Source organism: Rhamphochromis sp. 'chilingali' (genome assembly GCF_963969265.1).
Source record: "Rhamphochromis sp. 'chilingali' genome assembly, chromosome: 11".
NCBI lineage: Eukaryota > Metazoa > Chordata > Actinopteri > Cichliformes > Cichlidae > Rhamphochromis > Rhamphochromis sp. 'chilingali'.
Window position 1 is genome coordinate 1,840,322 of NC_137938.1, and position 50,879 is coordinate 1,891,200.

The following is a 50,879-nucleotide window of genomic DNA, read 5'->3' on the forward strand; positions in this document are numbered from 1 at the left end:
TCGCACACAAGAATTTCACTCGCATGTGCTGTGCCAGTGTGCCTGCACATGTGATGTGACAATAAAAAGTGATTTGATTTGATTTGATTTGATTTGAAGTACCAGGAAAGAAGGAGACGGTACAAACCAAGCATTCCATCCATTCTCATGGGTAATGTAAGATCTTTACCCAACAAGATGGAAGAGCTAATTGCGCTAACCAGACTGCAGTGGGAGTACAAGCAGAGCAGCCTCCTCCTGTTCACTGAGACATGGCTCATGGACCACACACCGGACTGTTATAACTCTGGATGGCTTTCAACTGGTTAGAGCACCGGAGTGCAATGGAGAGTGGTAAGAGGAGAGGTGGGGGACTAGCAATGTCTGTCAATGAGAGATGGTGTAACCCGGGGCACATCACTGTGAAGGAACAGAGCTGTACCAAAGACATTGAACTGTTGGCAGTTAGCGTCCGGCCATACCACCTGGCCAGGGAATTTTCACACGTTATTGTGCTGACTGTTTACATCCCACCCTCGGCCGACGCTACAGCAGCCTGTGAGTACATTCACTCCACTGTCTCAGCTACAGATGGCACATCCGCAGTCCCTCATTATTATTTCTGGGGACTTCAATCATGCCTCACTATCTGTCACTCTCCCAAACTTCTCCCAGTACGTTGACTGACATACAAGGGACAGCAAAACCCTGGATCTATTGTTTGCCAACACAAAGCAGGCTTACAGTGCATCACCCCTCCCCCCGCTTGGCCACTCAGACCACAACCTGGTCCTTCTCCACCACACCTACACTCCCATGGTGAAGAGGAACCCCCCCACGAAGAAGGTGATAAGGGTGTGGTCTGAGGAATGCACTGAGGCCTTAAGAGACTGTTTTGAATGCACAGACTGGCAGGAACTCTGCAAGCCTCACGGTGAGGACATCGACGCCCTCACCCACTGCATCGCGGACTACATTAATTTCTGTGTTGAGAACACTGTGCCTACCAAGAAGATACAGTGTTTCTCAAACAATAAACCGTGGGTCACCCCAGAACTGAAGGCCCTGCTGAACAAGAAGAAGAGTGCTTTCTGGTCGGGAGACAAGGAGGAACTTAAGAAAGTCCAAAAGGATCTTAAATACAAGATCCAAGAAGGCAAGGAGCGCTTCAGTAGGAAGATGGAAAACCAACTCCAACAGAAAAACGTCAAACAACAACAACAACAACAACAACAATCTTTATTTATATAGCACATTAAAAGCCAGGGGCATGCCAAAGTGCTTTACATAAAACAATAAAACAATAAAATGATTTACACTAAAACATCGGAGTCATATAAGTGTGGGATTATGTTCACAGGTAAAAACCACTAATAGGAATAATCTATAGCACACAGCTATAGCAAAGTAGAACTGTACCATCATACACAGTGATAGAGAACATAGACAATGCAACAATAAAATAATAAAATAATTAGCACTATAACGTCAAAGAAGTCTGGAGGAACATGAAACAAATCTCTGGACATTTCCAGGATAATGGAGGAGCCACAGTGTCTGCTGGCCGGGGGTGGGCTAACGACTTGAATCTGTTTTTTAACAGATTTGACAATGGCCCACTGATCACCGATCCCACCCCCCAGGTTCCATTAACCCCCCTCCATCCCCCCCCACCCCCCCCACTCCGGGTGCAATGCCATTGTCACCTGAGCTCTCCTCTCACCACAACCCTGCTTCACCCCTATCCACACATCTATCCACAACGAAGCGAGCCCCACCCCCCCACTCCAGCCCAGCCTCACATCTACTTCACAGCTGATCAGGTGAGAAATCAGCTCAAGAGGACGAAGGCAAGGAAGGCAGCAGGTCCGGATGGAATCTGCTCCAGACTGCTCAGGGACTGTGCAGACTAGCTCTGTCAGGTGGGCCTGTACATCTTCAACCTGAGCCTGAGCCTGGAGAGGGTTCCTGAACTGTGGAAGACTTCCTGTGTGGTTCCGGTGCCAAAAATCGCACACCCCAGGGAGCCCAACCACTTCAGGCCTGTTGCCTTGACTTCTCATCTGATGAAGACCATGGAAAGGCTCATCCTGCACTACCTTCAGCCACTGGTGGGCTCAGTGTTGGACCCCTGCAGTTCGCCTACCGTTCTGGAATTGGGGTGGATGACGCTGTCATCTACCTGCTACACCGATTCCTCTCTCACTTAGAGCAGACGGGGAGCACTGTGAGGATCATGTTTTTTGACTTCTCCAGTGCTTTCAACACCATCCAACCCGCACTACTGAGAGGGAAGCTGGAGGGAGCCGGAGAAGGCAAACAGCTGACTGCATGGACCATCGACTACCTTATCAACAGACCACAGTATGTGAGGCTCCATGACTGTGTGTCTGAGGTGGTAATCTGCAGCACGGGGGCACCACAGGGTACGGTTCTCTCACCTTTCCTGTTCAGCCTTTACACTTCAGACTTCTGTTATAATTCGGACGATTGCCATCTACAGAAGTTCTCAGATGATACAGCCATCATTGGATGCGTATCAGACGGGAATGATCAGGAATACAGGGGGTCATCAGTGACTTTGTTGGCTGGTGTGAGACCAACGTACTCCAAATCAACGCCGGCAAGACAAAGGAGATGATCATAGACCTCAGGAGGAAGTCACCCCCTACAACACCGGTGAACATCCAAGGGAAAGACATTGAGATAGTGGACTCTTATAAGTACCTGGGTGTTCACCTCAACAAGAAACTGGACTGGACTACAAATACAGACGTCCTGTATAAGAAGGGTCAGAGCCGACTCCACCTGCTGAGCAGACTGAGGTCCTTCGCACCTTCGGACTCTGTTATTCTATGACACTGTGGTAGCATCTGCCCTTTTCTATGCAGTGGCCTGCTGGGGGAGTGGATGCACGGACAGGGACAGGAGCAGGATTGACAAACTGGTGCGGAGGTCTGGCTCCGTGCTGGGATGTCCCCTGGAGTCTGTGGAGGTGGTTGGTGAGGGGAGGATGTTAGTAAAGCTGACATCCATCATGAACAACCCACATCACCCACTGCATGAGTCTGTGAGTGGGCTGAGCAGCTCCTTTAGTCAGAGACTGAAACACCCTCGCTGCAGGAAGGAGCGCTTTCGCAGATCATTCATCCCAACAGCAGTTAGACTCTATAACTCCTCAATCACGATGTCATAAGTCACTGGACACTGTGAACATCCACGGTCACCACTTCATGCATAATGGACCCTCCATGACCTTCCAAGCTATATAGTTTATGTCTTCCATATTTCCAACCATATCCATAATCACATACTGTGTATGCTACCATTGTATATAGTGTATTATCTTACTTTTTTTCATTGATTGTACTTAATTGTATTTCTGTATTTCCTTCATATATCTGTACTAGAGCTGAGGTGACGCAAAAATTTCCCCGTTGTGGGATCAATAAAGTCTTATCTTAATAACAAAAAAATATAAAACACCAATAGCATGTAAGAGTCCTGACCATAACACTGTCCTGAGTGTGTTTCCTCCTTATTGGCTCTTAAAACGTTTTTCCTTCTTCCGCTGAAGTTCAATACTCTTTTCTGACAAAGTTGGATTTTTACTCAGTTGTATATAGAATTTGTATTCTATTTTTATCCTATTGTATATTTTATTCTATTTTATTCTACTGTATATAGTATTTTATTTTATTCTATTCTGTACAGTTGTGTACAGTATTTTATTCTCATTGTATTCTAATTTTTTCTATACAACTTTTGCACGTGGGAAATTTGTTTTGTCACAGCAGGAAGTTGCTGTGACAAAACAAATTTCCCACGTGTGGGGCTAATGAAGGTTATCTTATCTTATCTTATCTTATTACAAACTCCATTTGGATTAGGATAAAAGAAAATTCCCTCTTGCTTCTGCCTCCAGGCTTTAGCATTCTCGCATCCCCCCTGCAGCCTCCATTTCCCCATAACCAACAGCACACCGAGCATCTGTTCTGCTGAAGCCGCCTTATAATATTTTTGCTATTTGATGTTTACTGTCTTGTTAAATACAGAGACAGCCAGGAGTTCCTAAAGGTGCGTTTTTTGGGTTTTATGTTATGTTACGTCGTTATTTTAAGTCCGTGTTGACAGAAAAAACCCCACTGTTACAGTTTGTCTGGATCCATGGTTGTCTTGAGTCAACCATGTCCACTCCAGTCCGCTAGGTGGCAGCGCTGCATTGACACTGTCACAACTCCCGGCAGCACAAACGCGTCAACTGTCCGGAAATAAAAACTACTTGCGGAAAAGGGAACATGGAAGCGGCAGTGTTCATTTTGTCTCTTGTGGATTGTTGTGCGCTGATTTTCCTCTCCGTTTACTTCGTATCCTTTTCGATTCAGTGAGTCGGGCGACGGTACTCGTCTGCGTCAAAGCGGTTTTCTGTCCGAGAGCTTTGCTGAAGTCTTCTCCGTATAAAAAAAGCTAATTTAATAGCAGCCAGCTAGCTTGTTAGCCGCCTTGTTATGAGCGTTGTAGTCGGGCTTGTGTGACGGAATAAGTGTATGAAAGTTTGTAGAGTGTTTTGAGTTAGCAGTCACGAAGAGCCGCTATCTGCAAATATCTCTGTACTGATAGTTTCATTTCACACTGTCGGCTTTTATATTTCAGTCCCACGCAGCGCTGCGGTGCGTGGGTCCACTGTTGCTGGACCGATCGGCGATGAAAAATGAGGCCAGTCCAGCACATCCTTAATATGTATGTATATATTTTAAAGGATAATCGAAGGAGCCAGTCGAGGTCCTGAATGCAACATCCTTTTCACAGCACATTGTACCTTAACTTGAAATATAGATTATAACCTTGTCTGACCTAGAATGTGACTACATCAATGCTAGAGCCTGCTGTTCCAAGCTGAACAAAGTAAGTTGTCTTATTGATTTCATAGATATGGTTGATGATGCAGTTGATCTTTTACCCCCCGTCGTTTATGAAATAATCATCGCTTTTCTTTTTGTAACCGACTGTAAAGATCATTTTCACACTCAGATTTCTAATCTGTAATTCAAATGTTTGTTTGATGTTTAGTGGGTAATTCCAGAGATGGTTGCCCAGTGTCTTTCCACCATGCTCATGTTGGTCTCGATGCACTGGTTCATCCTCCTCCTCAACCTGCCTGTAGCAGCCTGGAACATTTACAGGTATGCCCATCCAGTCTCAGCATCAGTTAGGTCCACCACGGCTACACGTGCATGTCGGGATCCTTTCTCTTTTGTAGTTGTTCCTTTTATGTCACGTGGTTGGAAAAATAATTAAAGCAGCAATGATCGGGCCCTCACCCAAGAGGCTTCTTGGGTTCTAAAGCCAAAAGATAAAAATCCCAATATTTAAAGTGGACCTGAAACACTACATGTATACAGGCTAACATGAATAACTGTCTGTGTCGCTGGATTTAAGAAACAAGTGCTTTAAAACATGTTTAGTGCCATCTAGTGTCGGTACAGAACATGATGTCACCAGGTTGGCTGGTGCTAATGCTGCTTACATTCATTTGTTAGCAGACTAGTGACCAAAACTCAAAATGAGTCTGTGGGCATCACTGTTGTATTGTCCCTTGGTACAGCAGTGTGCACTGCTGCACTGAAACAGGAAGTGTTAGCTGTATGTTCGGTTCTGTAAAGCACTTTATAAATGAGACCTGTGTGGAGGAGAGCCTGTTTGAGTCACCAGACCAACCAGCTGGACTGTGACGCTGGTATGTTCCTCGCCAGGCTGGATGCACCAAGCCGTACGATCTCCAGGCAAAGCAATGCAGTCGTTGTCATTTCATACAGTCTCTCTCAAGCACACCAGACAGTTCAGATCGTGTCTCTTCCTCGCAGTCACCATTTTATTTCTTTTTTCCGATTGCACGCATTGACCTATTTTTCCCAGTTGTGCTTCAACAAGATACATAGTTGTTTGTGGTGTGCACGTAGGAACCTGTTGTTTTACTGTTTTGCTTGGGAGACGATTGAAATAGAGCTGATCACATGGGCTGACTGCACCGCTCGCTGCATCCAGCCACATGAGGAAAATCAGACTCAAACAGGCTCCTCTACACACCTCTCATTTAAGCCCACTGTATAAAACCCAACATTACAGCTAACAGCTGGATGCTCCTGTTTCCTGAAGCACTTACTGCTGAAGACGGAGTGAAAGTGGACAGTACGTCCTTATATTTGTTAACACGAAACTCCTCGTTATTGGTTCTGTCACTAGTTGGCTAATAAACTAATGCAAGTCCATTAGCAGCAACTAACCAATCAGATGATGTCATGTTCTGTACTGGCACAAAACATGTAAAACTTAAAGCACTTATTTCTTAAAGGAGTCGAGCTTTCCAAGCTTAAGACTAGCATGACCCGAGAACCTACACAGACCTGACAAAAGTCAGAGCTCGTTCCTACAAGAAGTCCTGCCATTAATTAATTCTTCGATCTTAAATATGATCAACCTATCTCTAATGATCGGCTATGTACCACAGGCCTTCAAGCTGGCTGTAGTTAAACCTTTACTCAAAAAGCATCTCTAGACCCAGCAGTCTTAGCTAATTATAGGCCAATCTCCAACCTTCCTTTATATCAAACATCCTTGAAAGAGTAGTTGTCAAACAGCTAACAGATCATCTGCAGAGGTTTATTTGAAGAGTTTCAGTCAGGTTTCAGAGCTCATCACAGCACAGAAACAGCTTTAGTGAAGGTTACAAATGATCTTCTTATGGCCTCTGACAGTGGACTCATCTCTGTGCTTGTCCTGCTAGACCTCAGTGCAGCGTTCGATACTGTCGACCATAATATCCTATTAGAGCAGCTGTAGGTGTTACAGGTACTGTGCTGCAGTATACAATGTGTTGAATCTTATCTTAATGACCATTAGAGCACTTTGCTCTCAGACTCTCGTAGACTTTCTTCATACATCTAGAAAGCTGAGGAACTGCAGTTGGTTACCAAAATAAAGGTTTGGATGTACTGTACCGTTATTCAGACCTTTACACAAAGAGCGACAAATGAATCGTTTCATCAGGCGAGTGGCAGAAGCTCTTCCTTCTCATGTTCTATCAAAGAGCAGGGTTATACTGTGTCGGGACCAGCAGACACCTTAACAGTACTAACCAGTGACTAAACCTTCGGTCACAGACGATCAGCTGGAACAGTCGTACTGGTGTTTAGAGTCTGCCGGGTGTGTCATCTTGATCCGGTTCACCCTGCAGGTACTTGAAGGTTCCAATGGGGAACATGGGAGTGTTTGACCCAACGGAGATCCACAACCGAGGTCTGCTCAAGTCTCACATGAAGGAGGCCATGATTAAACTGGGTTACCACCTGCTCTGCTTCTTCATCTATTTGTACAGGTGACACACGCACACTTTGCTAACACGTCCAGGGCTGTCTTCGCTGTTTGCACTCACATATCCGACTTGTGTTTTCCAGCATGATCCTGGCTTTGATCAACGACTGAGCCCGGAGCAGGCCACGGACTTCAGCTGCCAAATTCCAGACTGCAGGCTTTGCTGCGTCCCCCTCACATCCTGTGCTCCTGTACTGTATGCATTTAATGTCTCAGAACAACTATTACATTTTTTGTATTGAATTCCAGAGTTTGACTTTGCCACATGGATATGGTTAATATTTAACCTTTCAAAGATCCACCTTCATAGCCTCCAACAGAAAGCTCGTCTGCACTGTGGAAAACAATCCTTTATTTTTGAACCTCTGTTTAACACAAAGTCATTACAACCTCAACAGCTGATAGACGTTTGCAGTATGTTTCTTTACCAATAACGATGAGCCCAATCCCTCCCAGTAATGAACTGCTTTCAGCCTCATCATGAGTGCTCATTATTCTGGTGCTTTACACAAAGTATTGCAGGTTGCTGTAAGGACTTTGGGTCGACAGCTTGTACAGAGTGGAGGACAGCTGAGTTAAATCAAGCTAACAGCGCGGGCCCTGCAGGACCCGTCTTGCTGTAGCAGCCTAAGTTATGGATCCTTCCAGTGCGCTCGGACATTCTTCTTCTCACCTCGCTGGTCGCTCTTGTGCACCAGTGTGATGCGACCCATGTAATAACTATAACACTTCAGTTCATCCTGTAAATTGTGCTGTTTGTGCCACACGTAATGACTTTTCCCAGCTGGTGATTCAATCAGGTTCACAGTTAATGTGGTCCTTTATGGTGTGTGCATGCTGTGCTTCGTGTCAGGGTTTAACCACCTCCAACAACTAATAAGATGTTTCTATGACGCTGCTGCAGTCGATGCTCAGCAGCGTCATACGTGCACTGAATTAAGAGGCAGTCGGGATTCTGACTCTTTGATTGGCAAAGTTTTATTCTTTGGGGAAATGTTTGAAAGTTCTTGTTGTGTCAACATAATCCTTTTTTTTTTTTTTAAAGTAAACCTTGAACTACTTCTGTCAAATCAATCCAATAAATATCCCAAACTCTCAGTCAGAGTCAGAGGTTTGAAACTGGCTCGTCGGTCTGTTTTTGTCAGTATTTGGTAACTCAGAGTTTCTCTTATTGTCTGCACCAATAGAGAACAATGAAAGTGGCCCACTCCATGTGACTGACGTTGTGTATTTTATTGTGTAGTTTGCATATGTGCGCTCACCTGCTGCTTGGTTTGTGACCCTGCTGCTCTTTGATTTCAACACTATCCAACAGATTTACTGACAGTTTTCCAACGTTGACCTCGGGTGTCTGATTGCACTGAGGTGTAGTTGAGGTTGGATAACCAATCCAGTTCTGAGACTTATTCTGCATACAGGACCACACACACACACACACACACACACACACACACACACACACACACACACACACACAGAGTTCCTTACAAAGCCAGCATGGTCACCTGTTGCAGTCGTGTGCTGTACCAAGTACAGGAACCTGAATAAATATTTTCGTTCCATTGCACTTCCTGGCATTCCTGTGATGAATAGGCTTCTGTACGTGTGTTTAAAAAGAATCATTTTGAGTAGAAAGCTGAAATGTGCAGATTTCTCATCACCACAGTGAGAGAAACTAAAGCTGACTCAGCTGCAGAAACTGGCCGTTTGTCTCCAAACAACTTCAGTCTGCACATTTCAGCAGATTTTCAACTTAACTTTGAAATTTCAACTTTATTCTCAACATGATCAATGACATATTTTCTTAATGTAACCTTAGTACTCTGTAGTGTTGTACACCAGCTTTTTAAATGTATTTCACCAGGAGGTGAAAGGAAGAACTTATTCTGTTTGCACAGAGTTCTTGAAGAAGTATTTTTGTATGCCTTCTCTCTCCTGGACGTCCAATCATTATTTGGTTATATTTTAGATTTTTATAGTTTTGATTAAAAGTTTAAGATTGTTTACTAGTAAACAATCGACTGCCTCTCTCAGATGTAATGAGAGGCAAATGTAATCTCTTTCAGTACGACAACAGCAAGGAGAAACTTGTGCATATAAATTTGACCTGGGGTGTCCAACTCCAGGCCTCGAGGGCCAGTGTCCTGCAGGTTTTAGATCTCACCGTGGGTCAACACACCCGAGTCACATGATGAGCTCATTCCCAGGCCTCTGGAGAACTTCAGGACATGTTGAGGAGGTCATTCAGCCATTTGAATCAGCTGTGATGGATCAAGGACACATCTAAAACCTGCAGGACTTGTTGTGTCCTCGAGGCCTGGAGTTGGACACCCCTGAACTAGAGTGTTCATCAAGATCTAACAAATAAAAGGATGACTGTGTCAAGAACCTCATAAGATTATATGGCTGGGGCCCACCTCAGATTAATCTGTGTAGCCAAATAATTATAATATAAAACTATGAAATCACATATTTTTCATTTTTGGTATTTTATTGTTTACTGAAAAAACCACAGCCTGCACAGTTTGGTGTGGAAGAAGTGACGAAAAGCTAAGAGAGAAAAACAAAGATCGATATAGCAAAGTGTACCAAATGAACCAACATGTTAGCTGCTGCTGCTGCTAATAACAGGACAAGCAAGATCTCACAAGGAGCCCACAGCCACAGGAGGCTGCTGTTGTAGCTGCAGCTGTGAAGTGCCGGCAGAAGGACAGCAGTCCCAACAACAGAGTAAGGACGAGGTGGAGGTAAGTGAAATTAAGGTAAGGAAACAGGTGGAGAGATATAATAAGGAAGAGTGGTTGATAACGGTTCCGATGGGGTTTCCAGATACAGACGAATGGTGATGGCTAACCGGACACAGCGGTGGTGGACAAGCAGAAGAAGAGAGCTGTAGTGATGATGGCCGCATCAGGAAGAACGAGAACATGGGGGTGAAGGTAACAGTGGTCCCCGAGGTAATTGGAGCACTCAGAGCAGTGTCCCCGAACCTGGGCGAGTGGCTCCAGCAGATCCTGGGAACAACAGCGGAGATCTCTGTCCAGAAGAGTGCCGTCCTGGGAACAGCTAAGATGCTGCAGGACCCTCAAGCTCCCAGGCCTCTGGTAGAGGACCGAGCTTGAAGGATATAGATGAAGGATGTTGCATCACTCCAAATATACATAAAATGTACACAATTTTTCTGACAGTCAGCAAATACATGTAGATTTCTCAGGACTGATTTTCTCCTTAAAGAGTTGTAAATCAGCGGAGTGATTATTTCCTGCACATGAACAGCACTTATTATTATTAGTAGCAGCAGAATGCTGAAGCAGTGTTCACACTATTAAGATTTAAACCTTTATTAATACAAATGCTTTACAATCATTCAAATATGATCTAAATCTTTATTATTGTTTATATATTATTGCAGCTTGTTCTTCCATGCATTGTTGTGAGTACTGCCTGCTTTAAGCTGGAGAAAGTAATGATGGGTGTCATCAGGCAGAACCTTCATGTTGCTGTGATGTGCATGTTTTTCTTATTGTGGTGCATTTGCATGGGTTTGGTTTTATTTGTTAACTGTTAACTTTTGTCACGTCAGCATCGTTTCCCTAACATACCTCAGATTGGCTCATTAACACGACTGAGTACCTGACAAGAAGGCTGGAAGAGCCAATCGGCTGGGGGGGGCAGAGCTCGAGACAGATGTTAGAGTTGCAGCTGTTCACCGCCTCCACTGCAGCCTGCTAGAGAAAGAAGCCTGACATGCGGCTCACTACGAGCCTTTCGCAGCCCTGTGAGTAATCTCGGGGATTTCTTCGGTGTGAATGTGTAAGATAGTGGCTGCACATGGACGGTACTTCAGATTATGTCAGGGTTCATGTTTTTGTCTTTTTGAGATTATGGTTTGAACAATTTTCTAAGGTTTAGTTTATCTCCCTGCTTTTGGTTCCGATGGTCGTGCTCTTGTTTTGTTGTCGTGGTCCTGGGTCGTCCACCCAGTGTCTGTGTCCTGCTTTTATATCCTCGTGTTTAGTATTGTTCGTGGCTCTGTGCAGTGTCTGCTGCCATGTCTCTCGTGCATGTTAAGTTCTGTCTCCTGCTGTGTCACTCCCCCTGTTCTCTGTGTGTGTCGACTGTTTCCTGTTTTATTGTGGTAGTCCTTCGTCCTGTGTTCAGTATATTTAGTTTTGCTTCCTGCCTGTCTCGTCAGGTCTGATCAGTCCCAGCTGTGTCCCCTTGTTATCATGTATTCAAGTCTTCAATCTCAACACGTTCATTGTCGTTTCCACGTTAGCAGTTGGTTCCTGTCATGTATCCCGAGTTCAAGACTTATTTCGAGTTAACCTTTTGTTTCTTTCTTCATGTACTTTGTTTTTAGTTAATCTTTCACAGCAAATAAAGCTTCTGCTTCGAGTCTCTGAGTCCTGCAGTTGGGTCCTACCCCTGCCTGCCACACAGCTCATGACAGTTTAACTGCTATCAGCCAAACAGATTCAGGAGCTGCTCCCGACAAACCAGGAAGTGAACGTGGTCGTCTTTAAATATGCATTTCTGTGGTTGCTGGTAACACACACAATGTTTTATGGGGTCACTTAAACTTGTCTTTCTTTCAGGTATTTCTCAGGAAATAAGACAAATTGTACTGTAAGTACTTTTAAGTACAGCGTAAGTAATTTTGTGCATAATGGATGTTCTACTACTCAACCTTATTTTTATATAAATATCAAATGTATATAAAATAAATATAAAAATGATACAGTAACATTTCTGGTCACTCAGAACGGTTCTTGGAAGGTTGCAGTGCCTTATTCCCCTCGTCACCTTTTACGTCATATATATGTGATGTACACTGATGTATTGATATATATGATGTAAAAGGTGACGACCTTTAGTGAACATTCAGCACTGCACCAGTTGGTTTACACGTGACCACAATGAGGTTTTTCAACACTGGTTGTACGTGGAGTTGTTTCCAGGGAAAAGTGACTGATCAGGTAAACGACTGCTGTTGTCTCACTACAGGAGACGCACGTGTCTGAAACGTGCACACGCCACAGCTCCTTCACACATTCTCAGCCTGTTGCAACTCAAAACAAAGAGTCGTAGCCATTTTAATTAACAGAAAAACAAGCTTCACTGTGCCCAACACTATTACAGACTGAGAATCGCTACATTATGGATCTGTGTTTATGATCTTCACAGCAGGCAGAGGGTATCCAGTCCACTCGCTTTTGTTATTTTTATCGAGCCACCAGCAGCAGTCTGAAAATACAGACCATAATAAGCCCGTATGCTGATGATGCATCACTGTTTCACAGGAACTCACAAACCTCGTTCCTAAAGAGGATCACACTTAAAGATAAGTTTCAAAACCACCACTCCACTACAGTCAGCTGACATTAAATATGTAGGTATAAATCTTTCTGCCACTGCCTGGTGTGGAGTCACGTTCATTTAACACTGTAGAGCATAGGCGTCAAATCTGGCCCCATGAAACCATACCAAATTACTATTAGAGCTGGCCTACTGGTATTATACAGCTAATATATATATTGTTTACAGAGATGGGCAGTAACGCGTTACTTGTAATGCGTTACTGTAATCTGATTACTTTTTCAAGTAACGAGTAAAGTAAGGGATTACTATTGCAAAAACGGTAATTAGATTACCGTTACTTTCCCGTAGGAACGCTGCGTTACTGCGTTACTAAAACCGTGATTTTTCTGCGAGAATGTCTCACGATAGTGACGTAAGCGAGTGCGACGTTAGTGACAACAGCTGTGTGCAGATCAACAATGGATCACATATCGAGTGCAGAGAGAGTATGAGCGTGCAGCGTTTAAAGCGTGGAAGTACTGATTCCATAAAAAGTGACAAAAACATTAGTGTCCGCTGTGCGTGGGAAGAAAACTTCTTTTTACAGCGAAAAACCCTAAACTTCCAACAAGCACCGAGTAGCTACGACGTGATGGGAAACTCACAGAGAAACTCGCGGATTCTTCCACTGACCGCGGCACACCTGCACCAGGGTAAACCTCCGCCTACCCCACTCCTGCTTTACAGGTGAAAATAGAGCAACAGGACCGCTGAGTCTTTGACTTTATTTATTTTCTGCTGTGTTTTACTTGCATCTATTTGAAAGAGTGAGTGAAAACACACAAAATATTTTATTTTATGTGCTGGAATGTGCAGAAAATAGCTTTAAATGTTAAACTAATTTCTTCCAGTCAGAGAATGTTGCATATAATTAAATTTTTGCTTGAAGCATAAAGTTAAAAGATTAAAACTGATAAAACAAGTTTTAAAAAGAGACTTTTCCATTTGATTACATTTTGTATGATGGATTATGCAGAAAAAGTAGAATTGGGCTGAAAGATCTATCACTTTATCACCTACTCAGGTTGTAAATCGTGTTTTTAAAAAGTAACTAAGTAACTAAGTAATTAATTACTTTTGAAAATAAGTAATCAGTAAAGTAACGGGATTACTTTTTTGGGGAAGTAATCAGTAATTAGTTACTGATTACTTTTTTCAAGTAACTTGACCAACACTGTTTGTTTAGTATTAAGCTTTGCTTGTTCCATATTCAGTTTTTCAGCAAAACGTGTTTGAGTCCATAAGATTCATTCTTATATCTGGAGGAATAAATATATTTCAATGAATATTAACGTTAGACCGCGACTTTGTTCCAGTTTTGAATTTTGGCCCACTGTGTATTTGAGTTTGACACCCCTGCTGTAGAGGATGAGCTCACACGTGTTTGCCGCCTCCCTGATCTCCTATTTTTCTGTATGTTTGTCACACTTAAACGTTTCGGATCATCGAACAAATGTAAATATTGGACAAAGATAATGCAAGTGAACGCAAAATGCAGTTTCTGAATTAAGGTGTTTATTATTAATGGGAACAAAAATCCAAGCCAAGAATAGCTTAAACAAATTGAAATGAAGACTTTGGAGTGGCCTGATCCAAAGGTGCTGTGGCGTGACCTTCAAAGAGGCGGTTCATGCTTAAAAACCCTCCATTGTGGCTAAATTACAACAATTCTCCAAAGTAGGCCCAAAGTCCTCCACAGCGCTTTAAAGACTCATTGGAGTGATCACAAACGCTGGATTGCAGTTGTTGCTGCTGAGGGCGCCCAAGCAGTTAGTAGGTTTAAGGAGCAGTCACTTTTCACGTAGGACATGTAGGTTTGCACCTTATTTTGTGTTTACTCTTGTTATCTTTGTCTAATATAAAAAATGTTTTCTTGAAACATTTTAGTGTGACAAACATAAAAAATAAACAACAGGAAATCAGGACAGGTGAAAACTTTTTCACACTACTGCATGTCACTCATGGGATATATATCATTAGAAGGATGATTCAGCCTAAATCAATTACTTGTTTTCCCCAGTAAACTTCTAAACCAATCGAGTGCTATATTTCAAAATGGATGAAATCCAGATTATTAGCCAGCCGGTGGCTGAACTAAAAGAAGAAATCTGTGGAAGTCTCCCACAGGCCCGTGGGGCGGGGCATCGAGGTGAGGGAACAACCCAGACCTGTTTGTCTTGTCCCTGTACTGGCTGTCTGCTGTTGTGACACAGTGTGCAGTTGAGACTTGTGACTCTAGTCTACTCTCTGTGCTGCTCTGGACTCCGTGGTGCTCCAGAGTGATGGTGTGGTGGGCCCCACACCCCTTGTGGTGGAGTGTGGTGCCTGCTGAGCTAGTTGCTTCCTGGCCCTCTTTCCAGGGTTAGTTCTCTACCTCCCTCATATAACATATCACGCATGCAGAGTCTTGATGGAGAGGTGCGGTGGCGTAGGTCACTGTGGGCAGGGCTATTATATTTGCCTTGCTGGCATATCACCTGGTGGGCGGGGCTGCTGCAGTGGCCCCTTTTATCCCTTCGCTGCTATCTGACCTTCAATTTTATCAGCAACAACAACAATCACAGCAGATGGCTCCGCCCCTCCCTGAGCCTGGTTCTGCTGGAGGTTTCTTCCTGTTAAAAGGGAGTTTTTCCTTCCTACTGTCGCCAAAGTGCTGCTCATAGGGGGTCATATGATTGTTGGGTTGTTCTCTGTATCTGTTATAGTAGGGTCGACCTTACAATATAAAGCACCTTCAGGTGACTGTTGTTGTGATCTGGCGCTGTGTAAATAAAATGAATTAAACTTAGAGGTCAAAGGTCCTTTGACGAGTGTATGGCTGCGGGCAGCAAGGATCTTTAAAAAATAAAAATATATTCGCCACTGAAAAGAGTTTTAAGAAGTGACTTAAAAATGCTCGTTGAAGATGTTTGTCTCTGTCTCCTCTGAGCTGCGTCCTCAGCACGTCAGCTGTTCGGAGCGGCTGGGAGTGTAAATGTAGGAGCTCGGAGACGATTTGAAGACTGAAAAACAGAGAATAATAAAATGAAGGGACCCAGTGCAGTGAGGCTAAAACCGAAGATGTAAAACAGGCTAACAAAAAGTATTTTCTCAGGTAGGTGGGACCGCTGTGCCATGAATGCCTGCACAGTGCCAAACCACATATGGATATTGTGCTCCACTGTATTGAAGGCAAAACCAATAAAACTGTAATCAAAATAAATGTGGATTCATAGTGTACTTTTTTCCCTTCTACTTTCAACTGCTCCCTTTAGGAGCCACCTTCATCCCACCCACCTGCATCCTCTTGTCCTTCAGTACATCTGTGAACTTCCTCTGTGGTCTGGCTCTTTTGCTCCTGCCTGGTAGCTAAGGATGCACGTTTTCTGCTCTTTCATTTAAGTGAGCTATTTTTAAGTCACTCCACGTATGGCCCATACCCCGGAAAGCACAGGGTACGTACGATGTAAGAAGTGCAAGTATTGTTTGTTTGAAAATTGTGCAGTACTTGAAATCACTGACAGCAGAGTTTGTTTCTTTTCCTGACCTGAGCTGGTCACACCATGTTGGTGTGATCACAAAAGCAACAAGACAGCAGCTCTTCTTTCTGCGGCGCCTGAGAAGATTCGGCATGAACCCCAGAATACTTACCAACTTCTACAGATGCACCATTGCAAGTATTCTGACTGGCTGGTACGGCGGCTGTAACGCTGCAAAGCTCTGCAGAGGGTGGTGAGATCAGCACAGCGCATCACCGGGACTGTTCTCTGCAGACAGCGCTGCACGAGGCTGTTTGATCCCAGCCACAGCCTCTTCACACTGCTGCTGTGGCGGTTCAGGAGCATCCAGACACAGAGACAGTTTCTGCCCACAAACCATCAGGAACAGCTGACATTCTGCACCTTTACAGGTAAATGACAATAACACTTGAAACTTCATCGATCGCTCGTTTCCTAATTACAAACTCTGTGAACAACGATGCAAAGGAGGCTGCACGTAAAACCTTTTTTTAAAACCCCGAATGCTTTATTTAAAATCTGGACACATAATTCTAGAACTAGACTGAATAGTACAATCACTTTTTGCAATAACACATTAAAACTGAATTCCAGGCAAAAACTGCCTGCAAGCAAACACAGTTACTACTTTGGCTTCTTGACTGAAGAAGAGAAGCCTGAAATGATCACAGAAGCAGAAACTCAAACACCACGTGTGGGCTGTGGGAGAGATGCTGTTGTGCACTGTGTGTGTGATGGAGGAGCGAAGCTGCTGATGGATACAGTTATGTCCGGGGAGACAACAGGGTTCCCACCGTCTTCCAGCTGTTGCTCACAACTGGAAAGAATCTGAATAGACTTACAGAGAGTATAAAAGCTGTTTGGATAAAAACTGATCTGCATTATTCAAATTTCAGTTGTTTGTTCATTTCAGCCAGAAGCACCGAAACCCCGAAACACAAATATCAGAATAACACAACTGTGTACCACACATGGAGGAAGACGGCTCTTTGACCCAAGACAGGAAACATTTGGAAACTCAGATTAAGTCACACGCTCTGTCATTTTGTTCGCTTCCTACTGATGTGTCGAACATTAAGGATAATGTTTTCTTTTTTATCTTAAGAAAATGTAATTTACAAAATGACGTGGATCCCAAATCTTTTTGGAGTAATAAAGATTCCTTTAAGCTGCAGAGATGCAGCGGCTTCGCGTGAGATTCCAGAGTAGACGATGAACTGAATTAATAACAAAGAGATGTTCTGTTTTTATGTGTCTGTCTTTACTGGTCGCACTGAGTAATCCCACAAACACTGGAGGGAGGAGGTGACCCTCGAGCTGCTTCGAATCAAGCCGACGTCATTGTCACAGGAGCCTTTACGTAGATGTGCACAGCTACAAACTTCAAAAACCCTCTGAGTCATCAGTCCACCATGATAAATGGACTGACTCTTATATAGTGCTTTATACACATTCACCATACTTCAAGTGCTTTCTATCTAAATGCATCAGAGGAGAGAAGTCTGGGTTTAGTATCCCGCCCAAGGATGTTTGGCTTGCAGACTGGGGGAGCCAGGGTTCGAACCATCGAGCCGGCTCTACCTCCTGACCTACAGCCACTCGTAAATGAAGGAAGTCAGGAAAGTTGTTTTCTACTACAAACATTCTCTCAGTGGACCAAAACAAACTGAGATGCACAACCCAGATCTCACTAACAGTTCAAGGAAACGAGCCTGCGGGTGGTCACGGCAATCAGTGTGTTCAAAAACGACGTGCCAGCAGTTTTAGTTTAGTCAGCCTGGGTTTGTTAGACGATTGTGTTATTATTATTGACACACTGTTCATGGAGAGGTTCACTGACAGCCTCATGTAAACACATCTGTCAGAAATCAGACTGTCTCTATGCTACACCTCCACTCAGAACCAACAGCATCGATAAAGATGACAAACGATGAAACAGATAGCAGACACACACAGACACACAACATGACTGTTGTTTGTACAGAGGAAGGAAACAGGCTGAAACACAATCAAAGAGCAAAGAGTGAAAACATGAATTAAAGGAAACTCCACACTTGAACAGAGGAAACAACATCCCATAATCCACGTATGATGACACAGCTGTACACATCAGCTGCTGTACGCCCTCACAAACAGCAAAGCACTTGACACACTTGAACACTGCGAGTGTAAAACACGAGTTATGCAGATTCCTATGCAACATGCTCCTGGGACACGATTCTGTCTCTGGGTTTAAGCAGGAAAGCACAACGGAGCCAAGCCATGAAACTCCACATTTAAAAGTAAGGAACAAAACCAAAAACAGACTATAGCAGTTAAAAGATTCTCTTCGAGTGGGTCTCACTTCCACCAACCATCGCTCCAGCTAGAGTCTCAGAAAAGGTTCAGCGACGGGTCAGAGTTTCTTCATGTGAGAAGCTCAGAGACGAAGCCTCCACCGGGCGCCTAGCACTACTCAGTGAACTACTCAGGAATAAATAATGGACTTTATAATAAAGCAGGAGGCTGGTGGTCCTGTGTGGTTCTAGGGAACGGGTCCACATTGGAGGAGAAGGTGGGTCAGATGTCCTGGAGCCCGGCCTCGAGTTCGACAGCTCGTGTTGTGACGTCCAGGCGCGCCCCACTACAGGCCACGCCTTCAAGATGCAGCTGTCCAATTAAAAAACGTCCCCACTTTATGCATTCAAGTGTCTACAGAGTCTCAATGCTTTCAGGGTGTTAGCGGCAGATCATCAGCTGTCCATGCTGCAACACTCTGCAGGATAAGAAACACACGTTACTCATCATCATCATCATCATCGTCGTCAGTGATTACAGGCTGCTGGGCGTCACTTTGACCAAGCAAACACTTGACCAACAGCTCCTCACAGCGCCTGAGAATGTTAGTTACTGGTCATGTATGTGAGCTAGATAAAGGGCTAAACTGGTACAGATTAAAGTCCTGTACAAGTGCTTTCATTAGGCAAGAAGACTAGAAACACATATTAATGTAATTATATTACATTATGTTCTGAGTATTAACCCATATTAGTCTAATAGGCTCTGGCCTTTCTGAGTACCATCGCACAGGCCTTTAAACCAACCCAGATTAGCAAGAGCCACGATCGAGAGGGCAGCTGGTAACAGGTATGACTGATAAGGTCCGACCTGCAAGGTCACTCAGGTATCAGCGCGAGCAGGAAGACACCTGGGCGAGTGCCCTCACCCAGATCGGCTCACTCCAGAACCGCCTGCATCATCTACATCTGCTGACTCTGAGCTGCTGTGTGGAGCACAGCTCACTGCCTCACTAATGATAAATAAAGCCAGAGTTTCCACACCAAGATGCAGTTCCTGTAAGCCCCATGTTCTCCTTGAGAGAGGAGAAAGAAATCTTTGTTCAAAATTCTTATTTAAATATTTTGATTTTTTTTTTGCTTTAATCTCAAATGTGACAAATGTACCTGACCACAGACATTAAAGAATACAAATGAATAAAAGTACAACACTGATGCTCAAACTTGGCCTTTGATTGGAACAGATCTGATCTGACTTTCAGCTGTGGGCCAATCACTGATTTTCCACAGAAGGACAGTTTATCAACTTTATTTTACCAGAATTTAATTTCTTTCTTTTCTGGTGGAGACTGAACTTTACCTTTAGCCTTTCAAAATCGTTTCACTTTCATACCATTCAGTCCCTCTGCATCCTGGACATCCAGGAAGGGCGCAGGTCCCCAGATTCGGATGGTTCCATCGTCTGAGGCGCTGGCCAGCAGACCGGGCACCACGGGGTTCCAGCTCACACAGTTGACTGTGCGTGTGTGACCGGTCAGCTCTGCGATGGGCAGCTCACTGCGCCGGTGCCAGATGTAAACTTTGTGGTCTGACAAGAGAGAGACGAGCTCGTCAGCAGTTTGTTGGATCACACTAATGACCAGCACAAAACCTTCTTTTAGCATCAAGAACAACGTTTGGGTTCAATATTTGTATGAATGTCTCTTTACAGAGCAACATTTGTGGAGGACACTTTTTGCTTTCTTCTTCCTTAGAACTAAACATGCTTTGGTCTTACCTTCACTACCACTGGCAATGAAGTCTTCATTGTGCCCCCCGAAGCAGGAATGGATGGTGTAAAAACCCTGGGTGACACCTTGGTACTTCCTCACCAGCACCCGGTCCTGCAGGTCCCAAAGGTGCACTCCCTGCAAATAAGAGGCACATTTCAACAATCAAGACAAAGCTGATGTGAAGCAGCTGATGAAAGAAACAAAATGTCAGGAAGTAATCAGGAGCTCACCTGAGTAGCAACATTGAGCAGAGCTAACCTTCCATTTTTGGAAACAGTGAAAGACATAATGGGATGGTCCTCCTGCACTCTGGAAGGACAACATACACAAACATGTTTATTTTAGAAATGAGGCTTCTGACTGCTCCTCCCTAATTCACTGATCACCACAGGAGACGGCTCAGCATGTGGCAGCGTTTTTACGGCCCATCCTGATGCTAATTTGTGACACCTTCCAGTCTTCAACCAGAAGTTAATAAGTCCAACTTTCACATGTTAGGTGAACATGTTCAATACTGATGACCACAAATTTTATTACAGAGATAATGATTTAAAGGTGCTACACTACAGTGGTTGGAAATGTCCAGTTTGTGCATGTAAATGGAGAGTCCTCTTCACACACTGAGGTTAATTATGGAGTTCCACAGGGTTCAGTGCTAGGACCAATTCTGTTTACATTATACATGCTTCCCTTAGGCAGCATCATTAGAAGACATAGCATACATTTACACTGCTATGCAGATGACACCCAGCTCTATCTGTCCATGAAGCCAGATGACACACACCAATGAGTTAAACTGCAGGAATGTCTTAAAGACATAAAGACCTGGATGGCCGCTAACTTTCTGCTTCTTAATTCAGATCAAACTGAGGTTATTGTACTCGGCCCTGAAAAGCTTAGAAATATGGTATCTAAGCAGATTCTTACTCTGGATGGCATTACCTTGGCCTCCAGTAACGCTGTGAGGAACCTTGGAGTCATTTTTGACCAGGACATGTCCTTCAATGCACATATTAAACAAATATGTAAGACTGCTTTCTTCCATTTGTGCAACATCTCTAAAGTTAGAAATATCCTGTCTCAGAGTGACGCTGAAAAACTAGTTCATGCATTTATTACTTCCAGGCTGGACGACTGTAATTCATTATTATCAGGAAGTCCTAAAAACTCCCTGAAAAGCCTTCAGCTGATCCAAAATGCTGCAGCAAGAGTCCTGACAGGGACTAGAAAGAGAGAGCAGGTTTCTCCTGTTTTGGCTTCCTGTTAAATCCAGGATTCAAAATCCTGCTCCTCACATACAAGGTCTTAAATAATCAGGCCCCATCTTATCTTAATGACCTTGTAGTACCATATCACCCTATTAGAGCACTTGGCTCTCGCTCTGCAGGCCTACTTGTTGTTCCTAGAGTATTTAAAAGTAGAATGGGAGGCATAGCCTTCAGTTTTCAGGCCCCTCTTCTGTGGAACCAGCTTCCAGTTTGGATTCAGGAGACAGACACTATCTCTACTTTCAAGATTAGGCTTCAAACTTTCCTTTTTGCTAAAGCATATAGTTAGGGCTGGACCAGGTGACCCTGAATCCTCCCTTAGTTATGCTGCAATAGACGTAGGCTGCCGGGGATTCCTAAGATGGACTCAGTATTTCTTCTTATTTATTAAGATTATTTAAGGTTAACATTGTCTAATACTTAAAGTAGTTTGATGAACTGACACATCTAAGTGTGACAGTGTAACAAGTGTAACAAAGTAGTGAATAACTCCAAGTTTGATCATATTTGGTTGCTTGGCAAAATATTTCCACATTTCTTTCAAATTAATCAGGTGTGGAGTGACCGAGTCCTTCTTAGGAGGACCTGGTACTGGTAAGAAACGTATCAGCTGACACACCTACTGATGGACGCACAGATATAAGGCCAAACATGACCTTTGTTGGCTGAGTTCATCACGAGACGTTACTGACATTCATTAAGACACTTGCAGTGAATATCTGTGGCTGTTAAATCTCATCTCATACAGGACATTCTGCTCTTGCTCGTTTGTGAACTGATCCAATAGATCGATGTATTCCAGACTGTAGACAGCAAACATCTCTACAACCAGTGTTTTGGGACTGAAGTGTTCAGTAGTTTCTCAGATCCTTAAAACAGTTGCAGAGACGTCTCCAGAAAGACAGAACAGATACATTTACTATTAAAGTAATGACTAATTAGTACTTCAGTTACTCTGATGACGTACATGTTTCTGTCTGTCAGGTCCTCAAAATTGTATCCTCGGATGCGTTGGTGGGTGTCAGATGCGAGGACTGTGCGGCCGTCACTGAGACACCACAGGCACTGCACCCGAACTCCCTCCCAGGAGTCCAGGAGGTTTCCATCCAAGTCCTGGGAGTTCACCAGAAACAAAGCAAAAGCAGGAGGACGTCAGCCTGGAAATGATTGTTATCAGTCCAGAAACACTCACCGGACAGTTTTATGTGGGACCAGGTGCAACCTTCTTTTCACTTTAACACTGAATTAATTTTGAGCATCACAGATTCAGCAAAATGCTAAAAAATATTTCTGAGGTTTTGCACTAAATATTTAGCAATGAGCTGAGACACAAGCGCTCACCCAGATTCGTTGGATGTTTTTAATTTGTGGTCCCTTTTCAATAATAATAAAAACTAGAATGTGCAGCTCCTGGAGGGTTTGCAGTGGGATGGATGCTACCTGTGGACTGTAGCTCGCTGTCGGGGAAGGAGGAGAGAAACAGCTGTGCCTAATAAAGTGGCAGACACTGGAAATTGATGCGTGTTTATGTTAATCATGCTGTAAGTTCATAATGAGAAAGAGTAGGCAGCAATGTGGAGAAAACTATAACTGCAGACAGACAGGTGCAGTTTCTTTACACTGAAACGATTCTGTCATCACGCTGAGAAACTGTGAGGACAGTAAATCACAACAACATGACAACCACTGATGATGATGTGAGACGTGGTCGCAGGACGGTGCTGAATAACAGACAGTTCAGACTTCAGGATTCGATTTATTCTCTAGATTTCTTTAAACTCTTAGTTTGTGCAAAAGTCTTGAGTCATCAGGTCTATGTTTGTACAAGAGGCCAGACTGTCACATACTGTCCTTCTTAAAGTGCTCTCCAGCTGTACGAGGCTGTTTTAAACATTAGGACATTAGATGACTATAAAAAATGGTTCAGGCTACTACATGAATTCAATAAATTTAAAGCTTTCCTGTTTGACATGCAGTTTGTTTTTGTTGTTGTTCTTGAAACCTTCAATAAGAGGAGAGTCTGAGCTCTCACAGTGACAACGATAACGAGACGGATGTTTTCATGAACGCAGCAGACGTATACAAACTAAACAGACATGCTCTGACTCGTCAGCACAAATGACTTCGGCATATTTTTAAGTTACACTTTATTCTAATGATGTCTTGTGAAGTCTTGTTCTCAGCTCACTACATATGATCTGTGCGTATCAGGACAATGATGTCAGTGATGTCTCACTGCAAAAAACATGTGTGGTTTGTAACATACATCATTTATATAAAAACTGGCCACACCATTAAAACACCAGATTTTCCAAGAATTCATAGTTTACATTATGTCTAGTGTTTGTAAGGCTCCGCCCTCTGTAGCTGTACGTGTGTTGCTGCAATAGACGTAGGCTGCCGGGGGATTCCCATGATGCATTGAGTTTTTCCTTTCCAGTCACCTTTCTCACTCACTATGTGTTAACAGACCTCTCTGCATTGAATCATATCTGTTATTAACCTCTGTCTCTCTTCCACAGCATGTCTTTATCCTGTCTTCCTCCCCTCACCCCCAACCAATCGCAGCAGATGGCCCCGCCCCTCCCTGAGCCTGGTTCTGCTGGAGGTTTCTTCCTGTTAAAAGGGAGTTTTTCCTTCCCACTGTCGCCAAAGTGCTGCTCATAGGGGCTCATATGATTGTTGGGTTTTTCTCTGTATGTGTTATTGTAGGGTCGACCTTACAATATAAAGCGCCTTGAGGCGACTTGTTGTGATTTGGCGCTGTGTAAATAAAGTTGAATTGGACTGAAATTGAATTGTGTTAATAAGCTTGTGTTGGAACAGACTTCCAACTGACATCAGTCTCTTTACTTTAACCTCCTGAGACCTGAACTCTTCCACGGCAGCATTTTTAATTTCTCTTTGATATTCGGGCTGATTGGGACCTGATGAATGTAAAAACAAAGAATTAACAGATTTTTTTTACCTTATTTTTGTTTCTAAGAAAAATCAGAGCCACAAATGAGGATATTTGTTTAAACTTTCAATAGGACAGTAGCAGGATAATGTCCTCGTAAGTGGATATCAGGCCCTTGTAGAGCACAATTGAGTATTTTGGTCTAAATAACCCAACATGTGATGTCCACATATGTGGACGCCAGGTCCGAGGAGGTTAAAGGTCAAAGTTTGGTTAAAGGGAAATCAGAGCTGTCTTCCTTTTAATTAATGTTGTTGTTGTTTGTTTGTTTTTTGTTTGTTGTCTTTTTAAAGTTATCATCTATTACTTGTAGTTGTATTTATGATGTATTTTGGATGAAAATGTATGTTTTATTCTAAAACGTCTGATGTGTGATTGTAGCCCAACAAGGGACAGTGGTTGAAAATTAGCAACAGCTATAAGCGTTGCATCAGCTTCATGTTTTACACCATGTTAAACTGCAGCGTCCCTTCTAAGGAAAGAAAGGCTCCGTGTGATGTGCATTCAGAGAAGCTTCCTGTCTTGGTTTTTCCACATGTTTGAATCAGTCTGGCTGTTCTCCTACGACATGGAGACAATGTTTCCTGCCTGTAAGGCTGTGTTGGAGCCTGTGGACACAGTGCCCATGCAGCGAGGATACTCACACACTGGTAGAACTGGCCCCTCTGGCCGCCGGTGACAAAGCGTTTGCCATCTGGGTTCCAGGCCACGCTGGTTAGGCTATCCTCGTGGGACTGACTCATCTTTGTTCGCAACTCCCCCGTCTGTACAGTAGAGCCCAGAGCACACAGAACAGATCAGACACCAAACATACTAAACACACAGAGATCAGTTTTCTCTGATTGGTCTATGAAAAGGTCACATTGAAAAGGAACGTCTGCAGGTCCAGTTTCACACGAACAAAGCAGCTGGTGTGGAGCAGGACTCGTTTCAGGACGCACTGATAATCAGTTAACAACCCAGCCAACTCTCACTCGCTCTCCAGCTCTTCGGTGCATAAACGCATCTCTCATGTCAGCCAGGTTTCTTGTAGGCAGCGACTCTAACAAATCCACTGTGCACAGTCAGCTTGGAGCACTGTTCACAAGTGCAGGCAATTTATTGATGTTGAGACTCTCATCATCTTTAACCCTTTAGAGCAGAAATATTCCAGGTAGCTCGGTAAACTGGCAACAGCTGCGCTCAGATGGACTGCACGAGGAAACCGTTTTACAGCGAGAGCGTGATCTCTGAACATAAAAACCCAGAAGGACTCAGGGTTTCTTCAGCTTCAGATACAACATCATTAACAGATTTAAAGAGCTGAGCTCATGTTCCCTGCACTGGTTGCTGCGCAGCACTTTTATGGGAGGTCAAACTATCGAAAAGCTGGACTCATTATTCAGCAGGTTGCTTCATCAATTATGTCATGATGCGATGACGATGCTCAAACCCAATCTTCATCTTCGTGTCCACACTGCTGCATGCAAGCTTTGATCTGATCAGCTGCACTCATCGTACTGCTGCTACATGAACACAGACTGTGCACACGCTGAACACAGTTGGAACGTCGCTATTCAGCGCTCACCTGAATTGTCAGATGTACAAATATTTCCAAGTATGAGATTTGTACTCGAGTCACAATGATGGGGGGCCTCGGACCGGTCCGTGAGTCGTTTGGTACCGGGCCGCGAGAGCTGAGGCTCAGGTGTGAAATGTCTGGTTTTCAGGGTTTTTATTTTGTTATCGTTTTATCGTTTACTCGGTTTTCCTGGGTCTTTTCACGTGTGTTATGAATAAATCTTCTTTTTTTCGGTACCGGTACTGGTTTTATTTTGTTGTATTTATCCGCGACACCTTAACGGCCGGTCCGTGAAAATATTGTCGGGCATAAACCGGTCGGTGGCGCAACAAAGGTTGGAGACCGCTGTACTAAGCCATAAAGACGTTGGCACTCACAGTGTCCTGGACAAACTTTCATTAACCCTTGTCCAGGAGAAGATAGGGAACACATGAACGCAGTATGATTTCTTTACAAATAATAAAGGTAAGATGTATTTTAGAGCTTTTGCTCAATATTTTGTTTCCCAGCTAATACAGTCTTATTGAACATGATGCTATAAGCTTGGCACACCTATGTTTGGTGGTCTCAGCCTGTCTTCTTTGCAGAACCTCAAACTTCATCAGGTTAATGGCGAGCGTCAGTGCACGGCCATTTTCAGATCTCTCTCCAGAGATGTTCAGTCTGGCGTCTTAGGGTCACTGTCTCGGTCCGAGGTCCAGAGCTTATGATCAAGGACGTCTCTGCACACCGGTGCACTGATCTTTGCCTCTCCCCTGACCAGTCGAGTCTCACAGAAAGTGTCCCCACAGCGTGACAGTGCTACTGCCATGCTTCACTGCAGGGGGATTGGCCGGGTGAGCAACACTTGGTTTCCCTCAGACGTGACTCATTCAGCTCAAAGAGTTCAGTCTGTGTTTCATCAGACCAAAGAATTTTGTTTCTCGTGGTCTGAGAGTCCTTCAGGTGACTTTTAGCAAACTCCAGATTTACAGGGGAGTGGTTTCCATCTGGCCACTCTACCACAGAGACCCAGCTGGTTAATGCTTTGAGCCATTCATGCTCCCCCTTGGCCACTTATCCACCTTAGGATCAGGGGGAGAATGGAGCCTACCACTGCTGAGCATGTTTGGAACGCTGGAGGAATCGCAGAGTAAACCCACACGGTGAAAACAGACCGACCAAAGAAAGGCCCTCGCCATCCTCCTGGACATGCTCATCTCCTTGCTATATGGACAGTACTTCCTTTCCGTACCTGCACATTCCACAGCCACAGCTCGGAGCAGTCGTCAGGGCCGCAGGCTATCAGATAAGCATCATCAGGGCTCCATGCCAGGTAGGAAACACCATAAGCATGACCTTCAAGAGTCTTCATCAACTTCAGCTGCTGGATGTCCTGTGACCCAACACACAAACATCCATGTTCCAGTTACTACAGCCGTTGTAATAACTCACTGACTGATTGTTGCTATTCTGAAGTGTAACTCTTGATAAGCAAATGACTGGTTACCATGTCGACTTGCCACACAATGACTGTGGTGTCTTTGGAGCCAGTTGCCAGTTTTGTGCCATCGTTGGAGAACTTGCAGAACCAGACTTCATTGCAGTGTTCTGTGAGAATCTGCTGTGTGTAGCAGGGGAACTGTTTCCTTTACACACACACACACACACACACACACACACACACACACACACACACACACACACACACAGGTTTGCCCAACATGCCTCAGACTTGTGCATAAAGGAAACATACAGATGACATTCTTATCGTCTAGATTACCGACTGTTCACTAAACTAAATGTTTCCTCCTGCAGGGCAGCAGAAAGAAGCACAATCAGTTGATGTGGAGCTCAGTATTTAACAGCGTGTGTGTTTACTGACCGGCTGCAGGAGTGGTCCAGCAGCAGAGACACAGAGTCCAGACCACTGTCCAGTTTGGTGTTGTGGTAGAGGCAGCGCTCCCTCTGGAGCTCCACAGCCTGCTTCAAGAGAGTCTGCAGACGACGGGGAGGCAGCATCACTGACGGAGGCAGATAAGCTGTACACACACACACACACACACACACACACACACACACACACACACACACACACACACACACACACACACACACACACACACACACACACACACACACACACACACACACACACACACACACACACACACACACACAGAATTAATTTAGAGCATAGATCATCTTCAATGCCCTGTACCAACACAGAGCAGAGCAGCTATCTGAACACTACCCCAACAGAGGTCGATTATCTTGTTAATAATTTCACCTCCTCACTACGTACGACTCTGGATACTGTAGCTCCAGTGAAAACTAAGGCCTCTAATCAGAAGTACCTGACTCCGTGGTATAATTCTCAAACACGTAGCCTAAAGCAGATGACTCGTAAGCTGGAGAGGAAATGGCGTGTCACAAATCTAGAGGATCATCATTTAGCCTGGAGAAATAGTTTGCTGCTTTATAAGAAAGCCCTCCGCAAAGCCAGAACATCTTACTATTCATCACTGATTGAAGAAAATAAGAACAACCCCAGGTTTCTCTTCAGCTCTGTAGCCAGGCTGACAAACAGTCAGAGCTCTGTTGAGCCAACCATCCCTTTAACGTTAACTAGTAATGACTTCATGAACTTCTTCACAAATAAAGTTTTTATCATTAGAGAAAAAATGACCAGTAATCATCCCACAGATGTAATATTATCTACAGCTACTCTTAGTACCATTGATGTTAAGTTAGACTCTTTTTCTCCAATTGATCTTTCTGAGTTAACTTCAATAATTACTTCCTCCAAACCATCAACGTGTCTTTTAGACCCCATTCCTACAAAACTGCTCAAAGAAGTCCTGCCATTAATTAATGCTTCGATCTTAAATATGATCAACTATCTCTAATGATCGGCTATGTACCACAGGCCTTCAAGCTGGCTGTAGTTAAACCTTTACTCAAAAAGCATCTCTAGACCCAGCAGTCTTAGCTAATTATAGGCCAATCTCCAACCTTCCTTTATATCAAACATCCTTGAAAGAGTAGTTGTCAAACAGCTAACAGATCATCTGCAGAGGTTTATTTGAAGAGTTTCAGTCAGGTTTCAGAGCTCATCACAGCACAGAAACAGCTTTAGTGAAGGTTACAAATGATCTTCTTATGGCCTCTGACAGTGGACTCATCTCTGTGCTTGTCCTGCTAGACCTCAGTGCAGCGTTCGTGCAGAGTTTCCTTCCCACTGTCACCAAAGTGCTGCTCATAGGGTCATGTGACTGTAGGGTCTACCTTACAATATAAAGCACCTTGAGGCGACGGTTGTTGTGCATCTTTAATGTAAGATCAGCCAAATTTATGTCAGGTGGGTTTTTTGGTGATTTTCAAAGCACTTGTGATCACACCTGCATACAAAGATCGTTATTACTCATTTGAAATTTTATATCCAGAATATGTTGCTATTTGGAAAAAAAGGCTCCTTCCAGGGACGAATAATAACTGGTCAGGAAATAGATGCTAATGTCAACTGGGAACCAGTAAGAGAATTTCAGAGTGGGTACTGCGTATAGGAGTTACTCCTTTGCTTGTCAGCCAGTGTACACACTGACATGTGACCGTGTGAGTCACTGCACTCACTTTGGAGTTTGTCCAGCAGTTTGGTGCGCGATGCTGTGCCTTTGCCCTCCCACTCAGCTTTGGCTCGCAGGTCCTCTGCATGACTGCACATCAGGTACCTACAAACACAAAGCCAGCTACTATCAGAAACACCCACGTCAGCTTTTACAGGGAGCACATACGTAGATGGACGTTTTATTGTAAGGCTAATTCCTGTTTGAATTGTTCATGCATCTCAGCATCTTTACAGCTGCCAGTATCTCGAAATGTTTTCAAGGCATCGTGCTTTTAACAAACTACACATCTGTCATCCATCATTGTGACGCAAATACCCAGCACGCTATATTTCTCCATCATCATCTCAGAACCACACTCAGCTTCTTCGTGTGCTGTGAACTGACCCGCTCAGGATGTGGATGCGCTCCGTGTTATATTTGAGAGGGGTGAGTTCGGCTCTGAGGACCTGCAGGGCCTCCAGCACCTTCCCGTCCTCCAGATATTCCAGATATTTCTGCTGCAGGAGTAGGAACTTCATCCGCTGTCGGGGAGCAAAAACAAAAACAAGGATTTAAATTATCACCACGGATCAGCCGACATGTAACAACACGAATCTGTTGCTACTGAGCTTCACGTCTCACGTCTGGCTCTTTTAAAGGAACTTTAAACATCAAGATGAAAATGCAGTTACCAACCAGACTAACAATGGCTGTTCATGCTGCGTCCATCATGTCAGTGTGATACAGTCACTTTGATCTGGGCTGGACGAGTGAACGTCACTGTTCTGTTTAAAGTAGTTTAACTACACATTTAATCCGATTACAAAGAACAGAAGTGCGATTTCAAGGATCTCAGCTACACGATAAAGAAATGTAGTAACTGATCTGTCAGCACGACTCTGTGAGAAATAAATGTGTAAAACCTCACCTGCACCACTGCCCTGTGATCAGAAAACTAGCTTTGTGTTCATTCACAGACATGTTTTATTTATCTGTTTATTTATAGATTTTTCTTTTGGTATTGTTTACAGTCATGGTGTAAAAACAAACAGATATTTATAGTGCTGATAGTGTAATTTAGCTGTTCATCTGTTATTCAATCACTGTGGTGTAGAATGAGTGGACATGTGGGAGCTCTGAAAAACATGCAAACACAGTTTAGAGTCAAAAATGTGCAGCTTCTCCAAAGACGTCCAGCCGACCAGGCTAATGTCTGAGGCTCCTGGTCTCGGACATTAGGGTGCTGGCTAACTGTCACTACAGTGGCCATATTGTGAAGCAGTGTGTCAGGTTTGCTGTGATCTGTGCCTTTAAGAGTTTGGTGTACAGTAATGTTAATGCTCTTGTCCATTTGTAAACAGCACTGAAGCAGGGGTCATTGGTTTTTCTAGTTTCTCTTGTTTATTAAATTAAAAGGTTAAAGGTCACACTTGTTTTTCATTTGGTTTAGTTTGCACGTAGCGGTTAGTTAGCACTCCTTTGGAAGAACTTCTAAAATAAAAGTGCAGTAAACTGTCTTTCATCATTTCATCTCAAACTGCTCTGTGTAATCTCAGTGGATGCAGTAAACAAACCCCAAACAAACCAATGATCATTGCTGAAGTGCTTTGGGTAAGATTAGCGGTGCACCATTCGTCTGTCTGTAAGCAAACCTAGCTAGCCAAACTTGCAGGCAGCCATGTTTACTTTAGAACAGCATAGAAGGTGTGATGGTTGCAGTTCTGTTTATAAGTGTACCTGTACGATATGCCATCAATGTACAGTCTGAGCTCGAGGAAAGAGGCTTTATTCTAAGTCTGATTCTGGCTCAGTGTTCAGACTGCAGACTTCATGGTGAACTGATGTTGTCTGAGGTTTGGTCCACTCACCACTATAGCACTAGGAGAATGCATCAGTGCCTTCAGCTCATTCAGGTCACTCTCAGCCTGTATGAAAAGGAGAAATACAAACTCATTAACAGACCAGCAAAGAGCTCACACTCAAACCTTTACTACTACGGTGACTACTGTAACAGCCTCCTAAAGATTTAATATGCAGTTCGGAGAACTTGGTTGCACCTTGTCCCACTCTCCTTCAATGACGTGATTGCGAAACTTGGTGGCAGAGGGGTGTTCCAGTCTGCAGCCAGACTCCTGCATCAGGAGGTCCACCGTCTGGCTATGAACAGCGAAAAGAAACATCCACGTTATGACTACGGAGCATGGCGAAGCATCAGCACTCACCTGTGAGAATTATCAACACACTGACTGCAAAGTTGTGTCATGGGTGAAATAAAAAGCTGGACTATAATAAGATTAAGGTCCATCCTTCATATAAAAACGTAACAAGCATTAAAATGCAGAGATGTGTGTCACTTATCACAGAGTCCTTACTGTTACTACACGTAAACACAACGTGTAGCCAGCTATCAAAGACCCACTCTAACCCAGGAAAGTCCCCACGCATGACATCTGTGCAGGATTTTCAGATTTAAATTGCCTTGAGTTGTGCGATCACGTTGGACACAGTATGATGTCTTCCTATTCTGACAGCTCATGGTTGGAGATTTGCTTAAAACACCTCATATAATCAATCAACTGATCAAGCACACACATCCATACATGTGCAATAATACTAAGTGCAATAATCCTTTCTGTCATCGTTGTATTTTTACTCAGTTGTATATAGTATTTGTATTTGTATTCTATTTTTATCTTATTGTATATTTATTTTATTCTACTGTATATAGTATTTTATTTTATTCTATTCTGTACAGCTGTGTACTGTATTTATTCTTATTGTATTCTAATTTTTGCCTCATAACTTTTGCACTGTCCACTTCCTGCTGTGACAAAACAAATTTCCCACGTGTGGGACTAATAAAGGTTATCTTATCTTATCTTATCTTATCTTATAAGATTTGCAGCGTATGGTGATACACAGGTCCGGATACCGTGGGTCGGATACAGTTTATTAGCGTGTATGTGACACTTTGCCCTGAGCGGGCCTACTCCTCTATCGCTCTGCACCTGCAGATAAACGCGTGAGGAAGGATGCATCCTCAGCATCTTCACGGTGACCTGCCATCACCGCGGCTGGCTATGCTGATAACAACACTAGCTACCTGAGCTGGCTCACTTACTTGAGACCTAAATCGTTCAGATGTTGTCCTATGAGCCTGATGACATCCTCCTCGGACTGAGACAGGCGCTTCTTCTTCTTGACACCCGACCCGCCATCCGCCGCGCTGCTGCTGTTGTTGTTGTTGGAGGCGGGCTGGGCTGCCACTCCGTTGTTGTTGCTGACAGCGTTGCCATTGTTGGTTACCGAGATAAGTCCGTTGGAGTGAGCGGCCACGGTGGAGGACGACTCGCCATTCTGAGTACCGTTTCGACAGGAGAGCTCGGAATCCCGGTCCTGTCCTCCACCGTTAGCCTCCATGTTGCCACGGTTTATAACGGCGATATGGTGCGTGTACGAACAGCTGACAGGTCCACGGGGATAAGCAAACCTCTGGTGCGGTTAACGTCGGGCCCACTGACCCAGATGCAGCCGCAAATTGCAAAGCTCCCCCTGCGCCCGAGTCTGTGTTCGGCGGCGTCAGCGTGAACGACAGCCGGAGTTCAGCTCGGAGGACAAAGAAACAAACGGCAGAGTTAATTCGAAAGCTGCATTTTGAGCATTTCGACGGTATTCGGTGCTGTCAGCGCCGTTAAAGCTGCGCTCAGGCTGCGGAGTAGCGCTTGTTATTGTTGCTCTCGGACAGCTGCAGCCCTGATATGGCCATACGCGGTGACGTCAGCGGAAATTCCTTCACGTCCTTCTTGTTTGCTGTGCGTCACCGTTAGGCGTCGCTGTTTCCCCGCCTGGGCGCGACCTTCACATCTCCCAGCATTCGTTTTAAGGGTGACGTGATCATTTAGGCTCTACTGACACGCGTGGATCACTGAAGAGAACACATTGCACATAAAGTCAGACACAGTTGTGCATCATTTAATTAGTCTTTTTTAAATCTATGACAAACTTCCACATTCACACTCGCAGCTGTGCAGTATCATAACATGGAGTTTAATCTCTGTGGAAAGTTGTGGTCTGTGCACATCTGTATGCATGGTTCAAGCATGCTCCTAGTTTTTTAACCTGAATGTTTTCTCATTAATTAGCTGATCATCACCGTCTGAACGCAGTCGCTTTCCGGATTTTGAGTAAATCACAAATCAGTTGTCTCAATGGGCTGTGCAGTAATCACGACACTGAGATTTATCAGTATAATTCTTTAATCAGTAAGTGATAACCAACAACTCAAAGGAGAGAGGGCACATTAAATAAGAAAGGATTTAACAAACCAAAACAAAAGATTGGGAAGGCGTGAAAAACGATCAAAATCAGCGCAGTAACAAGAACCACAGGAGGCGACTTGTTCTTTACTTCTAACACCAACAGCCGGAGTGTGTTTGTGTTCAGCTTAGAAAAAACCCACACAGTTGCACCTAAAACATGGATTCATGTCTGAGCTCATACATTGTTGAAAGTGCTAGTTTGTTCCCAATCCTGAGATTCTTAAAAATAAAATTCAGAAAACAGCCTTAGTCCATGTTACGGCATTCAAACCTAAAGCCATCGTTTCATCATTGGCACTTTCACATGTGTGGAGGAAAAAAGCATCCCTGTCATTTCCAATAAATACATTTAACCAGTAAACACTGTGTAAACTCTATATACAAGAATACATCCTGTCCTCTTCGTTTTTACAAAGAAAAAAGATCACATTATGAAAATGTGAATTAAAGGGGAAGGAATGAAGAGCATCTGGTGTGCAGAAGAACAGACTATTGCACTTTCTTCCCTTTTTACAGACAGTAACAATAAACAGAGGAAAGAGCAGTGACTGCTGCTGTTATGTCAAGGCCATCGTGTACGTCGCACTCATACAGAGTTGTTGCTTCCTACTTCCTAAAACACCGTCCAAAACTGGCTCTGAAATGTCAAAGAACTCGTGTCACCTGTCCTGCTGTGCAGGTGGATTCAGGGAGCAGCTGATTCAGTGACTATGAGACTTGGTCAGCTGATGTTGCTTCTCACCCGGCCTCTTACTTCACTCAGTTGCAGTACAATACCAGCTTAACTAAGATTTGCATTCACTGAGCTATAGTGCAATCATGTTTCTCTGGACAAGCTAAAACATCTCATCAGGAGACTGAACCTAAACTGAAGCTATAATAATAAAGCTAATGACAGCACACATAACTATGGGCACAAGTACAGGAAGGGCAGATCTCACTGCTTGTCCCATTTTCTCTCCTGGATACGTCTGTTGGTTCACTGGGGACAGAGATCATGGTGATCCAATCACTGGCTGCTTAAACTGGCTTCAGGTGATGCTGAATGTCATCTGTTTGCTGGGAAGGACCCAGAGCGTGTGAGGGTGAGAGATACGTGTACAGCTCAGGTTGTGGGACCAGTTTCATGAAGAAGAAATGGACAGGTGAGGTTTACTTGTGTCCCCAATTCAATTCAATTCAATTTTATTTATATAGCGCCAAATCACAACACAAGTCGCCTCAAGGCGCTTCATAGATACAGAGAAAAACCCAACAATCATATGACCCCCTATGAGCAGCACTTTGGCAACAGTGGGAAGGAAAAACTCCCTTTTAACAGGAAGAAACCTCCAGCAGAACCAGGCTCAGGGAGGGGCGGGGCCATCTGCTGCGACCGGTTGGGGTGAGAGAAGCATGAAGCCTGTAGATCAGAGTTTTCCTCAGTGCTCCATCGGACGGGGAAACAGGTTCTGGCTATTAGTAGTTACACCCCAAACAGCTGTTCAGAATAACTATGCTGTTTGGAGTCGTGGGGCAGGGCGGGGAAAGTGCTACACATTGGGACTCGCTGTCTCGTTGTGCATCATCAGTAGGGACGTGGCCAGCGACAGTGAGGGGTGCAAAGGTGCTGAAGAGAAGAGTCTGTTGGGTAGGCAAACCTCGGGGTGAGGCTGGGGGGGGGGTTTGTCTCGTCTCTGCTTTTCCCAGATGATGCAGTTCTGTTGGTTTCATCAAGATATGACCTCCAGCTTGTACTGGGATGGCCGCTCTGGTTTGGGAGCCAGTGGCTGCCCCAAGTGGAGGTATCTTCACAAGAAGAGAGCAGGACTGGTGCACTGACACAAACGCATGACAAGTCTGAAAATGGAGCTGTTAGGGTTAGGGGCCAGTTTTCATGTCAACAGGTTTTTTGGAACCAGTGAGACCAAGAAATCGTATCAGCAGAACTACCAAAACAAACTGAAGACAGACGTTGACAGTGGAGGGAAACAAACAGGAGAAGCTCGCTTCTACTGCAAAAATGAATTCTGCCATTTTAACATGTCCCAGCTGTCGTGTGCACTTATCCACAGCTTGTCCGCCCACTTCAAAAACACCTCTGCTATCCATCTGACACAGCTTCAAGACACAGAAGCCAGTGGAGCGGTGCGGCTAAGGAGAGCTGGGAGATGTGTCCCATTTCAGAATCGAGGAAAAAACATACATTCGATGCTGCACACGCTTCTTCCACCACAGCAGACGAGCAGCAAACGAGTCTGTATGATCACACCGTTGTCCCTCACTGGTTGAATCCTCCTCAGAGGCAGGACCGGTGAAGGCTGTCAGGCTTTTAGTAACTGAGGATGAACTCCAACATACACGCTGTGCAAACCCACCGTGTGTCCATGTGATGAGGACATGGTGCTTAGTTACTAAAGAGGATTGTGAGCGCACAAGAGAGAAATCTCCATTGTTTTGAAAAAAATCAGATACATTTATGAAAGAGATGTAGCCCATCAGTGTGTTTCTCATACTGAAATGCTGAATTCAAAGAACTAATCTGGTTACAGAAGCCAAAGATTTGGTCAATCTGCTGTTGGGCAAAAAGACACTGAGCCTATGCTACTCTGATGATCCACAGTCTCAGTGTCTGGTTTATTCCCAACCAGTCCACATGTTGTTGTCTCCCGCCTGTCTTTACAATTAGGATCATTTATTTAAAATGTTTTGCTTAAGTCAAGCGCTTCCTTCAAGCATGCACTCTTTTCCATCAGTCACACAGCATCTGCCTCATGTCACTACTGCGCTACCACGTCCGACCCAGTAACAGTCACAGATCAAGTCTAATCGAATGCAGTCGGATGATCAGGCTGTGGCCACTGTGTGTCTCGTCTGTGCTGAGAAGGAGAGCAGATTTCTCCTTCATGGACTTCCTGTTAAATCCAGAACTGAATTCAAAAGCCTGCTCCTTATATACAAGTTCTTGTGTTCACAGACCTCTCTGCACTGCATCATATCTGTTATTAACCTCTGTCTCTCTTCCACAGCATGTCTTTATCCTGTCCTCCTTCTCTCACCCCAACCAATCACAGCAGATGGCCCCGCCCCTCCCTGAGCCTGGTTCTGCTGGAGGTTTCTTCCTGTTAAAAGGGAGTTTTTCCTTCCCACTGTCGCCAAAGTGCTGCTCAGAGGGGGTCATATGATTGTTGGGTTTTTCTCTGTATGTATTATTGTAGGGTCTACTGTACAGTATAAAGCACCTTGAGGTGACTGTTGTTGTGATTTGGCGCTGTGTAAATAAAATTGAATTGAGTTAATGATCTATCTTACTCACTCACCTCCTGCAGTAAAATTAAAGTTTATGCCTAAAATACATTTTTATTGCTCCAGAGGAGAGATTAGTGTGAGAGACAGAGAGAGAAATGTTTAAAAGTTTGCTTGGACTGTACCAGCCAAAGCTAACAATCTCTGCTGTAACAAAAGCAACACTTCCTTTGCACATGTCGAACATTTACACATACCATGGTTTGCTAAAGGGGAGTGCTTCTTAAATGCATCGGTTTAAGTGCTGAAGCAGAGACAGGTCCTGATGTTTCTAAATGAGGAAACAAAGAAACTATGATTCAACAGAAGGTAGCAGCAGGGAGAGCTTCATGGCCTGATCCAGGAGTGAAAGCTGTGCAGGATGGTAAAGGGACTCGTTTTATACCTCGTGCTCCAGCACGTTTTTTATGCTTATGTGCTTTTTATTTAATGTTCACATGCCAATGGATGCACTGGAGAGCAATTTGGGGTTAGTATCTTGCCCAATGAAGATTACAGCAGGCAGGGAGCAAACGGTGAACCTCGTGATTAGTAGAGGACCTGCTCTACCTCCTGAGCTACAGCCACCCAGGAAGTTAATGGGCCAGTTTGAGCTCTTGCTGTCAAATCTAAGGATGCAGAGAAATCACGTCAGTAGTATTAGCTGTGTGTCTGAGGTAACACTGTAATACTTTACTATCTGTATATTCAGTACCTGGATTCATTTTAAGCTACAAGTGCATTTGTCATCAAACGGAGTGGTTTATAAAACAAATCTGCACAGATTTGACCCGTGTGGTGTGTTACTGGGTGTTTCATTACACTAAAGTCTCCTTTTGGTAAATGTTTCTGTGCCTATGGTTTCAGGAAGGGTGACACGAGGACAAAAAGAAAAAACTTCCAAATGATGAATAATTTGTTCTGCAGTATCCGTCCAAAGCAAGAGTTCTGTTTAACCTGTTTAACCCAATATTATGAATTTCCATGTAACTCCTTATTTAAGAAGTAAGAACTTCAAACCTTGACAGCATCATCGATCAGTCCCCTCAGTGTCACAGTCAAAGAATCAGGTTTCCCTTTAATCTCCTATCTGTTTGGTGCCCTCAGCTTCTAATCTTCTCAATTTATTCGAACATCTTGATTTAAATATATACTGCTAAACTGAAATCATCTTCAAAATCAAATACAGACTCTTCTGGCATCTGTACATCTTTCTGTACAGACAGAGAATACACCAGTTCATGTTTATGAAGTTTGTAAATGAATTAGGCTTCGGTTCAGTTATAGTTTCAGGTTTCCCAGGACTTTAAATCAATTCACTTCTTTCCCCTGCACGACTCTTCACACAGCCTATGACCGATGAGTGCATGAGTGTGTGACAGACAGATAAGTCCTCAACTATCCACCACCTGATGTGGCAGAGTGACAGAGGAGCCGTTGATAAATGAGCCTTGTTTGTCTCTTCCCTTCAGAAAATAAGTGAGCAGCTCTCCTTTCCCCTTCACAAAGATGGGCCCTCTCCTCACGAAGCGGAAGCCATACTCCTTCAGGATGTTGTAGCAGTCCTCCACTACCTGAGGGAAACACACAGAGTACAAAAGTATGTCTCATTGCTTTGTACAGTTGGGGACACAATTCAAAGCTGCACATTCAAAAGCTCCACTGGTTATGTTTGGTCACAGATATGGATGCATCGGCATCTGTCGCCAGAGTTGCGTCACCACATCCAGACTATCTTCTTACACCTGCATCCACCTTACATCTGTACCCAGAGTTATTGCAGCCAGCACAGGTATGTGGGCTACCTGGAACACTTCAACCAGACCACCCCCCTCTTTTGCCCAGTAGACCTTATCATGATTCATTAAGCCTGTGCCACCAGTCTCAGTCACGTGTGCCACCAGCAGCTGGTCATTAGAGTTTCTAACCCAGCATGTTAGAAGTATCTTACTGGTTTCAGCTCTGGGAAGGAGAGCAGCTTAGCCCTGCTACAGGAAGGACTGAGTGATGTTCTTGGTCCTCATAAGCATTTGTCCGAGGATTACAAGATCTTATTAGCTCACCTGAAGTTATCAAGTGTGCTAAACGATACATTTGTGACCCAACTGCATATATCAGTGTGCTGAGGGCTCTCGGACAGGAGTACAAGCGAACTCAGTGCCGTCCTGTGCACACCACCCATAAAGGCAGGGGACTCTCAAGCTTTTGAAGCGGGTCTGTCCTGTGGGGATGCTAACTACTGTCAACGGAGTAGCAGAGAGGTAACTCCACTGTGGATCCCATGCAGACCGACTACTTACCAAACTTGTAAATGGTTTTTTACATAAGTGCTTTCTATCTAACATTCACACATTCAGACTCCGATGGATGCATCGTAGAGAAACTTCGGGTTACTATCTTGTCCAAGGGTATATGGAATGCAGACTGGAGCAGCCAGGGATTGAACTACCAACCTTCCGATTAGTAGATGACCCGCTCTACCTCCTGAGCAACAGCCACCCCATAACTTTGGGAATACTGCCCCAACCAAGGCTATTTGCACTTACATCACTGGAGAGGAAAGTCAGTAGGCACTGTCAAACCAAGAACACAGGTACCGTAATTGTCGGGCTATAAGCCGCTACTTTTTGCACAAGCTTTGAACCCTGCGGCTTTTAGTCAGGTGCTTCTTTTCTATGGATTGTCCATGATTTTTGTCATATGGTAAGAGGATTTGTTTTGTTTGTTCCGCTGTTGTACGGCACTACGTTGCCTGGCGGAAGGGCATGTGATCAGACACACAGTATCGGGGTTCAAGAGTGGTATGTTGGTCACATGTCCATCCGCCAGGCAACGTAGTGCCGTACAAGTAGCGCGAAATACAAACTTCGAAGTAGCACTACGCGTTCAGCGGGAGGTGTGGATGACGAAGCCATCCTGAGCCTGTTTGTCTCCGACACTGGAGGAGAGGACTTTGGTGGTTTCAGTGGCAGGAAGAAGAGAAAGATGGTGAATGACTGACTTTTCTTCTTGTTAAAGCCGTGTCGCTGCACCTGAGCCTGAAAGGTAGGCCGGATCTATTTTTCTGGTGTGCTGTAGGTTATTGTTATGTACTACATTTGTTACTCATTTATGAAGCACAGTACATGTTTCATACCTGTAATTACCGCTACTTGTACATATACCTAAAAAGTTATGCAAATATGTACCCATAACTTGTTTTTCAAAATATTAATAAAAGTGATGTCTCCAAACAGCCATCTCTTTCCTGACAATTTGCTTTGTGCATATTCTCTTACATATGATGAGTCAACATTGAAACACCTGCGGCTTTTAGTCAGGTGCGGCTAATGTATGTACAAAACAGGATTTCCCCTGATTTTAGCTTGTGCGGCTAATATTCAGGTGCGCTCTGTAGTCCGGGAAATACGGTAGTTTATTAGCCACTACCACAAGACCACTTGCTGTGGCCCATCCATCTTCTAAGGCTCGTGTCACAGAAGAAGAGAGAGTGTTTCGATCCCTATTGTGAGGAGCATTACTTGAGAGGATCCAAGGATTTCTCCAGGCTAGACGTGGCCACTGTGGTGGACTGGAGATGTTGGAGATGTGACGTAAACATGTTGCTGCATGCTCAAGAAACCCAGCAGCACCTGTGGTGAGCAACGCCTCCTTGCACTACCTGCCTTGCCAAGGCTAAAGAACAAAACCCTAATATTCTTACCATGAATGCTGGATCCAGTGTCATCTATGCTGACCATCACGCTCATCATAGATGCAGACCTCTGCAATGCTGGACGACAGGTTGGAGAGAAAATTGTCTGCTCCCATGAAGTTCCTTGCCCTGCCCAGACAGACAAGGCTGTGGCCCAATAAACCATCGCGACAGTAAGTCCTACAGCTGAATGGAGGATATCACTGGATATGTTCACCAAAGCAAAGCCAAAGGTGAGGCATTAAATATCGAAGTCATTCACAGCACAACAACTAGCCCTAGCTAAACAATCCTGCCCAGTGGAAACAACTGAGAAGAACCACCTACGACTTCCCCTTAAAGGTCTCAGCTGGGTGAGACCTATGATCGGATCAGATCACCCTCACCTTATCATTCGTGTTTGACCAGTGATCTGTGGCCTGGAGGGCCAGAAGCAGTCTGCACCAAGCTGGGTTTGGCACTGCAGCAACCCACAGTAGTCTACGACAGTAAGCTGATAGATGGTTACACTCAGCCTTACTCACACAGACAACATAGCTTTACAAAAACGTGGAAAGGCTGTGGCAGCTTGACATCCTCCCTTTCAGAAATATGCCACCTCAGCTGAAAGCACCTCAAGAAGCTGTCGTGGATCAATAGCCAGTGAGCTGTGATTATGGAAGGACTCCAGAAGGTCACAGACGTACAACCAGGAGCTCCACAAACTGGAGAAATCTGTGGTGAAGTTGACTCCAGAGGAGGGGGAATGGTTCGACTGGATTCGGTACATTCCACACCATCATGTGCACCACAGCAGCTGTGGCTGTAGCTTACACAAGGACACGGATTGCCACAACTGGCACTTTCCTGACGGCCAGATCCCAGGTAGCTCCTCAGAAGAAATGGTTCATGCTTCGTTTGGAGCTCAGAGCTGTTCAGACTACTCTGCAAACTCAGCTTGCTCTACCGCTGCAAAGCACCATGGACTGAATCCACTACTGCGCTGGGTTAGTTGTGGTCTGAGTCCTGTTAAAAGGTCTACCATTTGTGCTGAAATCCAGGAGCTCACCAGTTCTCCCCCGTGGAAATATATCATACCAGTGGAAAACCTGGATAACGGCATCACAAGGGGGAAGCAGCTTCATGATCTTTCACCAGCCTGCTGCTGGGCCCCCATGTTATAGCAACAAACCTCAGAGCACTGGCCCTCCCAACCAACACACCTGTCCTCGCTGCAATGGCTGATCTGCTCACAGAGAGACTCCACGTCCACAAACCTGTATTCTGTCCAACTGGAGCTGACTGCTTGACATGAGCGCCTCAGAGGGATAATCTTTAAGTGCCTAATCATCAGATCTGCACACCTTGATTTGCTGTTGACTCTGTGCTCAGACGCTTTCCTCCTGGCCTTGTGTCTCCTGTCGAGAACACCATTCAATGTATATTCAAATCATAGATCCAATTTCTGAGGCAGGTCTCGAGAGCTGCAGGAGGCTTTCTCCACCATATAGCCCATTCTTCAGGTGCATCTTGTAAATCAGAAGATTACCTTCCATACTAATCCACCACACACATTTCTGATGAACCTGTGAGAGGGAAATAAGGTAAGTCTGCGCTCCAATCATCCTGAGGATCACATTGTTCCTAAGTCACCGCATGGCGGTAGAAGGGATCCTTAATGTGAAACCTCTTGGCTGCGCATCATTGGATACTGCTGATCCATTACATCAACTCTGCTGCTCGTGGGGCAGCAGGACGCCTCACTGCTGCAGGTGGTTTCTGGACAAGGTAACATCATCACCAGTGGAAGATTAAAGCATCCAGGCCAAACAGAAGTCTCAACACACGACCGTGCCATAGGCCAAGCTGTCATAATCGTGCCCCCTCAGTTGCCCAGGGTCATGTCGCTGGTGGAGGAATCAGAAAGATGTTTCCTGGGAAGAACGGTATAGTGCTAGATCACATCTGTATACAACCAGCGGCTGAGCTGGTTACTCTGCCTCAGATGCCAGATGGGAAGTCTTCCTCATAGCACAACAGATACTTTTTGCTGTGATCTTAAAACTGCTTAAAAGAAACTTTACACTATTTATCTGACCTCCTCTCTACAATAATCTCTTTGGAGGTTATTTGAATAAGATAAAGCAGAAGTCTGAAGTGAAGCAGTACCTGGATGTTGCCCATCACACCTGTGGACTCCATGCGGCTTGCCACGTTGACAGTGTTGCCCCAGATGTCAAAGTGGGGTTTGCGAGCACCAATCACTCCAGCTAGCACCCCTCCCTTATTTAGACCTAAAAGAGAGTGTTGAAATATGCAACGTGTTGACTTTCATTTTAATTCACTTCAGTCTGTTTATTTAGCGGCAAATCACAAGAAAAGTTGCCTCAAAGCACTTTTATGTACGGTAAACACTCGGCAATAATAACAAGAAAACCCCAATCAGACACCCTCATATGACCAAACATGTGGTGACAACTGGAAGAAGAAACCCTCTTTTAAAACCCTCCAGTAGACCGTGGCTCAGGGATGAAGGCAGCAGGACAGGACAAAGACACACAGAGTGTATTATGCCCCCAGCAGCCACGGGCAGCATAACTAAGGGAGGGCCAAGAATAAGCTTCATCAAAAAAGAAAGTTTTGAGCTTACATTTTAAAGTATAGAGGCGATATGTCTCCCATATCCAAACTGGAAGCTGGTTCCCCAGAAGAGTGACATGTACAGCGAGGATGTAACACTATTAACAAGAAAATGGGACTCTGTGGAAGTAGAGGTTAGGTCCTGTAGCTGCTCTGCACTGTGTGGACACATGGCATTGAATAAGATAACAGTGGAGGAATTATAACCTTAAACTTAGTTACAGCAATTTTAGAAAAACATCTTCGTTGTAATTCATTATTATCAGGAAGTCCTAAAAACTCCCTGAAAAGCCTTCAGCTGATCCAAAATGCTGCAGCAAGAGTCCTGACAGGGACTAGAAAGAGAGAGCAGATTTCTCCTGTTTTGACTTCCTGTTAAATCCAGAATTCAAAATCCTGCTCCTCACATACAAGGTCTTAAATAATCAGGCCCCATCTTATCTTAATGACCTTGTAGTACCATATCACCCTATTAGAGCACTTGGCTCTCGCTCTGCAGGCCTACTTGTTGTTCCTAGAGTATTTAAAAGTAGAATGGGAGGCAGAGCCTTCAGTTTTCAGGCCCCTCTTCTGTGGAACCAGCTTCCAGTTTGGATTCAGGAGACAGACACTATCTCTACTTTCAAGATTAGGCTTCAAACTTTCCTTTTTGCTAAAGCATATAGTTAGGGCTGGACCAGGTGACCCTGAATCCTCCCTTAGTTATGCTGCATTTTGTTACAATTTTACAACATGATATAAATGTAGTTTTCCATCTAATGTTTTCGAGGCTGCTTATTGAATCTTTCATGTTCCATGACACTTGAGACTCTATAAGACGAGTCAAAACGTCCTCTCCACCACAACCTCAGCCTCCCTGACATGCTGCTCACTGTCTGTCTTATTTACAATCAGAAGTAAACGTTTTCTAACAGACCAGGTCTCTCCCCGGTCAGGGCATAGTGTATGAAAGTTATACTCAAAGTTATATTTTAAAGTTGATTCAAGTGTCACAATCAAAAGCAAAGATCTCATTTTAGTTCAGGATGATTCCAACTCAAAGATCAAACCCACGATGAAGTTTGTCTGCGACGCAGAGTAACAGAAGAATGCTCTGGTAGTCTGCATGCTCCCTGATAATTCACTGGAGAACATTTAGATAAAAATAAAAGGTCATATGTCCATGTGGGACTGGTGGCTGTGATTTCTCCTTTTTTGCCAACACTCAGTTCATGTTTTAGACATGATTCCTTCTGGGTCAAAATCCCTTTTGTAATGTTTCTAATAGTCTTCGTTTTAACAAAAAATAAATACACTGGAGATGCTAATTACTCATTTAAAACTACGGTAATGCTAAGTGAATGAATGCTATACAGCATGAACACAACATGTACAAGATGAAGTCTGCAAGTTCAGCTTTGCTCCTGACGTCAACTATTTGTTGTGTTTTGTTCCTACATGGTTTGAATCCACTGACCATAAGAGAGATAACATATCTTTGACGGACCTGCACAGCAACACACCTAACATGCAACCCTTCAACCGTCTTAAGATTAGGACGTACCGATGCGCAGCATGAAATTGTTGAATGATTGGTAGTTGATGTTCATAAGTGTAACCTTCATGGCCAGCGCAAAGTCTGCGAGGTCTGCCAGGTGCTGCCAGCGCTCGGTGTCCGACAGCTCTTCCTTCTGTCAGGCAAAAGCAAATTCAGTTTTTTACTTGGTTAAATGCTTCACTTTGTAAACAGCTCTTTACTGTATTATAAATCTGGATTATTGATTTGGGTTCTTCTGTGTAAAAACAACCAAGCAGATAACTGGGAGTGAGCGTCTTTTTTCCTGGTGACGAACTTTGAACCACCAAGCAGTTCAGTCACGTGAGTCCATTTTCTTAGGCTATTAAATTCAGCCTTTAATTTTTCATCATTCTCTGTTGTGCTTGTATTCATAATGATATTAACATTAATGCTTGTATAAGCCTCTCACCTCAGCATTAAACTATCACTAACTCGTTCTGTCAGCGCCTCACTCTCACCAAAAACTCGGAAATAAAACCGTCGAACCTTAAAACGAGGCTTTCAACAGGAAAATAAAAGGTCACATCTCTGTGTGGGACTGGTCAAATCACATTGTAATGTGACCGGATTTGACCAGCCAAATGGCCTAAACGTGAGCATTGAATCCTAAAACAAGGATTTCAACGGGTGCAAATAAAATGGTGTTCTTATGTTTAATGTGTCCAATCCAGGCCTCGCGGGCCGGTGTCCTGCAGGGTTTAGACGTGTCCTTGATCCAACACAGCTGATCTAAATGGCTGAATGACCTCCCCGACATGTGCTGAAGTTCTCCAGAGGCCTGGCAATGAGCTCATCATGTGATTCAGGTGTGTTGACCCAAGGTGAGATCTAACACCTGCAGGACACCGGCCCTCGAGGCCTGGAGTTGGACACCCCTGATGTAAATACTGACTCACTACTCAAAATGCCTAAAATGAACACAAATTCTACGTATATGTAGAATGTGGCCCACAAAAAAACCCAAAGCCTTAGCTCATTTAAACTTTGTAGCTCAGGTGGTGGAGCAGGTCACCTGCTTATCAGAAGGATGATGGTTTGATGCCCATCTGCTCCAGTCTGCATGACTAATATCCTTGGAAAAGCTACTGACCCCAGTTTGGAGTGTGAATGGGTGAATGAGGCGTGTAAAGTGCTGTGTGTCATCAGTTACAGTAGATAAGCAGTAGATTACATGCATCCCTGGACGTCTCCACTGCAAACACCAACCTCTGGTGAAGCTGACGTCGATTTTTCTTTCAAGATGACCAAACTGTTGATCTGATAAATCATTGCCAAAAGTCAGAATGTCGACACTGACTGTGGCTCTAGCTCAGGAGGTACAGCAGGTCGCCTTGGAAGGTTGGTGGTTCAATCCCTGGCTCCTCCAGTCTGCATGTCAAGTATCCTTAGGCAAGATAGTAACCCAGAGCTGCTCTCCGATACATCCATCGGAGCATGACTGTGTGTGAATGTAGTTAGATAAGCATAAAGAAAGTGCTTGTGTGAATGGGTGAATGTGGCAAGTTGTGTAGAGCGCTTTGAGTACTCGGGAGAGTAGAAGAGCGCTATAGAAGAACCCGTCCTTTTACCATTACTAAGCTCCACTAGTTTGTGCGTCGGGACAACCATGTGGTCTGTGGTGTGCGACAGCATGCGACTTTGTTCTGGAAAGATTAGACTGGAAAACACAGCAGCACACAAACGCAGCCTGTGCTCTAACACGACTGTGTCGACCAAAGCTCGTTTATCCAAAGTGAAAATGCAATAAAGCATCGAAAGCCTCAACATCAAACCTGAGGGACACATTTTAGACTTAAGGATGTCGTCACCACAATAAGGACATCAAACCTATTATCTATTAGCACTCAACACGTAATTTAACTCTCCATTATGCTCAGTGCACGGTTAGTAATCTTCCATTATTATAGCCTTAATTAGAACATAGGTTACATTTGTCTTATATCCTTGTCGAGTGAGGTGGTTTTTTCCTTAACTGTCCAATTTAAATATTTCTTTATATTCATAGTAAATCAGATAGATTATCATTACATTTGTTGTCAAACTAACTGAACTAACTAAAGAATCTGCAACATTTCACTGATTGTTTATTAAGACTTCAGCCTATAAATTCCTATAAATTATGAAAAATCTACGTTACCATGGAAATAACTGAGTTACAGGCTGTCTCAGCTGTGCCCTCTGCACTACAGTAAACTGTACCTGCATCCTAATCAGATCATCTTAATCAAATTAATATTTCCACAAAGAGAGTTGCACCAAACCTGCAGCAGATCTAGATCTATTCACACTAAGATGCAATTATGTTGGCTCTGTCAGCCATGACACACACTGAAGCTGAAGAAGTCATGTGACCACACTGACCTTGATGGAGTTGTAACCGTTGCTGACGTCCGGGGTGACACCTGACGCTGCCATGTATGTGCTGCCAATAGTCTTGATTTTTGTAATGCAGCGAAACTGAGGCTCATCCAGCAGCTGACATGGAGACAAGTGGGAGGTTGTGTTACTGACAATGAAAGCACAGACAAACATGCTGCAACCATTTTTAAAAAGCACTGCACCCTGGCCATCTGAGCAACTTACATTTCAACTTCATCTCACCACAAAACGGACATATCGAGGTGTTTGTAACCGTTTTCAATATTACTGTACCGTCAGGGGTCTGCTATCACACAGCTGAAAGAAAACATGAACGTTTGGGAATTAAACGATTTCTGCAATGACAACATGTAGATGTGGTCTGATCACCATCCAAGTCATAATTAGAGACTTCAAGTAAAATCAGATTTAAACTAATGTACAGAAACTTTTATGGTTCTTGTGTCTTTTTCATCCACGACTCTTTCTAGTGCACGAATCACAGCTGGAATCACTGCAGAACGTCAGCGAGCTCACAGATATTTGAGATATATTCCTGATTTCAATGTCTGCTTTCTCTGCTCATTTATACACATTGATTTGTTTAAGGTCACGTTATGTAAACCAATTTGGCTTGGTTAAAGTTGGCGGTCATCTCCAAGCCACTTTCTAACCCACCTCCACCACAACCCCACCTGTATTAGTTATGCTGCAATATGTGTAGGCTGCCGGGGGATTCCCATGATGCACTGGGTGTTAACAGACCTCTCTGCATTGAATCATATCTGTTATTAACCTCTGTCTCTCTTCCACAGCATGTCTTTATCCTGTCTTCCTTCTCTCACCCCAACCAATCACAGCAGATGGCCCCGCCCCTCCCTGAGCCTGGTTCTGCTGGAGGTTTCTTCCTGTTAAAAGGGAGTTTTTCCTTCCCACTGTCGCCAAAGTGCTGCTCATAGGGGCTCATATGATTGTTGGGTTTCTGTCTGTATGTATTATTGTAGGGTCTACCTTACTATATAAAGCACCTTGAGGCGACTGTTGCTGTGATTTGGTGCTGTATAAATGACACTGAATTAAAATAAAATGGAATTATTGCTGTATCTGACTTAATCTTTGCTCTATATGAGCTCTAGAGACCGGCCCACCAGGTATTATAGGAAAAGCCATAAAGAATGAAAACAAACGCTGTGGTGACAGTGATGCACAGTCTTGTTGGTATATGTGTGATTTCTATACATTTTACATCAGATAAAAACTTTGGTTGTAAGATTCAGATAATTATTTATTAAAAGCAAAACATTTTAAATGAGACTAAGAAAGAAAAGTATGTCTTTGTGCCCCCCTCTCCCTGTTAATGCCCTACCTGCCCCCCTGGCAACACTTTGCTAGACCCGCCCCTGCACAGTTACCAGCTGTCAGCTACCTAAAAAGGATCCTGGTGTCATTTGTCTCTCAGAAACAGTTCATAACTTCCCTTCAACTCATCCATGTCACCTAAAAGGTAAACCTGTTTCTCCATCACCTGTTCAGCTCTGATGATTCAGTAAGGACATCTCCTGGTTTCATCTTCATGTTTCCCTCTCACCACATATCCAAACCGACATCATGACCAGCAGCTTTACAGCTGTGGCTCCAGCAAACATCAGCTGATAGAATTTATTTAATATTAATTTCTACTAACAACAGCTGATCAAACGTGCTGCTGTTGTTTAGCGTGACGTCCGCTGGTTTCCTCTTTCTGGCGCAAAGTGGCTGATGTTTTGTCCCAGTCCAGCCCTGGGCACGACACGCAGTGAGTTAATCTGAGAGGTGCATTAAAAAATAAATGGCCGGGCCAGCGGTGCTCATCGCAAATTGCAACACAACTAATGTGTCCCATAGACACATTCTTAATGACGGTATCTTAGCTAACGACCCCAACTACCAGATTCAACTTGTAATTGGCTAAAAATCACTTAGCCTAGCGGTGACAGGGACGTTGTTAGCTGGTAGTTTTTTCAAGAGATGTTGAAATTTTCACGTTCTGACACTTCAAAAGCTTCAGCAGCTGTCGGCTCAGCGCAGCATCAGCACCGCGGAGATACACGGATACATCTGTAGACTCGAGACAGAATTCACGATGTGTTTTCAGGACTTTCAGCTGTTTGGACCAATGTTTTCTTTTCTGATCAAACCAGAAGCTTTAATGAGCAGCTGGATTCGTCTCGCATTAACTGGCTCGACACATCGAAATGCAGCTGATTGAACTGAACAGCTCGACTCTGTGGGGTCAAAGTTTGCAGAACTACGAAGCCGCTGGACTCCACAGCTGTGTGTGTTCATGGAGCTGCATGTTCACCTGCTGGACGTCACTACCTGACAGGTTTAACTGTCTTCAGAACATTGCAGAGGCCTTATTGACAGTGTTTGGCTCTACATGTCTGTGTGAGCAGGTTTTCTCTCACATGAGTCCTCAGGTCTGAATGCTGGACACTGGGAGACCTGTGTCTCTGACTGGGAGACCAGAGATCACAGTAACATGTGTGTCTCTGTATTAACAAACATGCCATATTGGCCCAGTTTATTTTTCATATCATTGTTGTGAGGAGACCATAAATAGCATTTGTATTTTCTGTTGTACAGTTCATTTGCTGTTATGGATTAAAAGTGTTTTGTTTCTAAATAGCTGATAACTATTCGCTGACAGCTGCAAACATCTGTGAACAAATATAATCCTATAACGTTGTTCTATATAGTGAGTAACTGTTCATATAGAGTGTTATTAGATTTATTGCTAATGCAGTCATACGGCACACTGACCTCTGAGGAAATGGTAGATGCACTCATCATCAGAAAGGTTGCCGACCCTGCTCTAAAAGCATGCATTACAAATATTACAGCACATACATATCATAGTTAAAATGCTATCTGTAATATGTTTTGTGACGACCCCAATGAAAGCCAAAAGCTCCACATGTGGCTTTAACCTCTTCCATAATAAAGCGATGGGCAGGATAAGGTCAATAAGTAGTATTTTCAACTATGTGTCATGAAATAATCTGAGACTAAAGTCCCAGAGCAGTAGAGATGGAACTGACCTGATCTGATTTCTTGAAGAAATCAAACCTGTATGACACTGAGGAAAAAAGGTTCCTTACACTGTCAAAGTCTGAGATGATCTCGTTGAGAAAGCGCAAGCATTCGATGCCTCCATTATTGATGCTCTCCTCTGTGTAAAAGTCAGAGAAGTTGGGGATAGAAGCGAACATGACTCCGATCTCGTCATATGACTGGCTGTACAGCTCCTGGAACAGAACGGATCATTAGTGTGGACAGAAAAGACTTCTGACAGTCACAGTGAGTTGAGGATGTGTTATCAGCGAGCCTCTTACCTCGTCCCTTTTCTTGGATCCTAGGAAGTGTCGAGCCACATGTTCAGGCAGCATGTTGGTCA

At 44.1% G+C, this 50,879-nt stretch overlaps 3 protein-coding genes across 6 annotated transcripts in view; 1 reads left to right on the top strand and 2 right to left on the bottom strand.

Annotated features, from left to right (window-relative positions):
• Positions 1-4,233: 4,233 nt before the first annotated feature.
• Positions 4,234-8,917, top strand: cnih4 (cornichon family member 4). Its single transcript, XM_080895737.1, has 5 exons — positions 4,234-4,346; positions 4,816-4,884; positions 5,050-5,162; positions 7,214-7,354; positions 7,434-8,917. Exons 1-5 carry the CDS (start codon positions 4,278-4,280, stop codon positions 7,459-7,461), a joined length of 420 nt encoding a protein of 139 aa, XP_080751863.1. The 5' UTR covers positions 4,234-4,277; the 3' UTR covers positions 7,462-8,917.
• Positions 8,918-16,711: 7,794 nt separating this feature from the next.
• Positions 16,712-33,393, bottom strand: wdr26a (WD repeat domain 26a). Its single transcript, XM_080896271.1, has 14 exons — positions 32,753-33,393; positions 31,689-31,788; positions 31,500-31,556; positions 30,037-30,173; positions 29,657-29,754; positions 27,909-28,065; positions 27,534-27,672; positions 27,279-27,419; positions 25,128-25,247; positions 22,492-22,637; positions 20,487-20,565; positions 20,262-20,391; positions 19,878-20,072; positions 16,712-18,963 (listed from the first exon to the last, which is right to left on the bottom strand). Exons 1-14 carry the CDS (start codon positions 33,049-33,051, stop codon positions 18,941-18,943), a joined length of 1,821 nt encoding a protein of 606 aa, XP_080752397.1. The 5' UTR covers positions 33,052-33,393; the 3' UTR covers positions 16,712-18,940.
• A 3,665-nt stretch (positions 33,394-37,058) lies between these two features.
• The window catches only part of adcy3a (adenylate cyclase 3a), a 67,991-nt gene continuing 54,170 nt past the window's right edge, over positions 37,059-50,879 (bottom strand). For all 4 annotated transcript variants that reach the window (XM_080896909.1, XM_080896906.1, XM_080896907.1 and 1 more), the window contains exons 16-21: positions 50,818-50,879; positions 50,584-50,730; positions 47,447-47,560; positions 45,071-45,197; positions 43,057-43,181; positions 37,059-38,788 (exon numbers count right to left, since the gene is read on the bottom strand). The exon at positions 50,818-50,879 is cut by the window's right edge and continues 97 nt beyond it. In XM_080896909.1, the coding sequence (XP_080753035.1) occupies positions 38,609-38,788; positions 43,057-43,181; positions 45,071-45,197; positions 47,447-47,560; positions 50,584-50,730; positions 50,818-50,879 (755 nt within the window). In that variant the 3' untranslated portion in view covers positions 37,059-38,608. The remainder of the gene's footprint in view (positions 38,789-43,056; positions 43,182-45,070; positions 45,198-47,446; positions 47,561-50,583; positions 50,731-50,817) is intronic.

Bases quoted from the DNA above. Each gene is read 5' to 3' on its own strand.
- cnih4 (XM_080895737.1), top strand. From the start codon at position 4,278: ATGGAAGCGGCAGTGTTCATTTTGTCTCTTGTGGATTGTTGTGCGCTG. The intron at 4,885-5,049 runs GTAAGTTGTCTT...TTTGATGTTTAG, and splicing joins GCTGTTCCAAGCTGAACAAA to TGGGTAATTCCAGAGATGGT. The intron at 7,355-7,433 runs GTGACACACGCA...TGTGTTTTCCAG, and splicing joins TTCTTCATCTATTTGTACAG to CATGATCCTGGCTTTGATCA.
- wdr26a (XM_080896271.1), bottom strand. From the start codon at position 33,051: ATGGAGGCTAACGGTGGAGGACAGGACCGGGATTCCGAGCTCTCCTGT. The intron at 30,174-31,499 runs GTGAGTGGACCA...GCTCCCCGACAG, and splicing joins ATTCTCCTAGTGCTATAGTG to CGGATGAAGTTCCTACTCCT. The intron at 20,392-20,486 runs GTGAGCTCCTGA...TCTTATTTGCAG, and splicing joins TGCTCAATGTTGCTACTCAG to GGAGTGCACCTTTGGGACCT.